At 41.8% G+C, this 69,352-nt stretch overlaps 8 protein-coding genes across 10 annotated transcripts in view; 4 read left to right on the forward strand and 4 right to left on the reverse strand.

The window, feature by feature from the left end:
* actb1 (actin, beta 1) overlaps positions 1 to 3,821 on the forward strand; it is a 4,055-nt gene extending 234 nt beyond the window's left edge. Inside the window, exons 2-7 of the mRNA XM_030062425.1 lie at positions 1,030 to 1,154; positions 1,274 to 1,513; positions 2,061 to 2,307; positions 2,399 to 2,590; positions 2,680 to 2,861; positions 3,121 to 3,821. Coding sequence (XP_029918285.1) covers positions 1,032 to 1,154; positions 1,274 to 1,513; positions 2,061 to 2,307; positions 2,399 to 2,590; positions 2,680 to 2,861; positions 3,121 to 3,264 — 1,128 coding nt within the window. The 5' untranslated portion in view covers positions 1,030 to 1,031 and the 3' untranslated portion in view covers positions 3,265 to 3,821. The remainder of the gene's footprint in view (positions 1 to 1,029; positions 1,155 to 1,273; positions 1,514 to 2,060; positions 2,308 to 2,398; positions 2,591 to 2,679; positions 2,862 to 3,120) is intronic.
* Positions 3,822 to 5,192: 1,371 nt separating this feature from the next.
* fbxl18 (F-box and leucine-rich repeat protein 18) lies at positions 5,193 to 10,819 on the forward strand. Its single transcript, XM_030062993.1, is given in 8 exon segments — positions 5,193 to 5,350; positions 5,866 to 6,063; positions 6,287 to 6,470; positions 6,473 to 6,635; positions 7,546 to 7,681; positions 7,790 to 8,877; positions 9,284 to 9,502; positions 10,130 to 10,819. Coding segments are annotated over 8 exon segments (2,199 nt in total). The 5' UTR covers positions 5,193 to 5,296; the 3' UTR covers positions 10,287 to 10,819.
* Positions 10,820 to 13,310: 2,491 nt separating this feature from the next.
* Positions 13,311 to 19,241, reverse strand: LOC115365879 (stonustoxin subunit beta-like). 2 transcript variants are annotated; one of them, XM_030061092.1, is made up of 4 exons: positions 18,965 to 19,241; positions 17,058 to 17,127; positions 16,761 to 16,808; positions 13,311 to 15,466 (listed from the first exon to the last, which is right to left on the reverse strand). In XM_030061092.1, the coding sequence occupies exons 1-4, from the start codon at positions 19,001 to 19,003 to the stop codon at positions 14,949 to 14,951; spliced, it is 675 nt and encodes a 224-aa protein (XP_029916952.1). In that variant the 5' UTR covers positions 19,004 to 19,241; the 3' UTR covers positions 13,311 to 14,948. The 2 variants fall into 2 exon arrangements, with proteins under 2 accessions (XP_029916952.1, XP_029916944.1); XM_030061084.1 differs by having other exon boundaries at positions 16,761 to 16,811.
* A 79-nt stretch (positions 19,242 to 19,320) lies between these two features.
* On the forward strand, positions 19,321 to 25,141 carry ptcd1 (pentatricopeptide repeat domain 1). The gene is made up of 8 exons (XM_030061073.1): positions 19,321 to 19,951; positions 20,046 to 20,186; positions 20,750 to 20,968; positions 21,885 to 21,986; positions 22,191 to 22,895; positions 23,010 to 23,126; positions 23,861 to 24,043; positions 24,637 to 25,141. The coding sequence occupies exons 1-8, from the start codon at positions 19,499 to 19,501 to the stop codon at positions 24,874 to 24,876; spliced, it is 2,160 nt and encodes a 719-aa protein (XP_029916933.1). The 5' UTR covers positions 19,321 to 19,498; the 3' UTR covers positions 24,877 to 25,141.
* Positions 25,142 to 28,402: 3,261 nt separating this feature from the next.
* Positions 28,403 to 44,852, forward strand: LOC115367640 (uncharacterized). The gene is made up of 22 exons (XM_030063490.1): positions 28,403 to 28,479; positions 29,007 to 29,135; positions 29,295 to 29,403; positions 30,496 to 30,589; positions 31,421 to 31,571; positions 32,095 to 32,212; positions 32,903 to 33,028; positions 33,174 to 33,236; positions 33,364 to 33,486; positions 34,360 to 34,515; positions 34,620 to 34,673; positions 35,841 to 36,067; positions 37,489 to 37,568; positions 37,653 to 37,742; positions 37,845 to 37,922; positions 38,998 to 39,102; positions 39,983 to 40,082; positions 40,759 to 40,837; positions 42,503 to 42,510; positions 42,619 to 42,679; positions 44,047 to 44,109; positions 44,271 to 44,852. The coding sequence occupies exons 2-21, from the start codon at positions 29,018 to 29,020 to the stop codon at positions 44,069 to 44,071; spliced, it is 1,965 nt and encodes a 654-aa protein (XP_029919350.1). The 5' UTR covers positions 28,403 to 28,479; positions 29,007 to 29,017; the 3' UTR covers positions 44,072 to 44,109; positions 44,271 to 44,852.
* Positions 44,853 to 44,881: 29 nt separating this feature from the next.
* smcr8b (Smith-Magenis syndrome chromosome region, candidate 8b) lies at positions 44,882 to 53,034 on the reverse strand. Its single transcript, XM_030063477.1, has 6 exons — positions 52,823 to 53,034; positions 51,786 to 52,198; positions 49,744 to 50,504; positions 48,752 to 49,216; positions 48,047 to 48,566; positions 44,882 to 46,341 (listed from the first exon to the last, which is right to left on the reverse strand). The coding sequence occupies exons 1-6, from the start codon at positions 53,009 to 53,011 to the stop codon at positions 45,897 to 45,899; spliced, it is 2,793 nt and encodes a 930-aa protein (XP_029919337.1). The 5' UTR covers positions 53,012 to 53,034; the 3' UTR covers positions 44,882 to 45,896.
* A 3,861-nt stretch (positions 53,035 to 56,895) lies between these two features.
* Positions 56,896 to 66,749, reverse strand: mief2 (mitochondrial elongation factor 2). Of its 2 annotated transcripts, XM_030059731.1 has the most exons (8): positions 66,603 to 66,749; positions 65,159 to 65,318; positions 64,887 to 65,052; positions 64,665 to 64,774; positions 61,033 to 61,209; positions 60,699 to 60,862; positions 59,342 to 59,494; positions 58,004 to 58,514 (listed from the first exon to the last, which is right to left on the reverse strand). In XM_030059731.1, the coding sequence occupies exons 2-8, from the start codon at positions 65,294 to 65,296 to the stop codon at positions 58,004 to 58,006; spliced, it is 1,419 nt and encodes a 472-aa protein (XP_029915591.1). In that variant the 5' UTR covers positions 65,297 to 65,318; positions 66,603 to 66,749. The 2 variants fall into 2 exon arrangements, with proteins under 2 accessions (XP_029915598.1, XP_029915591.1); XM_030059738.1 differs by lacking the exon at positions 66,603 to 66,749 and having other exon boundaries at positions 56,896 to 58,514; positions 65,159 to 65,296.
* Positions 66,750 to 68,119: 1,370 nt separating this feature from the next.
* Positions 68,120 to 69,352, reverse strand: part of alkbh5 (alkB homolog 5, RNA demethylase) — a 3,282-nt gene continuing 2,049 nt past the window's right edge. The window contains exon 4 of the mRNA XM_030061636.1: positions 68,120 to 69,352. This exon is cut by the window's right edge and continues 108 nt beyond it. Coding sequence (XP_029917496.1) covers positions 69,301 to 69,352 — 52 coding nt within the window. The 3' untranslated portion in view covers positions 68,120 to 69,300.

Consider the following 69,352-nt stretch of genomic DNA (forward strand, 5'->3'; position numbering starts at 1 on the left):
AGTTAGCACATTGACTCCTGTTTATCAGTTGACCAGATGGGTTTTAAGCTTCAGCTGGTGATTTAACTTTTGCTCGGTCATGTAGGTTAACCTTAAATCACTTTCTAACTAGGTATTATGCAGCTGTCACAATGTGCGCTTATCTTAATAGTAGGTGTTGCGTGTCTGTGTGTCTGTGCTCGGTTACTTGCAGCGTATAATTATGAACGATTGCCATGTTTTGACAGTATTTTGCTCAGTAACTTCACTGGCTTGTCACCGCTCATCAATCTTAAAGATCAGAGCAAAGCGTGACCCTTTTTTTTTTCGCTCCTGACTGTGTAAACATTGGCGGTGACACCTTCACCTTGTAACGGTGTCTGAGCAGAGTGAATGGCAGCTGACGCTACTGGGGCTTCTCAGGTGTCCCATACGTTGCATAGATTGCAGATTGCACGGCACGGTGACAGGAGTTGCTTAAGTTTCACACTGTAACCGGTCGGCAGTGTTGAGATTGAATGTTGCACGTAAAGCTGTGACATTGTTGCATGTCACGCTTCATTTCTCCGAAGGCCAGTAAGAAGTTGACTTTTCCTCTACATAACCTTGTATGGTCATCGTGAGTTAATGGCACACTCGATCACTGACATGCCAGGGGGGGGGTGGGAAGTTTACACTAATTCCTCAACGCCGGCTTTAGTCATCGGCGCTGTGCGGATGTTTAATTCAGTCATGACTGTCCTGGTTAGGGAGTGGCCCACTGCGTGTGTGATAGTCGTTTGTAGTTAAACGACACATGGGGCGGCTTCCCGGCCGGGCTGCCATCATCTCTAAGCTGGTCTGACTATTGCCTTATATGGCCATGGCGAGACCAGGGAGAAACTGCCTTTGTTTCACAGCTCTGACTTTGGACTGGAACATGCGCCGCTGCGACATCCAGCGTTCACTCTGAGCAATGACAAGCGGTTTAACCAAGTTGATGATGCAGTGCAATGTATGCTTCACAGAATATCAAGTTTTATTTTATTTTTATTTTTTTCCCCAATGCAGAAATGGAAGACGAAATTGCCGCCCTCGTTGTTGACAACGGATCCGGTATGTGCAAAGCTGGCTTTGCAGGAGACGATGCCCCCCGGGCTGTCTTCCCCTCTATTGTTGGACGTCCCAGACATCAGGTACAGTGCTTGTCTTGCCATCACACACTGATATCTCAAATAATAGAATTAGTGCCTAGTTTTGTACACAAGTTTGCTTTAGTGCTTTATTTATCTAATAATAACTGTTTCCCCCTCAGGGTGTCATGGTTGGCATGGGTCAGAAAGACAGCTATGTTGGTGATGAGGCACAGAGCAAGAGAGGTATCCTGACCCTGAAATATCCCATTGAGCACGGTATTGTCACCAACTGGGATGACATGGAGAAGATTTGGCATCACACCTTCTACAATGAGCTGAGAGTCGCCCCTGAGGAGCATCCAGTCCTACTCACAGAAGCCCCCCTCAACCCCAAGGCCAACAGGGAAAAGATGACCCAGGTAACTAGAAGGGACACAATGACAGTTTTCTCTGAGTCGGGACAACTATTCTGCTCACCTGCAGTGCCCAGGAACAGGAAGCTGTAGCTGGTCCAGTGTCTCTGCTGCTCAATCTGTCCCGTTTCCTCCTGCTCCTTCACTCTCCAGGTTTCCTCTGTCCTGAGCTGATCTTTCATCTCTGTGGACTCTTCAGGTTTCTGCCTTTTCTGCGCTTTGATGCATCAGGAATGACTACTGTAGTTGGAGCATGGTCACTGCTGTTTTCAGACTTTGCTTGTATTAGACAGACTACTTCAGTAGCTATTAACTAACTACATCAATGCTGCATGATGCAACAGTTTCATGTGGGAGCTGTTGCACACCAAACTACTGTATGTAGACAGGGTGTTGTAGCTGCTTGGGTTCTTGCATCCTGTGTACTCAAAACTGAACAGGCCAATCTGCTGTGATTTATTGAACTGTACTAACCCACACTAGCCTAGTTAAGGTTACTTAATGTATTGACTTGCTTCACTGGAGTGACTCATCTCCCACATTTGTCCTACAGATCATGTTCGAGACCTTCAACACCCCCGCCATGTATGTGGCCATCCAGGCTGTGCTGTCCCTGTACGCCTCTGGTCGTACCACTGGTATTGTCATGGACTCTGGTGATGGTGTGACCCACACAGTGCCCATCTACGAGGGCTACGCCCTGCCCCACGCCATTCTCAGGTTGGACCTGGCTGGCCGGGACCTCACAGACTACCTCATGAAGATCCTGACCGAGAGGGGCTACAGCTTCACCACCACAGGTTAGCATTCGCATTTACACGAAACATCCATATTTCAGGTTGGAACCTGCGATTATACTAAACAGAACCCATTCTATCTCTTGTCAAACAGCCGAGCGTGAGATTGTGCGTGACATCAAGGAGAAGCTGTGTTATGTTGCACTGGACTTTGAGCAAGAAATGGGCACCGCTGCCTCCTCTTCATCCCTGGAGAAGAGCTACGAGCTGCCTGACGGACAGGTCATCACCATTGGCAATGAGAGGTTCCGTTGCCCCGAGTCTCTCTTCCAGCCCTCTTTCCTTGGTGAGTCCTATCACAGAAAAAATACATGTATTTGCAAATAATTGAAATGTAAACACTATTAAACTTGACACATGACCTTCTGCTCACAGGCATGGAATCTTGTGGCATCCACGAGACGACCTTCAACAGCATCATGAAGTGTGACGTCGACATCCGTAAGGACCTGTATGCCAACACAGTGCTGTCTGGTGGCACCACCATGTACCCCGGCATCGCTGACCGTATGCAGAAGGAAATCACTGCCCTGGCTCCCAGCACCATGAAAATCAAGGTAAAACTCTTCCTCATGTTTCTTCCCTGCAGAAATGTTCTAGAAGTCTCTCAGTCCCTCTACTGCCACTTGGTGGACAAACTGAATTAATGCAGGACAAACTCCCTGTCCCTCACATTGGCTTGTGGCTGTGTTCCATCTAACTTGTATTGACTTAGCCACTACTGTACTTGGCTACAGACTTAAATGCATTATTTATCAGAACAAGTGAAGTATTGATTTTTTTGTGACAAGGCCTTATTTCTCCTTCTCCTTTCAGATCATTGCCCCCCCAGAGAGGAAATACTCTGTATGGATTGGAGGCTCCATCCTGGCTTCTCTGTCCACCTTCCAGCAGATGTGGATCAGCAAGCAGGAGTACGATGAGTCCGGCCCCAGCATTGTCCACAGGAAGTGCTTCTAAAGAGACTGTCTATTCCCACCCATCCCCTGAACACACCGCTACAAACCTAAACGACTCTGGCTCTGCATACATGCCTAGCACACCAACACACTGGTGTGTGCTGAGCTCCCAACACCCCTTCCCATTTTCCCTCATCACTATGGCTATGGTACCATGCCCCCTGATGGGGGAGAAACTCTGCAGGAAGTGATCTCACCAGAGCATCCCAGGCGGTGTGTATGTGTGTGAGGAACATGATGTCCATTGTCGTGTTTGTGTAGGTCATTCCAGATGTCTGTTTGTTCACCACCTTATTTGCCTCTATGAAGGTTTATTCCCTGGTTGGCCCACTGCCCAACAGACCTGTAGTATTGCTTAATATGTAAATTATGTAATCTGAAATTTTTTTTTGTACTTTCAGCCTTAAATGATACTTGGTCCAGTTTGTTTTTGTCATTATGCAAAAGACAAAGCTTTTACCTTGTATAGAGGTATAAAAGGTTTGTGCATGGGGCGCTAAGCCTCTTGTGTACACTGACGAATAAGAATCCAATAAAGCGCACATGTCTGAGACTCCAGTTTCTTTATTCAGATCTCTTCATTTAGGCGGGGAGGGGCGGCAGGTATGATTTTCATTTTTTCAACACACCTGACTCACAGAAATCCAGTATCCTAAATGATGCATATGAGCAGTTTCACCATTTAATTCTTTTAGCAGGGCATGTTTTGCTGTACACAGATTCTCAGCTCAACAGTTGGTGACACAACTTAAGAATAACATTATATTAACAAGATCTCTACATTAGACATTCATTTTCAACTTCATATGTGCCTGCTACCTGGAGCTGGCAGTTCATTTTAGGTTACATCATTTTAAAAGTTGCAGATTGATACTTGATACACAGCTCCAACATAAACTGGATTTCATACCTAGGCCATTCATTTAACAGTAGTGCCATTTATCTAGACAAGCTAACAAAAACCTACCCAATTAGGCTATGTTTTCATATTAAATTATTCTATTGGTAGCCATGTCAGCTGAACTCAGATCAAGAGGAGTCAATCTTCTTAATGCAGAAAGTAACCACAAATAAGGGTTTTGAAAAAAGGAGCTGCAACATTTGGATTTGTAGTGACACAAACAAGTCAGACTGGGTTGCCATTCTCAAACGGAGAACAGAGGGAACATTTTATTTGCAATGCACGTCTCATTAAATAGTCCGACAAGCCAAAATTGAGATAAAAGATTGAATATAGGCCAGGATATACGTACAGAACTCCACCTTCACTTTGAAAATGGCATAAAAAGGTTAATAAGTCACTGTTTGTAGGGTATTGATTTATTCAGTACATTTTAATAAGTATTCACGGTGCAAAGCTGAATATTGAACTCTCTATAGGCTACTTGTTAATAGATATGGTAATATATTAAGAGGTTCCCTGACCCAAGCTGTGTGTTAGTCTGTGTCTCACTGAGGTTTGGTATATTAGGATGGCATTTATTGATCCCCTTGAAAAAATCAGGCCGTTTCCAAGGAAAAAGTAATAGCACTCAGAAGGGAAAGGTATAAAATGATTAGAATATAAGCAAAATGAAAAAGCAATATAAAATTTCAGTAGGAGCAATATGAAAAAAAAAAAAAAAAAAAAAAAAAAAACAGCAGTGTAAAACTTAGTAATGTGCTTACTTGCATAAGACGTTCATTCTTCCTCGACAACTAAAGAGACATACAACTGATATACTATATACAAGTATATTACTATGCAGAAAGTACCTACTGTATTATAAATTAGTGCACACAACAATAATGTGTAGTATAACTATGCTGAACAACATAGGCTACTATCATCGTCTTGTTTGGGGCGGGTAACATGAAATTTATTTATTATTTTATATATTTTTAAAAATAAATAAACAGGAAGTTGGTCCGTCTCCAAAAGACTTCCGATGTTGCGCATTAGGCAGTATCAGTGGAGCCAGGCATAAGTTGTGTGTGAAGCTGGTACATCGGACCTGGAGACATTTCAAATAGACATTTAATTATTGTCGATCATGAGTGCGTCTGTCACGGGAATCCGGGAGGACCTGGACCGACAGATTGTGCAGGTTAGGCGGATTAATAATCCTCGTCCGCATATCTCGGTGTAGTAACGGTAAGGCTAACTCCAGCCAGCTAACGGCGGCGTTAGCGATAGCTGGTCAGGTTTGAGTTAGCTACATTTCCGTAAGCTCATTCACACAGGTTACAGTAATATTTATATACAGCACACACAGTGAATGTCATGTCAGAGGGCTATAGGGTGCTGTATGTGTTTTTGCTGCTTTACCACTAGGTAAGGTTTGTCAATAAACAAATAATTAGCAAGGAGTCATTTTAATGTTTGCTAGTCAGTTGACAGTGATTTCCCTGTTAGCCCTTTTTCATAACATTTGGTAACTTACAGATATTGATGCTCTGGCTGTATTTTTTTGTACTACATCGTTGCGAAGTTGTGTCAGTATACTACACGTTTTTCCTCTGTCTGCTTGACTGAAAACACCAAACATCCAGGAGCACCTAACTCAGTGCTCCAGAGATGCAGAAAAGTATACCGGCTTGTTTTTCCCCTTCTCTTTTTCAGGATGTGTGTGATGAGGATGCGATGGCCTCTGTCTCGGTGGGGATGTCAGGCTTGTCTGACGAGATCTTGTTGTGCATCCTGCGCCATGTTCCAGTGTGTGACCTGCTGCTGAATGTGGCCCGGGTCTGCCCCAAGCTATACACGCTGTGCCATGACAAGACCCTGCTCACACGTGTCCGTCTCTCTGAGGAGTATGTGGTAATACTGTTAAACCTTTCACCCTCATGCCTAACTGGTTAGGCATGTCGTTTACTCATTTATTAGTTATTCAGTGAAAATCTCTAGCAGAACTTCGTGTCTTGGTTGAGTGTGTGTCTGAGAAACTGTTGGTGTGCTTTTAACACATTTGGTTAGACCGACTGTAATTCAACAAATTTAATCATGATCTGTTTTTTCCTTGTTTTTGGTGCTTTCTCCCCAGGCCAATGATCTCTCTGTGCGACAGATAGTGAAGCAGATATCCAATCATGTGCAGTCGCTCAACCTGAGTGGCTGTTACTGGCTGTCTGGCTCTACCATGGAGCATCTCGTCCGCTGTCGGGCAGTGACACACCTGGATCTCACTGGCTGTCGCCTCACTTCGCTCCGTCTCTCTCGCCTCCTCTCCTCCTCTCCCTCCTCAGATCGCTTGCTTTTGACGTGGCGCCGGGCTTCAACTCCGCTCAGCTCAGTTCAGAGGCGGTTGACGCGCTGAGCCGCCTCTCGGAGCTGAGACAGACGCTTCTGACACCCAGCTACGGTGTGGTTCCCTGCTGTGCACAGCTACGCAGGTTGGCAACATTTATACCACATTAACAACAAGCAGTTATGTTTTCAGGTGGTCTGTCCGTCTGTACGTATATACGTCCATCCCATTCTTGTGAACGTGATATCTCAGGAATGGTTTGAGGGAGTTTCTTCAAATTTGGCACAAATGTTCACTTGGACTCAGGGATGAACTGATTAAATTTTGACCGTCAGAGATCAAAGGTCAAGGTCACTGTGACCTCACAAAACCCATTTCTGGCCATAACTGAACAACTCCTACACTAATTAAAACAAAGTATAACACAAATGTCAAATAGGATAAAATGATGAAGTCATGGCATTTTATGTCCAAAAGGTCAAAGTTCAGTTTCACTTTGACAACCAGGACAGGAGGCCACCTGTTGGTCCTTGCCCACCACAAGCTGATTGATTTTGCTGATACTGAGATTTAGGTAATTATTGTTGCAACATGTGACAAAGCTCTCTATCAGCCCTCTGTACTCCTCTGTAAAATGTTTCTCACTGGAAATTATTCACTGGAATCATACATATCAGTATAATGATAATGTCCGTTTTGCCAAAAAAAATAGCACATGAGCCTGGACTGACATGAATGTAAACTGCAGGCTTGTGGAGGTACAAGACAGTGATTGTATTTTTTTTTTCTTGTACCCAATGCCGGTGTGTAACAATTCACATTAGCAGAAGTGCTGTGTGCATATTTCACCAACAGGTCAACTGGTGCCTCAATTTTTCAACCTGACTCTAATGAGGCATTGTCTCTGGTTCTTGGTCCCTGTTGTCTCTCATTATAACTAAACTGTAACTTTAGCATATCTCCACTGATCACATTTCCCATGCCAAAAATGCATGTATCTGTTACTGCTTCCTTATTGAAAATGTGTGTGTGTGTGTGTGTGTTTCTGTCCCTAGGTTGGCGCTGCAGTTTGACATCCCAGATGTGACCAGAGAGGGCGTTGGCGTTTGCTGCCAGTTGATGGTGGGCCAGAGCAGTGTGCCACATTATCAACAGTTGGAAGAGTTCAGTGCTAGGCTGGCCCCAGGAGAGGTGAATCTGTCTACTAGTGTGTGCATACAAGTCTAATCACGTATATCTGCAATAATATGTGCAGTCTGCGTGCCTGTAATGTGTGTATCTGTGTGTTGATGTTCTCAGGTAAACCAGACCTTGCTGCTTCTCTACCTAGCTGTATTCAGCGTACATGTTCCAGAGCGCCTTCGGGTATTCCTGGTGTCCATCCCTGGTCCAAACCCTGCTCACTGGCCTGCTGCCACCTCACTGGCCCAGAGTTTGCACCAGCACGGCAACCTGGAGGCTTTGCAGCTTCCTCGTTCTTGGTTGGATTCCCTCTCACTCGAGCGAGCCCTACAGGGCAGCAGCCCCAAGCACCTCAGCTTCAGCCGTTGCCCGGCGTTATGGTCACAGGTCTTCAGGTCACTGCTGGAGGGCGGAGTGAAAGATGCTACAAAGCTGCTCAGCCTCAACCTCAGCGGGATAAGCCATGCCCCTTTCCCAGAGTGCACAGGGATACGCGGAGGGGAAGATCAGTTGGTTGCCGGGACCATGAGCCGCCTGGCAGCTGGCTGTCCTAATCTCAGACACCTGAACCTAATGCACACACACTATCACCATGAAAACACACCCGGGCTAGGTGGGGAAGCACATCTGGGCGCCAGCCTGGGCAAACTCAGATACCTGCGCTCTCTCACTCTGCCTGCCTGTGCCCTGTCAGACGGTGTAAATACACATCAAATCTCTGCAAACACGACTTCACCCTCTGCCCTGCTACTGGGGTTGAAGAAGGCTCCACGTGTGGGGCTCCAGAATTACAAGCCAGATTCTGAGGCTTCTTCACCTCGGGACAGCACCATGGGGCTGGCTCAGCTGTTAGCCGGCTGCCCCTTTTTGGACATCCTAGAGGTCATCGGCCCTGGTTTCATCTCTGCACTACCTCGCCTTGAGCCCTGTACACGTGCCTGCGTGGAGCCTCGTGGAATGTGTGCGTGGGCTCGAGGGGTCGGCGATGCGCACTTAGCGGCGTTAGAGGCATTGCCAGGATTGCGTCATCTGACTTTGGCTGGGCTCCCAGGGGTCCTAAAGGGGACAGGGCTGCTACAGCTGGCCAAGCGATGTCGAGACCTGCAGGTGTTATCCCTTGCCAACCTGGGTTCCTTAAAAACCATGAGCTACACCCCTGCTTTGCTGGACACACTGAAACACTGCACACAGCTGCAGGAACTCAGGTTAGAATATGTGTACTCTTAAGGTGCTTTATGCAAAATTATTCAAATTAGTTTTTTGACAGCAGAACCTAAAGGGTCCTCACTCAAATCAACCCTCTGCGATTTTGCATGGTTAATTTAATAATCACACAGAATTAGGGAAACACTGTCATTCAACAGTTACTCTTGGGAGCAGTTTCTTATTTTCAGTTTCTCTCTGTTTTACCATGAATCTGAGTCGTGTTGTTGATTTCATCTGATCTGACCAAGAATTCTGAAACTTATGCGGTTGTCTCTGGGTCCCGATCATTTCACGTCAGAGTTGGTACTAGTTACTATGAATATATTTTGTAGAACTGGCCTCAACTTTCTTCAGATTGACTTCTTCAGATCTTGTTTAACATTGCTTATGTTTGTGTGTATGCAGGTTGGAGCAGCCCTACCTGAACGCCAACGCACCGTTCTTTGAGGCTCTGTCATGTTGTGCTCGTCTGCAACGCCTGTGCCTCATCTCGCGCAGTGGAACCTTTGACCCGTTTGCCACGGAAACCTTCATGGAGCGTTGCCGCAGTGTCGTCATGTGCCACATGTTCATGGGTGGGACCTTGGTGGCTTGTCGCACACTGCAGAAAGCATTGCTGGACAGGTCAGTGTGTGCCTCTGTCAGTGTTTGGGTTTGGTGCCGGGTACATGCATCCAACATTTGATGTCAACAAAGCTCCGATAATATCAAATACTGTGATATTTGTGGCAATATGTGATATTTTCTGCATTTGTGAATCCAAAGTCACAAGTAGTTTATGTCTCAGTTTATTTTGTGTACAAATGGTCATGCCAGAGCTGTAAAAAAGGTAACAAATTTAAGCCAGTTCCAAAATATCAATATTTTGATATCAATGTTTAGAGGGTAAATTATAGCAATTTGGACAAAAGCAAGATTAGTGGAGTAGTATGCTATTTCTTTTCCCAGTGAATGCCAGTTAGAAAGGGTTCTCAAGTAAATTGAATCAGGTCAGCTGGACTTAGTTATATGTCTAGAAGACATTTCGCCCCTGATGAAGCCACTTGGATAGTTGGATTGAGATGCCTATGACCTGGATAAATGAAAATATGCACAGACGTTAGAAAGGAGTATGTGTGCATAACTATCAAATATCGCAATGTTTTAATGGAGCAGTATCAGGAAATTTTGGATAACGTCTCAGCTTAACGTCAACTTAACTTCCTCTTTTGTCTTGTGCCCCCCACCCCTCTCCCTCTCTCTCTTTCTCAGATTTTCAGCTGAGCGGTCAGCGCTAAGTGTGGTCATTTATCCATTACAACATGAAGACCTGCCTTTGGTCATCAGAGACATACCACTAACACTGCTGGATCAGATAACCTTGTTCCAGAGCCACGTGGCCCAAGCCCCACACCTGCCACCGCACTGACACTGTGTCACAGGGTTTCAGTGTGACTGCGGTGCTCAACAGGCGGCATGTCAGCCTGGTTTACTGCTAGAAAACAGAATTCACAAGTGATCTGGTCAAGACTGATGGACAGGCTGCTGGCTTGTGCAATCTGTTATATCACCCACTGTTTCAGGCTGGTTCTACAGCAGTACATTAAAAGGCATGTTGATATGTTGTTGTTTTTTGTGATACCGTGATGCTGGTCTGAAAAAACATGTATATATATTCCTGCGCCTCTCCACAGGGAGGTCAGAGGTCAGGTATTGCTACACATAATGGAGCGCCCGTGGAGCTGATGGGGATTCAGTGTCTAGATTAAGGTCATTTCAGCAGGGTGGGCTTGAACCTGAATTTTCCAGCTCGGACAGCCTTCTTACTCACTACACCACCCTGCTGCCATAAAAAAATAGTGCCAAAAAAATGGAATATATAATATTGTATTTGTTCTGAAACTTTGTACAGATGATCTGCATCAGATGATGTGTAATAAACTCAATATGAATCATTTTTAACACCCAGCTGTCTATAACATCTGTGTGTTCACGTCAAAATATCAAACTTTGTGAAGCAGATTAACTGCTGATGCGTGCCAACAGTGTAGTGTTGGTGGTTTTAATCCAGGGTGTAGTTGTGTAACTATGCAACTACTTGCTGTATTAAAGACAAAAATACCCTTATCTGTTTGCCTTTTGTCAGCAGTCTCCATGCTGCGATTCGAAAGACAAATTTTATAGAATCCAGGCTCAAAACCAGTTTATGTGCAATATCATTTGGCTAGCATTAACTTTACACAGTAACTTGGAGGGAAAGACTCATATGGTAGGGTTTGAATAGTTTGCACCGGTTTAGATTTTAGAGATGTCCAGTTTGAAACATTTTGAATGTTAGCGTGACTTTCAACATTTTGAAACGTTTCAATACTTCTACTTCAGTGTTGCCACCTAAGGATGATGGTCCTTGTATTGTTGGTGCTAAGAGTTACCACATGAATACTTCCTCATAATCTGTCTACCTCCAAATAAATCATTTCTGTTTAATAACAGCTATCAAAAGGCTATACGTTTGTTCTATTGTGGGTTTGTGAAACGGAACGGCAAATTTAATCACTTCCTTAAATTCATTATTTTCTGTTTAGCCCTTTTAATAAAAGGCGCAACATGTATGCAGCTGCAGGATTCACATTTTTACTCGGCAACTATGAGCCGTGTGAGGGTGTGGTAGAAACCTGTAATGGTTTATATGAAAACCACCCCCAGAGGGCATACAAAAAGGCGAAATACAAACACAAAATCACTTATACATTTTAAATATTAGTTTTGTTGCTTTCAACAGGATGAGATTTAAGTTATTACAATCAGTTACTACATAATCCACTTAATCCACATAATCCACTCCCAAATGTAAAATAGTGATGATACTTTCTATATTTAATATGCAGCATTCAAGGACAAAGATATAATTTATACAGTCAGCGTACATTGTTTACATTTGGATCAGTTGTGTCAGGTGGTTTTGCCACTATGTTTGCCACACAGAAGCAGCCAACAGTCACATGACTGAACTTTAGAAAAACAAGTTCAAGTCATTATGAAAAAGGTGGTGGCATTAAGTGTTGAATCAGTTTGATCTTCTGTTTTGAACTTGATGTCCCATAGATTTCTGCTGATGGTCCCTCGCATGTCTGTTTGCAGGGCCGGCCCTCGGCTTTTGTTGTCTCGAGTCAAGAATTTTGTGTGTGGCCCCATAACACTTCAAGGATAACCCACCACTTGCTTCCATCACTGATAACAGTCTATTATATGGACCTAAATGCTGGCATGGACTTTATAACACATTCTGAGTCTGTGTGTGTATGTGTGTGTGAGTGAATGAGTTGTCTGTTCTGTATGTGGCTCCTGTTGCTCTCCGTTTCAGGTTGTGACTGCACCCTGGGTAACATCAGCATTCTTTGTGGTCTCCGACTCATACTTCCTCCTCCGGTGGGGGTTTCAGTTCATGGTGGCAGAGTCCACGCTGACGTCACTGTGCCAGGTGTTGTTTCTCTGATGAACTTGATAATAACAGCAACCAGGCCAAGTCAGTGCTGATGCCCTGCACCAGAATCCAATATGAACATTTTATCTTTGCATTCCCACTCTCCACAAACAAGGAACTCAAAATGTTTCTGTAGTCTATTTGTTAAAGCCTGGAGGTGAATGGTGTTAAATGGTAAGGATAAGTCTACATATCCCTCTGGCCACAGGCTCTCGCTTTCTCTGGATAAATCCAGTATCCTATATCAGGTGCTCAGTGGTGAGAGGATAAATTTTTACACATTTTACTTGACTGGGAAAATTTTGTGACGAGAACAGATGGGTTGACACAGTACGGATACTTTGGAGTCCTGTGGCAGCACTTTGATGTCAATTAAAATGTCAGTTTTACAGTTCAAGCGTGTCAGACAAAAATATGACAAGTCTTTTTTTTTTTTTTTTTTTTTTTTTTTTTGACAGATCTGTAATCGGATTCTTTCTTACAGTGGGGCTGCACCACTCTTTTTGTAATCTGGTTATTCTATTTCCATCGTATATAATCTATGAATCTCATACTATGGAGAATCATAGGCCAGGCTAATATAACCCAACTATCCTGTAGTACTATTATTTTACCATTTTAATTTAGCAAGTGTGTGAATGCATTTAATGTATTTATGTACTTAATCAATACACACAGGCAAAGATGTAAAACATAATCAATATGTAATATGATGTTTGCTTTGTTTATCTTAGTTAAACTCTGTTAGTGGAAAGAGCATTATGACGTCCTGCTCATGCAGAAGTACTGTTACTTTGCAGATAATTAAGTATGACAAAGTGCTGATTGAAATATCTGCTCAAGTCAATTAAGTCAACTGCACACATGTCAAAATGCACTCAGAGTGAAAGTTACAAGTTACTTTTCAGAAAAGAGAACATAGATTTTTCCATCCAATTCTAAAAGAACAACAGTACAGAATTCACATTGTATTTTTAATAGAAAAATTTCAGAAGTTACAAAATAGTGCAAAACAAAGTAAAGTCAGATTACTCTTCTCCTTCTTGCTGACTGACCCTTCAGTTTAAGACTGAAGGGTCAGTCAGTTTGATTATATATTTTAGTCCACTTTAATTTTCTTATGGAGAGCTGACATGATTTGTGATTTGTGCTTGGTGATTGATGTGATTTAAAATTACATAAGAACAAATCTACAGCAAAAATGTACTTCATCACTGTGTAAAGGTAAAATTACTTACTTCAAAAATACTTGAAAAAGTACAAATGCACAAAGAAGCTACTCTATTACAGTGAGTACATGTAATTAGTTACTTCTACGCTTGATTAAAATCCAGCAAAAACTGAATCAGTTTTGATTACAGAGTTATGTTAAACTGCACTTTCACCATAAGGACACATTCAGCAAAATTACTTCAGATGCAGTATTTGTATTGTGATAAGTTACAGTGTGCAAACAAATATTATCTGGCAGAATTAAATAAGGCAACAGTGACCATGACATCTGTAATAACTAGTGCAAGCTGCTCTGAGTGACTCTGTGTGTGTATGTGTGTGCTGTGCACTCTGAGATGTTGCTGCTTGAAGCTTGGGGACTTTTTGGCCTGTTGGTGGCGCTGCGGTGGGTCAATCAGTTTCCTTTTGTGGATATAGGGTATCAGTGTGAAAACACATGATTCCCCAAAGGTTCATCAAATTTTACCCAGAGACCCTGAGCATGAAGCTGAGTCTCACGCAGGCCTGTTGGTGGGCCATTGAGGTTTATTATCAAAATGCTGGACCCCATAATCCACAATCCCCTCCCCAGTGTTCAGTTGTGGGGGGGGTGGCTGGCATAATTTTGAGCAGTGACCCACTGATTTACTACACTAATACACTACACTAAAAAAATAAGGGCCGCAAGCTCAACTATTATCAGTTTAGCAAGTGATTTACTAACAGCTGATGTATAAGTAAGCAGTGCCAAATTCACCAGTTTGGCCAATTTTGCACAACTGGCCAATATGAATACCAGAATCACTATTTAAACAGGATGACTGAAAGATGCACATCTTTCCTGTTAAAAATAATAAATGTAATTTTTTGCTTCTGCTTTTTTAAGTTGATAATGTGAACTGACTTTGGAAAAACAAAGTAGGCTGCAAATGGATTTAAAAATCATTTTCATGTTTGCACCTAAATTTAAATGTCCTTTCCTCTGGATGCTAAATAGTGCTCACGATTCAGGGATAAATAAACTGTTTTCCGTTAGTAAAAAAGGTACAAGGAGCTATTATACTCATTAGAATAAATCACTCCTTCATTTTTGTGTTTTGTAGTTGACACCCCTTAAAATACATAAATAAATGTTACTTTGTACCCTGTTATCCACCATTAGTGCCACTGCAGCCCTTTAGTAAATCAGGGGGTGGGTGTGTATAGTTTGCAGTTGTAGTGGAGGCACTGACTGCTGATAATCACCACTTTATACTCTGTGTAGCCCATGATGTCTTTCAACAACTCAGATTCCAGCTGAAAGTAATAATGCTCATCTCCACTGCCCTGAGGTGTCACCCACTGACACAACAGCTCAAGATGAGACAGAGACAGAGGCCACTTGGAGGAGGGTGTCTACTCCAGTTCACACAGCTCAGCGCTGTTTGCAACCCACAGCCCAGGATAGAGAGGCTGCGTGAACGTGGTCTGGACTGTGTGGAGAAGCGTCATGGTGTCAGTGACACTGTAGAAGGACAGAGTGCCTGCCTTATGATCAAGGTACACGCCCACTCTACAGGACCCGGGGTCTGGTACCTCAGTCTCAATATCATTGTGTCTGAAACATTTTGAGTTTTCATTAATGTCCAAACTCCAGGACTTGTCATTGCATCCGAACGCACACTCATCGTAATAGCCCGTTCTGCTGAGATCTTTATACGCGACTGCTATTTCGATGGAGCCTTTCCACTCCACCTCCCAGTAACAGCGTCCAGTGAGGCCCTCTGTACACAGCACCTGATAAAGGTGAGAGAACCTGTCCGGGTGCTCGGGATAGGGCTGCACTATTTCCATGTGCTCCACCTTTCTGTTCCCCTCCGACAGGCACATTTCTCTGTACACTGTGTTTGGGTCCATGGTGAGCTGAACATAATCTGGGAGAGGAGAACAGGAGGAGACCAAATTAAAGGAAGATGTGGACAAATGTAGAAACTGATGAATCTCTCCATCACTTGATGCAGCTAAAGCCAGTGACTCAGTTTGTTCAGACAATCTGTGCACACTTACTAGAGCTAAAGGAGGGTGTGATCCAGCATCACACTGCTACGCTTACACAGTAACGTTAAGAATTGATATTTACTTGGTTTATGTAATACTGTTTAGTCTGTGGTGCAAGTCTGAGGCAGTACGTTAGGGTCTGATGGTTAATAGGGTTTTGAAGTGTGTGAGTGGAAATCTGGGGCCAGTTCATCCTCATCACAAGAAAGCTACAAGGAAGTGAATGAAACACATGCAAGATATGCACGCAAATAAGTCCTCAAACAAGTAACTTCATTTGAAAACGTCTGGTGAAAAACTCAAAAATTACATGGAAAATTTTGACATATATCGGTCAAAAAAACGTGTTGCTCCATAGCTTCTCTCGGCCCAACTGAGCTTAATTACAGTGACGTCAGGGAGCATGATGATGCACTCTGATTAGAGGTGACAAGTTCTCAGTTCAGGACAAAAAAGAATATACTGTATTACTATTTCAAAACATGACTCTTAAGTACAAAATCACAGTATTTAACTTAATCACATTTCTCTCGTAAAAGCTCTTACAAGTACAATGCCAATAAATAAAAACAAGGTTTTGAGTTAAAGTGATTCTCGTCTTGCTTCTAGTTCTGAGGTGTCATTTGGCAGGTGTAGTTTGGCACTTGTATAATTAAAATTTGGTAATTTTATTTAAACATATATATTTTTTTTCAGCTTAAATGATAGTGATACATTGTAATGCATTAGATCACAAAATTTAAGGTGTCACATAGCGTGTACGATGACCCAAGTATTATAATAACACTGTGACATGAGGTCTCAGGTGATTCCCACCCCTGGCACTTACACAGGCCTAAATCAACACAACACAGATATAATTACAGTAATACCAACAAAGACTCACAATGTGAATGTGAATCACAAACCTGGTGCCTGGTTGTGTGATGCACAGCAGCCCACTCAAGTGAGCTAATCCAAAAACGTACAAACAGCATTTCCACTAGAGGGTGCGTGCTTAAAACAAATCCTACAGATTTAATTGAAATCCACAACAAGTCACACGGCACAGGACACTGCATCATGGATATGATTTTAATTTTTTTTCTCCTGTCTCTTTTTGTGCCTCAAGATCTGTAGAGAGTATCAGTAGACAGACACCGTGTGTTGTTTCGAGATTAGAAGACTTACATTTTAAGAAGTCAGCTCTGGTCTTGGGGTCTGCTGGCAGCGAGACATCTGCTGGTTTCATGACATACACCAACATATTCACACAGACAACACAAAAAGGTGTATAAACATGCATACAGAGGGCCTCATTTTATAAATAATGCTGAGTATGTCTATTAATGGTAGATAAGACTGTGGCATAAGATATCTGAACAATATAAAGCATGTTAATAAGCATATTATGTGGTGGTAAGCATCGAGGTACACTGTTGTACTCTGTTGGTACATGTTTTAGTTGTGGGTGTGAGCGCTCTGTACCAGGCTGGGACGGGGAAGTGGACACAGGACAGGAGGGTGGCACCAGCTGGTCTTGTTCAAAGTCTGGCACCTATAAAATTATTGTTGTTATATTGTGCACGTTATGTAATGTGTAATGTGTTGCTCAGTGACTCAGTGGCATAATATATGAACTCTAATCCCCCTAATCTTTCATAACACACACACACACACACACACACACACACACACACACACACACACACACACACACACACAGGCTCCAAAAGCTATCACCTCTAAACGATAGGGAAGGTGCCTGCGACAATGTGGAGGAGGATTTTCTGGGGATCAGTGTCAATTTTCTGTTTTGAAACTGATAATGCGATGCCAATATCAACAAGCTCGCTCGGGTACAAAAGCTCAGATGTACATTATATGAGGCCACCAAGACACTGTCTGTTTCACTATCTCTGGAGCAGCACCAGCGCACACACAGATTAGTCTTGTCTCTCTGCTTTTCAGCTCGGCTGCATCAGTCCCTTTGGCTCAATCCCAACTGATGCAGGCCAGGAAAATAACACATTAGATGACAAAAGTATTGGAAAAAGTTATGTGACATTTTGCTATTTACTTTTACTCCAGAACCTCGCTCTGCTGCTCAGAAGCTGAACAGGAACGCCAGGTGGTGGCTATTGACTCTGACGTGCTAATGAACTCAAACATAGAGGAAAGATGGGTTTTGACATGTTCGACCACTCCTGGCTCCCACCAAGGAGTCGGGTGGAAATACTGAATTGGAGGCACTACACTAAAAATAAAGTGGTTAATTTTTTTTTTATTTTTTATTTTGAATGTAAGATGTACAGTCTATGTACTGTACATAATCAAATACCGAGCCTCCATATCCAATATTCTCTAATGTAACTGAAGGAAATTTGTTTCAGTGCTGCAGTGTACTCAGCTAAGGACAATAATTTCTCCAATATCTTTCAAAATGACATTTGATTAAAGTATATTTTGTCATATTTATAGCAGTCAGCCTCACTCATTACATTAGGCCCTATAATTTTACAAAGCTAGTCTATATTTGCACTAGCCTATGCAGAATTCATTTTGCATAAAGTAATATCGCATTTCGGAATATTAGTTATATAGCCGATATTTAGAGAGCAGGGCGGCTGATGGCTAATACATAATGCAGATATGATGTTTTTTGTTTTGCATGTGAAAATAAACCACATTTCTAAATGTTATTGTCTGCATTGTCTCTGTTTGCTTACGTAGCTCTGAAATCTGCATGTCTGCAATGCACTAATTTTAAAACAAATAAATGTCCTCAGGTGATAAAATAAAACAAACTTTGTTTAGAAAATAAAAAGTAGGAATGAAAAACAAAGTCTTACTGCACTTAACAGCTCGCATGACCATCTCAGCTTTTTTCATAAACATCCAAATGGGTTAATGCTTTCTGTTGCAGTTTTCACAAACACAAAGAATAAAGCACCTCTGTATAGCCTCAGGATACACAAAAATACAGTTACATGGCACAGACTGTAAGGGGGGTGGGGGGGTGGGGGGGTGGGGGGGGACAATCATAAATAAAGTAGCTAAATAAATAAATAATAGGTGGCTATTTGCAACAGTTAACTTCAAGAGAAATCACCCCTTCACAGAATTTATATTTAGTTAACGACCAACATCAAGATTTGTCTCCAGCTGTCCTTCACTGTGAGGAAAAGCCTGTGTCCTCATGAACAGCTTCATGTGAGGAGGTGCAGGAAGTGACTGATACACAGTTTAACACACGACTGACAGAAGACAAATGCATTTACTGTCATCTACAAGTGTCAAATTTAAAGCAGCACGATATTAGGTTTGCGAAATGAAACGGTACATGACGCGTGCGCACACACACACACACACACACACACACACACACTTTTTACCAGAGAGTTTGTGGGCAGAGCTCCTAGTCGCTGTTCCATCGCTGTGAAGTTTTTTTATCCTGTCCTGTCTTACTTTACTGCTGCTCTCCCAACACAGTTTGACTCTTTCACTTTAATTAGCGCTCTCTCTCTCTCTCTCTCTCTCTCTCTCTCTCTCCCTCTCTCTCTCTCTCATGAGGAAGCGCAATGATGACCTCTGGCCAGTAGGGGGAGTGATCAGCCATCATCAACTTGACAGGCGTGTGAATCCATCACGGATGTAGTCGAACAGCTGTAGCAACTTCTGATGTTTTTAATTAACCATTCGTCTGACGCAAAGTTTTTACTGTTTACCTGAACTTATCAAATTGTGGCTCCCTGGAGCCCGTTGGTGCTTGAGAGGCTTTCTTTCAGTGGTTTTAACATCCTGACATCTACTAGTCTGGTCTTGTCATCGTGAGAGCTGGTACTACACATGAGGAGTTAGTTTGCTGGTTAGCTAGCTAGCTTGACAGTGTGACTTTTGTTTATTTTCGTCCTGTAAAGTCAGACGACATGTTCACGTCTGCCGCTTGTTCGTGCGTGAGAAATGGGAGGAAGGTCTCGGCCCATGTTGGCAGACTGTCCCGTCTTTGCCCGAAGAGGTCCTCGGCCTCCACAGGGCCGTGCAGACCCCTCACCCAGCGGCCGTGGTTGGTGCCAGTCGCCCAGACGCAGGTGCTCCCCAGGGCCGTGTCCTTCTCCGCCGCGTCCCGTGCAGATGTGGCCTCTCCCGGCGCTCCGACAGACCCAGCGGAGAGCGCCCCGCCCGAGGACGGCGTCCGCTTCGGCTCGCTGTCCGCTGACTTCTCCTCCAGGAGGTCTTTCCGGAAAAGTAGCCCGGACACCCAGGATCTGCGATTCCAAGACGATGTGGAGGAAGACCTGGGTGAACCTGTGAAGTCCGGGAGTAGAAACACCCCTTACTGGTATTTCTTACAGTGCAAGAAGCTGATCAAGGAGAATAAGGTTAGTCTGACACACAAGGTCAGATGGACACAGTGTTGTGTCTCCTCTGCCTTGCTCTCTCCTGCTTATCTGTCTCCCTCTGTCCCTGTCGCAGCTCCAGGAGGCCTTGGATCTGTTCAGCAGAGACATGCTGAGAGGAGAGAGGCTGCAGCCGGAGGAGTACAACTACTCGGTGCTGATTGGAGGCTGTGGCCGTGCTGGACACCTCAAGAGGGCCTTCAGACTCTACAATGATGTATGAATCCACTCACCTGGGTCCTGACAGTTCAGGACACTTCATTAGTTGTATAAATACGTAAACAAACTGGTTAGTTAGGTCTAGTAGACGCATTTACTTGATTTTTTAAAATGTATTTATAATTTATTATTATTATTGTTTAATATAATGATAGATGTCCACTGCAGGTAGGCTATTGTTGCAGCAGGTAATATGTAATAAAAATAATAAATCATAAATCTCACAGGGAAACGTTCAAATTAACTATTCACTTAGCTCTTAATAAAAATAAAAAAATAAAAAATAGCCAATTGTTTTGCCCCAGCATCATCCTGTTTTACCCATTACATATAAAAAAAGATAAATGAAATAGATTTGTATGCATTTTATTGATGTTAGTTTACATTTAACAGGATAGTAGACAAAATAGTTATTTCGTCAACATGACTTTGGTTTGAGATGATATTTTTTAATGTTGAGGTGTCCTCTTACTTTTTAGTTTTCAGATATAAGTGTTTTGCGTAAACACACAAACGCACCTCAGATTGAGGTTGTGTAACTGTTATTTGCATGTCTTCCAGATGAAGAAGCGCGGTCTAGTTGCCTCAGATGCCACATACACTGCCCTGTTCAATGCCTGCGCAGAGTCACCATGGAAACAAACGGGTCTTCAGCAGGCGCTGCACTTGGAGCAAGAACTTCGCCGCAAAAACTATCCACTGAGCAGCATCACGTACCACGCCCTTCTGAAGACACACGCAGTCACCAATCATCTTCAAGCCTGTATTCACACACTCAGGGTATGACTTGTGTGTCTGCAGTTGTGTGTGTGTGTGAGTGTGTGTGTGTGTGTGTGTGTGTGTGTGTGTGTGTGTGTGTGTGTGTGTGTGTGTGTGTGTGTGTAGACTCTTGGTATGGAGACCTGAGGGCTGTACGACGAAGTGAGATATGGGTTAGCGAGTGTTGAGTCTGAAGCCAGAGGTTGCCAGGGTAACGTCTGCTGCAAACAACCTGCTCCACGCAAGGTTTTGTCCAGAGCTTCGGCTTAAAATCGGCTTTTTTTCCTGTGTGCTTTGGGCAATACATCTGTTAACCCTTTGAATTTTATACTGAATATCATCCACAAAGTACAAGTACAAGAATAATAAGCCATAGCAACTAGGCTACATCCCTCTTTGAATTATATTTCTATGCTTGTTCCTTATTTGCTGCCAAGTTCGTCTGACACTGCTGGCATCGCCTCTTGTAAAACACTGGTCAGAAATCAAAGTCTATCAGACACAGGCCTAATATTATATCAGTTAAGTTTATTTCACTTTATATTGACAAAACTACAGTGATTTACATGTATGCTTTGTTATAAGACAGTGTGAGTCCTAAACGCAATTCTTGAGTGTAATGTTTAATTGATACAAATAAACTTACGAATTTACAAGATCTGCAATTTTCTGCCAATATTCTTCTCTGGCCTTACTTGCGGCCACAGTAATATATTTTTTCCTCCTCATAGCTCTGCATAACAACAGTTTGTTCCTCCTGAGTGAAGTAGGTGACATAAGATCTGAGGAAAGCCAGGCTGCGCAAAACCAATTGATAACCACCATCGTGATAACAGTCATTTAGGTTTTGTCGACTGGCTCTGTTGAACTTGCAGCCCTATGATGCAATGAACTGCTTTTTAGATTTGTATGTCCATGTGTTTGTGTTTGTTTGCAGGAAATGCGGCAGAATGGCCATGCTCTCACTCAGGAGACATTTCACTACCTACTGATGGCATGTCTGAAGGACAAAGAAGCAGGATTCAGACTAGCTCTGCAGGTGTGTCCACAATCAAATAACTAGATTTGTTAGGATTTTTTGTTATATTAGGGAGTAAAATTCACTCAGTGTAGCTTTTGACATGCCCATGACATACTTTTTTTTATTGTATGATGCGCTGCAGAATGAGCTTTGAAACATTAATGCCATGTCTGACACTTCCAGTGCATTTCTGGCTTTTGTCTATTTGTGTGTTTGTTCTAGATTTGGCGCCAGATGCTCAGATCAGGGATTCGACCAGACTCTACGAATTACAACCTGCTCCTACGAACTGCTAGGGATTGTGGGGTTGGTGATCTTGCCCTTGCCACAGACCTTTTGCTGGGACCTGATTTGACATGTCAGAATGGGAGAGATGGCATGGCAAATGTCAGACCAGAGTCACGAAGGAAGGATCCAGTGGACATTGACCTCCTGGAGAGAGAGCTGTTAATTCAGCCTGGTCAGCACAGTCACAGACTCAGTCACAACAACACAGGCAATGAAATTGTCCCTCGAGCAGAAGAGGAGCCCTGTAGCAAACAAAACTCAACCCAACTGGTAGTGGTCAGGGAAAGAGAAAATGTCTCACTGCCTTGTGAGCTACAGGGTGATTCTGGGCCCCCTAACCTATTGGACTTTTTTGAGGGGAAAAGGGGCGGTGTGGTCTCCCTCGGCACTGTGAATGAAACGTCTGATAGGCTGGCCGTGATAGGAGGAGCCAAAGGCGTCCTGGAGAAGATGGCAGATAATGGACTCAGTCCAGACCTGAAAACCCTAACCCTACTGGCCGATGTAATGGAACCGAGCAGAGAATCGTTGCAGATGCTTCTGCAGGTTGCCAAGCAGTACAAAGTGAAACTCGATGTAGCTTTCTTCAACTCTGTGATTCGCCGATCAGCGAGAGCTGGCGACCTGGATGGAGCAAAGGTAAAAATACTCCTTCACCCATAACCAAACCAGAACAGCAGCCTTGTTTACTGTTGGGTTTCTTGTTTGCATAAGTGTGTGTGCCTAGTTTTAAATGCTCCTTTCTCTTTCCAGGCTGTCTTGGCTGTGATGCGTCAGCGAAATGTAAATGTGAACATACAGACGTATGGCAGCCTTGCACTGGGCTGTGAGCGACAGAGAGATGGTCTGCAGCTCCTGAAAGATATGGAGGTGATGACAGCAATGTCAGCTTCATTATTTATAAAGGGGAATATTTCCTTAATAAAGAATTCACATGATTTTCATGTGGACGAAGGAAGGAAGGAAGAAATCTTTTTCCATTATTACCTCTGCCAACAGAGTTGGACAGGGCTCATTTTTTCACCCCATTCCATCTGTCTGTTTGTGTGTTAGCAGGATACCTAAAAAACATTATGAATGGATTTGCATGAAATGTGGTGGAAAGGTTGATCATGGAACTGATTAACTTATTAATTTTTCACACTGATTGGCCAAAGTGGGGTGTGGCGGTGGGCATGATTAACTTCTGGTAAATATCCAACATGTGGAACTGACAGTTGCATAGTGTTGGTGGAGATATGTGGTCTACCAAGTGCTTTTTCTAGTTGTAATTTATTTGCTATTGATCTAAATGCAGGTGGGACATCAGGAATGTGAACAAACTTTTCTGTCATGTATCTGGCCAGGGGAGATAGTGGTGCATGTACACAGTATTTATGCAGATGAGACTTTCCTGGGGTAGGAAACTACATGACTCAAAGCTGAAACTAAGGAATATTTCCCCTTTTTAAAATCATCAGAAACAAAATCAGGTACAAGTGCTTGGACAAATAGCCCTCCTCATATCCAGGCCAAGAAATGTGGCAGTTTAAGAATGAATTGAACACAGTGCATACATTTATTTCTTTTTCTTTTTTTTTTTTTTTTTTTTTTTTTACTTGTAGGAGGCGAGATTTAGGCCAAATGTCCAGGTGTTCTCTGCTCTGATCGGCCATGCAGCTCGAAGACTGGATTACATCTACCTTAGAACACTCCTCAAAAGCATGACGGCCATGGGTGTGTGGCCAAATGAGATCATCATCAGACAGTTGGAGTTTGCTGCACAATATCCACCCAACTATGACCAGGTGAGCATGCAAGTGTACATAGGAATGTTTGTCGTGTCTGCTGTTGTGTTCCAAATAAGCAGTCCATACCTTATTTACTTTTAAGGATACAATGGATCAAACTTGGTGGATGTATTACACTCCCATAGACCAATAAATATGAGTATATGTGTATGAATCTTAAATGACTTAAAGTGTAGTTCCAGTAAGTAGTTGCTGATTTTGATCATTGACATGGGACTGGAAAACTTAGCCTTCCCAAAGTGAAGGCAAAGTCCCTTAACCTGAGATCTACTGAGGCTGATGAGAGCTGAGATCCTCAGCCCTTTTCTTCATTGTCAAAAACTCTTTCTTGTTATGGCAGTCAGTAGTTGGGAGTGTGGTTTCACCCTGAACTGCCAGATGCTTTTATCTGTTCTGTGCTTGGTTCTGCACAGTCTAGGATTTTAATAAGTTTAAATGTCAGTGGAAAAGTCTACAACATAGATTTTCTTCAGCAGGTTTGGATTTTCTTCAGCTGATAGATAGATACACTCACCACTTTCCCTTTCTTTTTATGTTATTTTCTCTTCTCCCCCTCTCACTCCTCTGCCTGTTATCCCTCTCAATCGCAGTACAAGACCAGAGACAACTATCTTGTTCACATCGACGGTTTCCGCGGATACTACCAGCAGTGGCTAAGAGCCATGCCTGCCCTGGGTGCTGAGGACAAGCAGGCAGAGCCACAAGCTGAGACCGACCAGGAGGGACCAGCTGATGGACTGACAGAGTCTGAGAGGAATAAGAAAGCTGCAGCAAGGAGATATCGTACCCATAAAGGCAGCAAGCAGAGCAGCTCCGTTTCTGTAGTGTGACATAAATGTGTTTTATCAGTTGTAATAGCACCTGCTAAAACAGTCTCTTCATTCTCATTTCCCTTGCTTTATAGCATGCCTGTCTGCTTACATTAAGCTGTGTAAGACTGGATGGATTTCTGTCTGTGTCAGGTCAAAGCACTGCCTCATTGACCTTGTGGCCTCACATCACTTAACTTATTGTACTGTGAGTGTGTTTATGACCCAAAGGATTCATGTTATTTTCATTAACATGGTAAATAAAGCAAATAATATGCAACGTTGAGACTGAGTGCTGGACTCTAAGAAACTTAAGGCTTGGTTTTCTATTGCATTGTACGACAATTTAAAGTGACAATGTTAGAGTAATTGGCTTAGTGAACCACATCTTGTGTAAACTGTCAACCTTAGATTACTTTAAAAGTGTAGAATCCAAAATGCATGTTGTTGAGGTGAACATTTGAAACAAAACAAATATAAGATATGCATTGAACCAAGTGGTACTAACTTTCTTTGGACACCAATCTCACATTACAAACTTCAGTTCGTCAGTAGTATAGAAGTATTCACCTGAGTGGGTAAGCAGTATTTGGTCAAATGAGGTAGTCTGAGGAAAAAATAGCTGAAAACCAACAGCTTGATGTGGTGCCCTAAGCCCCTGAAGAAATTGATGCAAATTATATGCAGAGGAAGCAGAGAACCGGACAGGTGGTAGAGAGTAGAGGGGCTGAGAGTCGGGAAAGATTTAGTTCAGTGGACCTATGTAAAAAAAGCAATGCAAATGAGGAGAATGAGAAGATGAAGGAATACAGTGAAGGCATCGCGCCGGGGATGAGTCAGAGAGGCAAGAGAACAGTGAGTGTAGTGAAAGTAATGAAGACAAAGGATCCAAGTTGGGGAAAGGGACCAGATAAAATTTAATGAAGTTCTCTATCTATCTAAAAGGGAAAGTAAAGAAAGTTAGATACAGAATATCCAGTGGGCTGTAAGTTTGACAATTAAAATGACTGATAGGAGGAATGCACCAGTTGTGTTTAACTGTACATCCAATTGTAAGGCCCTGTGCTTTGAATAATGGAGATGAGTGTCCTCGTTCCACCCCTAAGCTTCTTGGAAGGATCTGATCATCATGGTTCATAACTTTGTCAGTGGTTGAATTTTCTGAGTAGCTGCATTTGTCTGTGAGGCGTCGGGATTGCAGAAATATGTTGATGGCTTGAAGGGGAGAATTATTTAAGTGCTCTGTTCAGTTTGATTGCTGCCAAAATTCCTTATACCTCTCCCATAATCATTCTCCAGTCACAGAGATAGTGTCAAAGCATCATATTCTGACACTCACTATGGGCTGAATGCACATTTAGTGATTGAGAAATTCTTCGAGGGTTTTACTTAATGCAAAGAATAATTTAATGTGCTTTAAAGAAAGATTAGTTATTCTTATACATGGGTTATTAGTTATTTGGATTATTTTCATCAGTGCACAGTCTACTAAAACTTGAATGACTCGAAAAATTGTGGCAATTATTAAAATATATTACTGCCACATCACATAAAAACTGCCAAAGTGGGTCTGAAGTGATGCCCCCATGAGATAACTATGAGTGGTTTTACTGTGCATCGCTGTGCTTGTCTGACAAAGGGAGTGACACCACATTGTCGAGTATCAGGTGCTAATGTAAGAGCCTCTCTCTGAAAACAATTGTGCAACCTGAAGAAAGCCAACATGTACAGAGAGTGCAAACTCTAAGGCATGGACAGAACTGAGGATGGCAGTAATGCAAATATGTGCTTTGTACAATGATAATAAAGGCATACAATTCAATTCAATTCAATTCAATTACAATGTGAGGAGATACCCCAATTATGCTGAGGGGGGTTTATATTAGAAGGCCTTATGGTGCCCTTTCAGCCTGATTCACACTGCCTAGTCCTCATATGTGCCTCATTAGTCCAAGAATAACACAAGGCTTGAAGCAAAGACTTCGCAGGGTTAACCACAGAAATTTCCAAAAACACAGTGCCAACTACAGCCAGAGGCAACAATCTGGTGCACATGGATGTAGTAGGGAAAGAAAGTGCACACTCGAGCTGGCTCCCATACTGTTTGATGTTTCCAGTACATGACATTTCAGGTGCAAGCCCTTCTACAGACATGTATCAATGCAGAGACACCTTTCAAATACTGTGTCTGTCAGGAGGGGATCCACTGACAAGTCATGTCACTGCAAAATGCAAAAGAAGAAAACAGAGAATCGAACAGTACAGAAGGTTGACCACACTGCAAAGAAGTATTTACAAACTATACCGTATGTTAGCAGCATTTTTTGGAGTCACAAGATGATTAAGACATAAGCAAAAGAAAAAAATAATTCTATGCAAAAATTGTGAAATTCTGTGCAGTTTTAAAATGTGATGCCTACTCTGATAATTGAGCAAATGAGATAACCTGAACAGGTGGTCATTCTTTAGGTGTACTATTCATCACCACCAGGCATTGGTTTGTTTTAAGGGGTCATGAGCCAAGAAGATTGAGAAACCACTATACATTATATTCACATCAATCAACATCCATGAAATCCTGAAATACCCAGTGAGTTTCAATCATATACAATAAAATCTAAACACTTAAATGTCTCATGCTTGGAACATAAACACAAACCTGCACACACCTTGGGACTTAGAGGAAAAGGCAAGTAAGCTAAACCAGAAAAAAAAACAAAAATTCTTCATCTTATCTATGAGCGTTAAGAACAACAGGTTGAAATATCTGTCTCCAAAAGACTGTCTGACCGGTTGTCAGTGCATGCAGCAGAGATAGTGGGTTGAAGAGACCTGGCAGATGGTGGCATGCACTGACTCAATGGCCATCTTGGAAAGCATACAGTCAACAAAATCTGTCAGAGAGGATTTATCCACTGAACTTTAACATGGTTTGCTAAGATTTCATAGAGGTGGTTTAGGTTAACAGCTACAGAGCAGTTGGGTACCACTACATGAGGGCTTGAAAGGAAATTAGGGTGCCAAAACACTAGCAAAAAGGGCATTGCAAACTGTGACAGTACAAGTTCCACTTAGTAAAGGGGAAGGAAATGCAGCGAATAAGAAGAAAGGAATGGACATGTGGCAGAAAATGTGAGAGGAAGACAATAAAGGAAGGGGCTGATCACAAAGTACAAAAGTCTGTCATAACAAAGAACTCTAAAGAGAGCAACAAAAGTGAGGAAATGATCATAACAAGACTCAGGTTGGATCATACAGGATTAAATTGGCACTTTGTACTGGGGAAAAGAAGAACGGTAGAGTCGAAGAAAACATTAAACATATCATATTATAAATATTCAATGTGCATATATTATTATCATATATTATTGATGAATAAAGCAGAAAGACAAAGGTTGCATAATGAAGCACTAGTGACACAAGCTTGGTGTGTCGAATTAGAGAAATAGGGTAAAATCACATGCTGTTAGACACCCTTGCACAGTAGGTGGCGCTATGAAACTGAAAGATGTTTACGATCCTCCAGTTGGCCGACAGACGTAGAAGAAGAAGAAGGAAAAAAAAAAAAAAAATCGTCGTAATTTCCGTTGGGATTTGAGGACGCGGCGCGAATCAAACACCTCGGTGAGTCAGACTGCAAAATAAAAGCTTTAAATTAGGCAAAACTTGCATTTGATATCAGCTTTGTGTAAACATGCTTTACAGTAAAGAACAAAATGTTAGCATTTTTGTTGTTGACACTCTCGCCGGTAGTTTTTATTCACTTATTTACGCGTTCCGGTGTGTTAGCTAAGTCCTAGTTAACTTTACTTGCCGCTAAATCGGGGTGATTTTTTTGTTTGTTTGTTTTTGTTTTAAAACAAAAACAAAAACATGCGGTTTAGTTTGTCAGGCCAGTTCGTGTTGTTCATCTGAGTTAACGAATAATTTATCTGGTCTTGTAGTTGTTAAAAAGAAAGGAAAAAGCTATTCTGAAACCGGGTCCAATTGTTACTTTAAAGAGGAGTCCTTTCCAAAATACCTCCCTACAGAGCCAAGGCTTAAATCCCGGGAGCAACTAACACCCAGGATTGAGATTAGCATAGATTCTCACAGGGACACCAGTCTACCTCTGTGTTTTTAATGATCCTGTTTATTTTTGTGCCGCCCAGCGCACATCTAGATGACCATGGATAATCCAGAAATCATCATCCTCAGTGATGATGAGGAAGAGTTATGCAGTCAAAAGTGCAATGAGTCCTCTGTCCTAATAGTGGAAATGGAAGAAGAGAAGATTATCGGTAACAGCTGTGTTTATATCTGCCTGTTAAGTTGTGTTTACATTTGTGTGGAGTTCAGTTCTAAGTGGCTAGATTAAAACCCACCTTGTGTGTGTGTGTGTGTGTGTGTGTGTGTGTGTGTGTGTGTGTGTGTGTGTGTGTGTGTGTGTGTGTGTTTAGAGAATGTAACTTCTCACAGTCAGTTGGATGAAGACCTGGTCGTCACCTTCTCCCGGCGTGCTGAGGTACTGCCTCATGCACGCTATGATTGCCCCATACATCCTTTCACGTGAGTACGGTAACATACAGATGGGTGAACAGTTTCTCTGGAGGCATGGAGCACTGTTCTTCAAAAGATATTCCCTCATTTGGTGTTTTGATGATGGTGGTGGAGCACACTGTCTAAAACATTGGCCCAAAGTCTCATATAGGTTTTCAGTTTGTTTGAGATACAGTGACTGCTAAGGCCATTCAGTGAGCCCCTGTGCTCTGTGGGTGAGGGCGATGCCACCCTGGAAGAGGCCACTCCCATTAGAAGAACATTGTATTGATTTACAATGAGCCTTCTCTCTAAGAGGAAGGTGCCCTCCACAGCATAACAGAGCCAGCGGACCCCCTCACTGTAGGGGTCCAGCATTCAGGCGTGTGGCGTTCTCTTGGTGGACTCATCATGACCCATGACTCATCAGACCGCATTACTTATGTCCACATTCTGTAGACCAGGGCCTCTGGTTTCTGCACCGCTGAACTCTCACATGTGCATTTGTCTTTGTAATGAGGGCTTTATGAGTTCGGAGACTGTGACAAGGACCACTGAAGCTGCTCTTGGTGCTCGTGGTGGCCCAAAGTCATATCAAGACTCTTGAAGTTTGGTTTTCCAGTAATTCAGTGGTTCTCAAACTTTTTTCAATAATGTAACCCCTTTGAATTTTTTTCAGCCAAGTGCCCCCTGACCAGTGAAAAAAAATTTTTTTTTTTTTTTTTGGTCTGGCTTCCTGGTCAGGGTGAACAAACATCCTTGCTCAACGACCACAGCAGCAGATTTAACACACAGGCAAACACACACATTTGACACCTTCAGGCAACCTGGAGGGAATACTAAATATAAAATATGGTCAGATGTGGTTTATCAAGCTTACATTTGCATTTTAGGAATTTTAGGTTGCATTTAGGAATTATGCATGACCCATATTTTTTTTTAAATTAACATTTAAAAAAAAAAAAAAATCACATGTTCCCCCTGCAGTACTCCAGCATACCCCTAGGGGTATGGGTACCACCATTTGAGGGCCACTGCTTTAATTTGTCACCCATCTGTGCTTTGTTCTCCATTCCTCCCAGACCAAAAAAATAATGTCAGTCTCTCCTCTGCCCTCCTTAGGGCCACAGATTGTGAGACCAGCGCTCCAGCGGGCAACAATGAACTCATTTGTAATCAGTGTTTCTGCTACATCTGTGACAAACTGGCATCAGCGGTATGTGCTTGTGTGTGCGAAGGCAACCTAATGTGGTAGTTGTGCCCTGAAATCGATATCAAGCTTGGATTACTCAAACTTGCTGTCAGTGATGCTAAGAACTGCAAATACTACAGTTACAGTGGCAGTCATGAATTGCTTTACAGCCTTGCCAGTAGATTAGATCAACTCTAAAATGTAGTGAAATGTCACAGTGAGAAGACTTTTCAAAATGTTGATAGAAATATCCCACTCCAAAATAGGTTAGTACTGATAATGTTTAAAAAAAGTACTTATGTAAAGTCAGATACAAAGTACTCAAAAATGTAGTGCAAATACTTGGGCAAACATGGCAACTACTCAGGCAACTAGTATGTAGTAGGTGAAGTGAGCATCAGTTCCTTTATAGCAACTCAAGGACAACAGATCATAATGAGTTTTTTCCTCTTAAATGATTTTACTTTACAAGGAAATCATTTGTCAGATTTGCCAGAAGGTCAGATAAAAAGAAACACAAAAATGCAAGTAAAACGGCCCTCTTTTGTCATCATTGTAGGATTCTTTATCTGATAGGCCAGTTTTGTAGATCCCACATGTATCGGGTGGAATTGCATTTATTAGTTGTTTTCTTTTATTCTTCAAGTGAGAATGGGGATGAGTGACCACAAATGAATAGAAACAGGTTTAACATTTTAACTTGTTACCAAATGGACCAGTGACATTACAAACAGTTAGCTTCATGGTACTACATGCGACATAAAAACCTTCGAGAAATGCCACCAGATTTTCAAGTGGCATCTCTGTCCAGCTGACTGTGTGTGTGTGTGTGTTTGTTTGTGTGTGTGATCTCAGTGTGCGGTGTGGCATGCGAAAGGTTTGTGCCACTGCAACAGCCACAAGAGGAGTGACTTCTGGAGCAGCATCAGAAACAGTGTGGCGCTGGGATATCTGGAGACTTTCAACCTCACACTGTCTGAGATTGACACTCACCTTCGACATGCAGGTGCGCACACACAGACACACACAGCGTATTGACTTCACATCCACACTCACATATTCATGAACTTACATGCACATGTAAACTGCAAACACATGCATACTTGCTCTCCACAAGAGCAAAAAACAGACTGGTACTCAAGACAGACTAAAGCCTCTTTCACACAAACTAAATTACTGGGATAACCTTTTAGGCACCACTAGTGATTTTCACTATTCACACATGCAGCTATATTCAGGAACATTCATGGCTCTCCAGCCTCCACTGACTCTGTATTGGGTGAGCACAGCCTTACCTGTGTTTTCTTCTGTGTTACTTGGTCTTCAGGTGAGAAATTGGTGGTACAGATTTCCCTGAATATTGATCCCTGCTTCCGTTCACTCATAACCCCATGCAGAAAGTGTTCCTGAACATTTGAGTAAAAGACTGCATGTGTGGAAGAGGTTTACATTCCTTTAATGACTGTCTCATGAAACTGTATTTCACTTGTGACAATAACTGTTTTTCAATGTCTCTCTCACTTGTCCAGAAAAGCTGCTTCAGAGATTCAGAGCAGAGCTTGCAGAGGAGTTCACTTCCTTCACTACAGGAAAGACAGCAGTGGAGTGCGGGCTGAGCCAGTCATACCAGCAAGGCCCAGTTCATGAGTGAGTGAAGCAGAAAATAAAAAATCCTGCCTGAGATACTGTTACATTTATGTTAGATTATGGTTATCCTGCTTTCACCATGGTCATTTGTCAGAATATAAAGGAAACGGGAGGAAACGATAACAAAATTCCATTGGTGTGTTTTCCTTCCGGTCATTAATTCATCAAGTTGATAACTCAGCAGCACTCGCCGCAGTTGATAATGGGAAAGCTTTGATAGCTGTGCTTTTTAATGTTGCTATGGTTATAAGTTGGGTAGCGGATGAATTTAGAATGGTGATTAAAGTTGAGCCTTTACTACGTGAATAAGACACGGTTTTAATGCACACCTGCTGGCTGGTCAGAGAAGAATATTTATCCAGACCATGGTATAAATCTCATTAATCTGTGCTGCTCCACGCATGCCAGGACTTATTTAATGATCTACTTTTGAATTTTTTTTGTCCCCACTTTGTCTCAATCTGCCTTTGTCCTACATTTTCAAGAATGACTTTCATCACTTGCTCTTGCACTCAGCTGTTGGTTACATGTGGTTGTGGACAGGGCGATAGGAAGAGCACTATAAGATTTTTTTTTTTTTTTTGAGAAGCATTGACAGTTTACTGAAGCATAACATGTACTGTGGCTGCATTGCATGATAGTCTACTGAGGCTGGGTTAGTTCCGTTTTTAGAAATTTGCTTATTTGCAGTTATACCCGGGTGTATGAGTGTGTGTCATCGTTCCTGAGCAAAGCAGATGCACAGGAAGACAGAGCTGCTGCCATCATGAAACTGGGAGCTGCCTGTGACTTTATGTCACACTTTCATCCTTCAAGGTACCTGCACATGTTATTCCTTCTGCCTTACATTGCAAGGAATTTTTGGATATCAAATTTAAAAAGTTTAATTATACCCCAACCACCTTTGGGTTCTTGCAAATCAATATTCTGCATTTCCTGACTTTTTTTTTTTTCCCTACAGTATTAGGATGTCTGAGTCTCCCATCGCCAATGCTACTGAGGCTAAAGCAATACTGCTGCAAAGGTACACAGGCAGTAATACGCCCAATTCACACACATGCACATGCAGACACACAGAATGGCATTTTATGCTCTGATTGTAACATTTATTCACGTTTTTGCTCTTGCATATGCGTCTGTGGGTTTTCCAGGGTTGTAGCATCAGTGCAGAAACAGATGGTGATGGCTGATTTTACGCCTGGGTTTATGTGCAAACTGCAGCATTTTTACCAGAGAATCCCTCTGCCCCCTACACTGAAGAACATGAGGAACAGGTGTGTGTGCGAAAATTAAGCTGGATGTCAATTTTCAAACCGATCAGACTTTCCGTTTTTTCACAATTTCTCTTTAAAATCGCACTTTTCGGCCTCATTGAAAAACACCCATGCATTTTCAAACCCTCACAGCTCTTTCATTCTTTGTACAACAAACTCCAATCAAAGCTTAACCGGGTCAGCAGAAGTGCAACTTTATGTGTGTCAACTTAAATTTTTCATGTCTCTTTTAGTTTGGTAGAAAACACAGTTTAAGTTTGGTGCTTTTTTGGCCCGATTGAGTTTATAATGAATGTGTATTGTGTGCAGTTAGAGTGAGTGACATCATCTCTAGAGTTTTGCAGCCCTGGACAATCGTCTACAAATCTTCTCTTTAACTTGCTCATACGGCCACAATTTTCACTCCACATGCATAAAAATTGGTGAAGAAGTAGGAAAATTGGTTTTGCTTCTGAAAATCTAACCACAGAGGCAAACCGCCTTAAAATTTGACTGCAGTACTGGCACACTCCACTGAGGAGCTATACTGTAATTAGCACAATTCATCCAGAAAGGCACTGCTTAAGAAGCAGAAAAACTCTGTGTTTGCCAGTTATATCCAGGCTGATGTGGAGTCGCAGTAGATTAATTAAAGAAATATAGATACTCCAGGCAGCATTGTGTGTGTACCAATCAAAGACTGGTACCGTCAGTTCATGAATTACATCTGCAATGGCACTGATACCAGTATTAGTATTGGTGCATACATTGTGTGTGTGTGTGTGTGTGTGTGTGTGTGTGTGTGTGTGTGTGTGCTCTCTCTTGTATCCCTGTGAGAACTAGTTTTATATTCTAGCCTTTTGTATATTCTTACTGTGTGTTTTTATGCCCCAGCCTGTGTGTGCGTCCTTGGGATGACGTGCTGCTGGTGTCTGTGCTGAGGGGGCAGAATGTGACGGGGGTTCGCAAGGACAAAGGCAAAAAGGACGTCCTGATTGAGCAGATTTCTGTGGTCCTTTTGAGGACAGAGTTTCTGCAGCGCCAGCGCAGGTACACAACATGGACAGTCTTTTTGGCAGACGCCCACAACCGCACACACCACAGACTTGTTGCTACTATGACCAAACATGCCTATGTACTCTGTCTGTCTGCAGGTACAGAGAGTTGGGTCGCTACCTCAAAGTGGTCCAGAGTTACGATTCCAAAGTGTGAGTCTCAGTGACAAGAACTTTCATAATGTACCTGTTGTGCTTTTTCTCCCTTCAGGACAGTCTCTGGTTATATGGAAATTAATTTTAATATTTAAAATATTGTCCAAGAGATTTCTTAACAAATGTATGCACATAAAGGTGCTGAAAGATGGGATTATTGAATCAAATGACATTTGGTCAGTGCAGTTTTATACAAATTAAGTGCAAAAATGCCCTAAAGCCAGTGCCACAATATTAGCAATCTGCTGTTCATTATTTGGAGTTGGGGGTGCTGAGCTTTTTCCAGAACAGAATGCTCACCATCTAGTCACTGAAAAATGTAATTCTTACAGAATTCTTTGATATCAAATCATACCAAAGCATGAATTTTTTCTATGGTGTTCCTTAAGTTCTTGGTGTCCTAATGTGGTATTTTGAAGGGATTTTTGATCATATTCTTGAGTGGTCAAAATGGTAAAATTTGGTACCAATTCTGTGTAACAAATGGTACAAATGGTGAGCTGGTTTGCCTTTTGTTGTGTTAAAATTATTAGTAAAAAAGTAAAAAAAAAAAAAAAAAAATGAGACAATGTTTATCTTTATTGTCTGGTAAATCAGATCATTAAGGTGAGGAAAAACTGATCAAACAAAATATCAGTGCACATGAGTATATTTATTCAGGTATGAGAAGATCCATTTTAGATGAGAATTTGTGCTCCTTTCCTATAAGGATCAGCTAACATCAAGTGTAGCATTTTTAATCCGCTAAATATTCATCTAGAGAGGTTTCAGGGCACCTTGTGAGGGTTGGAGGCCAAAGCTCCTGTCAAGGCTTTCTGGAAACTCATTTATTCCACATTCCTGATAATGCAAATTGATTCCACGATGATAAATTGCCCATTTCCTTAATTGTAATGTAACTGTAACTGCTAAATATATTTAAAAAATATACGTAAAAATTTGTATTAAAAGACTCAGCATTAACATTTGATGTATAAATAACATGGACAAGCATCACCTCTGTACTGGTCATGCTCATGTGAAGTATAGACCCGGTCCACTATAAAGTTAATGGAACATGACATTATTTAGCCATTTGTTATATTAAACTGTTTTTTTATGGATTATTGAACATAATTTGTGATGTCATGTTGTTGACTTGCTGCATTTGTTTGATGTGTCCAGTTTCAAGGAGGTGCGAGATCTCATCCCACTCTTCCTGTGCAAGGCAGGAGACTTTTCTGGCGCTCTGAACAGATTGTCTCTTGGGTCGAAGGGCCCTGTGTCCCGCTTCTCCCCGCACCTGTTCCTCCTCTATCTCAGTATCTTTGACACAGCAACCGCACCCATGGTAACAATTGATCAAGACGCACAGCTCATCTCTCTTGATGCAACGTGGGAGCCAATCAAAGGTTAGCTGAATGGCAGCCATTGACTGTAGTTAAATGAAAGAAGCATATTTCCCTTAATGCTTCTACATTTCATCCCTCTAAACACATAGAGATGTGGATCTTCTTAACCACTACCTGTTATTTTTTCCTCTTCACAATGCAAAATGTTTTATAGAGTAGGTTTTCTGGAAAGCACCCATAGACAGGTTTTTTTTTTTTTTTTTTTTTAATTTTATTCACTTTTTTCCAGAGCAGCCCTTTTGACATGTATAGCAGGGTAACCACAGGTGTTACCAATGACATTAATTAAGATCCATTAAGGTCTCACAGAGCCAGGGTCTTAGTATGGCGCATGTTGGCTCACTGGAAAAGCTCTTTTAGACCTAAATGGAACAGAGCCATAATTTTATTTTTTTTAATCTGTCATCTGATTTAAAAAAAAAAAAAAAAAAAAAAAAAAAAAAACATTACCCACAGAACCCTTGCATGCTGAGTATGATGCATTTAATTATCATTTTCTTTACCAAAGGTCACAATACGAGACAAAAAGATAATATTAGTTCAATCAAATACTGACAGTGTGTCAAGAGTGGCAAGGAGGTTGATAGGCAATAAAAAAACATGGACTTGGTGTGCAAAGCTTTAAGCTGGCGTTTTCCATTGACGAAAACTGGCCTTTTCAAAAACAGTCTCCAAGGTGTGTGAATCTGAAAATGCTGATTCACTGCATGAAATGTGATCTAGTGAATGCTTTCGTGTTATGGGTTGTTGAGTGGAAGTTGCCTAGATGTTTATATGTAAAATAGGGGATTTATTGTGTTGTGGTGTTGTTTTTCGTCAGTGTAGACAGCAGGCTTTTGAAAAACATTAAAATGCTAGTGTGGTGTAGTATAGATAGAGACCCAAAATGGGATTTTTGGATTTCTCTGCCTTAGTGTGGGCATGACCTCAAGTCTTAGGTCAAAGCCACCCAGAGGTCAAAGTGAACATTTTGGGCAATATCTCCAGAATGAAGCATCGTAGATGTAGCCAGGTGCGTTATGTTAATGGGATTGTGCAACATCTCTTACTTCTGTTTTCGCTAATGATTTAGTTGCTTTTAATTTATTGTAGTTGATTTTAAAAGGCTTCTGCATAGTATTTTCAGTATAACTCAATGCACCATTAATTAAAATTGTAAAATTTTAAACACAAGCAGCAATATTTAGCTGCATTTACTGTTTGCAAATGTGGTATGACCAGAAGATATTAGAAAGTGTAAATTTCACTCATAACAACGAAATGGTTAGAGCTATTATTATACTGATGAAATTTACTTCTGCCTGTAGTTAATGGACAGATTTGTCCTCCTCATGTTTCCTGAGTGAGACACACTGTGTGTTTGTGTGTGAGTGTGTGTGTACACATATGAGGAGGTAAACTTCCTGTCCTCCACTTCCTAGATGCTGTGCCATTGAAGCGTTTTGAGCTTGTGAGGTTTGCTCTCGGGGTTCAGAGGTGCTGCTCTGCTGTGTACCATGATGTAAGTCTCCAACACACATTACCACTGACTCTACACACTCATTCACATTCTGATGACTGATCACACTCATCTCTTCTGATCCAGTCGCAGTGTTGGGCCCATTTACTCACCATGGTCAACACACCCCATGGCTCACTCACCACCATGCCTGAACCAAATGCTACATTCCTACAGGTATGTATTTCTTAGAAACATTCCCTCTCTGCAGGTAGTTTTTGGTAGTTTTTCATCTGTACTTTGTCAAAGGAACTGATTTCTGCCATCTGTGGTCTTTAGGAAGCAAGAAATGTTGTGAGGTTGATACTGCACGACCAGGACGGCTCCAGCATACAGATTCCCAAATTCTTTCACAGCGTACGTATCAGAAGATTTACACATAAATACTAGGGTTGTGCATCTCTGATATGTGGCTGATACAATACATATCTTGATACACACTGTCAACAATCCGGCACATTAAAGATACATAAGCAGCAATGATGCAATATGATATGATTCACCCCCCAGTCGTGATGTGGTGAGATTTAACAATTTGATTCAACACAGTACCATTCAGTGTGATATGACGATGCAAAGGAATGATGCTATGCAGTTCAATGAGTTTAATTACTTATTAACCAAAAAGTTATATCCTTGTAAGAAAATTATAACACTGTAAGTCTGGATATCTTTACAGATAAAGAAAGCTATAGTGTCTATTGTTGTCTTTAAAAGAGTGGAGCTGTTTTCCAGGGGGCCATTAAAAAATTCTAATACTACTCTCACCACTCTTGGGGCTATTAGCCCGAGATCAATCTGAACACAAGGCGGGGGAGACTGGGGCTCTGGCAGACGCCTCCACATTCACACCATGTCGTCGTCTCAAGTGTGTAATAAGGTTACTTGTGTGCCTGTGTACTTTACAGCAGCATGGCACATTTTGCAAATTGCACTTGATTTATCAAGTTGCTTGTCTCTCTTGTTAAATCCGTAGTGTTTCCAAACTCGATTTGTGGTTCGCTGGTATATTTGTCATGCCTCAGCCATCCTCAGTTTATGTAAGTTTGTTGTGACACGGCCATAACCCGTGCTGCTCAGCAGCAGTCGGCAAATGCTCTGTAACATAAGGTAACGTAGGAGAAATAGTCCATAATATCAAAGTATCAGATGGGTCATGTTTTTAAATAAAGGCATAGAACATCTAATAATTAAATGGACTGGATTTTATCAGTGCAAAGATGCAAAAACTGATGCATCTTGATTTCATCCCAAAATCGTACATATTCATGGCTGCTCAACCAATGCACTTGCATCGTGCTCACGCGAGTCTGTGTATCAATACGAATTGGTTAATCTTCTCATCCCTAATAAGATTTATGTAGATTTGCACAAACACAAATGTGGTGACTGGGCAAGGTAGCAGTTGAATAGTGTGTGTGTTTGTTCACAGGTGTATCCAGATCAGGCTTTGTTGCTACTGGTGACAGAGGCTCTGGTTTTGCGTCTCCACAGCGCTCCCCTAAGCCCTGTGTTGCCTTTGCTCAACACCCTAAAGGTAGCCTCCTTTCTGCCTCAGATATGGCATCCTGTTTATTTAAATGGGCCTGGCCCAATTTGCTGGCACTGTCACTGAATGTAAATAATCCTCTGTCTTTGATGTCTTATCCGTATGCCACCTCTGCTCCTCACTTCCAAATTAAACAAATTGGATAAGATCTGAGCAAACTCTGGTTGTTAATCTTTATGTTGAAAGAGAAGAGCACATGCAGTATGGAGCCAGAGCAGCTGAAGAAAACCTGTGAGCCAAAGTTTACAGAATATATTAGCTTTTCAGAGGATAAACACTAATACGTTGCCAGACTGAGGTAAACCTCAACCAATTCATAAGAGCTGCAGTATTTTAAACATACTAGTAAAAAAGTAAATCTTTCCTCTAAACAACAATAGCAAATGACAGTTGACCTTTGAATACTTTGGTCAGCCTAGGTATTGTCAGTTGTAGTGTTTTTTTTGTTTTTTTTAATATAACCATTACTGTTTGGTTTAATATTGAATTCATAGTGATTTTTTTTTTCTAAATATTTGACTCACACAGTTACTGTGTTGGAGTTACAAGGATACTTATTGATAAAATGACTGATAAGTTAGAACTTTCTGAACCACTCATCTCAAATATTTCTGTTCTCCAAACAGGATTTGATCATAGTTTTCATTATAGTTTAGTCTTCAGATACACATTTCTGTGTGCTTCAGAATCACAGCTGCTTCATCTTCATCCTCGGAGATAATGTTTTCTTAATCAGCGTTGATAGGTTCTAAGTGCACTGATTTTCTCCACATCAAGTGATCACCTGAATACTTGTAAAATAATGGCTGGAGAAACTGCAGCAAACATTTGCCATGTGAATTTTTTTTCCAATAAACTTTGTCTTCAGAAACACGAGTGGGCCCTTGAGTGGCTGTGGAAAGGTCTTTCTCTAGGTAGCTTCTATTCCCTCCTGGAGCAAGTCACACGGGAGCTGGAGGGCACACAAGGTATGTTGGTAGTTTGTTTTCATTTATGTGCTGTTGGACGTTAATGGCTTAAAATGTAAAACTTGCATACATACATAGAAACAAGTTTACTCAGTTAAATGTGTTTTTTCAGCATAGATATGAGATAAAGCTTTTTAAATACTACACTAACGATTATAAATTCTCTGTAGATGAAGTTGTTGGTCTCCATAGTGACTTACTTCCTTGCATATTTATTGGTTGTGTTGGCAATATATTCTATTTGTCTTGAATTAAGCACCGGTATTTGAGTACTGTAGTAATGCTTGTATACTGTCAAGATTTATTTCAAATAATTAGCTGAAAATGCAGTATTTACTGCATTTGCAGTGTTTGCTTTAGAACGGGAGTAGTTTGCAAGCTTGAAACTGAACAGTGATGTTGGTTTGAGAATGATGCAAATTATTTTTAATATAATCAGTTATTGAGAAAGGACAGGGCATCCTTAAGGGCTTTGAATAATCCTCTCTGTTTAATATAATCTCAGATTTACTAATGCTTCCTCATAATATAGGGTGAATCTTAAGTGAAGAAGAAAAAACAGCTGTGAGCATAAACAGCTGCCTGGAGATACAACATTAGCAGACACTTTGCATAACACTGCACCCACTAGAGGGAAGCATTGCTGGACCTTCACTCTCTCTGTTTTCTCTGTCAGGTCAGGATACCTTACTCTTCCCTCGCTTCATCTCCCTCTCTCTACCCAACCCCTCCTCCTCACCAGAGATGTTGGACCAGTGAGTCATGCTTAATTTGTAACTTAGAGCAATATGAAATAAGATAGGCAAAGAAAGCAGCACAACCTTTTGGGCTAGAAAAAGTCAGCCAAGAACAGATTATGGCCCTGAGCCATCTGATGTAGCCAGCGGATTAGCCCAACACTGTAGCTTTTTGGCATTTAATAGGCAAGCCTCAGTTATGGAAGCTGACATGTGAGTCATGGATACAGATATGCCTTTCACAACAAATATTTCCAAATTGTTTTCCTTGAAGCAATGGCATTAAGTGCCTAATGTTACTAGACTGCAGCCTTAGTTTTCCCCTCGAGTGAAAGTCTACAAAGTAAGAAAATATTACTTGATTTTTTTTAAATAATGTACCCATCAGCCTATTGGCATCCCTGTTAATGCTGTTGGAGCATGCTCTATGCCACTTAACCATTGATATACCGGGCTTCATATGGTGTGATGGCCACAGTGACTTGGCTTGTTAAAATCTCCTAAAGCATTTAGAAGAAACTGCCAATTTAGCAGTGTTTTCTGTACTCAGGGAAACAATTTGGTCCCTGTAAGCTCTTTTGATAGTGGTACAAACAAATGGAAAATACTTTTCAACCGAATTCCCTTTTCAAGTTGAAGCACTTGTAGTAGGCTAGTGGTCACAATAACTCATAGAGGATCATAATAATTCAGTCAGTGTCTGACTTTAACAACAAAGGAATTCTCACTTATTGGAGCATACAAATATTAATTCCTGGATTAAATATTTAATGTGATGTCAGTCCTAGATACCCTTACCAAATGCGGTGCAAACAAGATCTGATCTGATCTATCTCAGATACGTGCATTTTCTTTTTTTTTTTTTTTTTTTTTTTTTTTTTTAATTAATTTGCAGCCATGTCCCACTAACACACTATAGATTTTGGCTACATGCCTTCTTCTGTGGTACATGGTTGCAAATTATTTATGAATATTAATCACTTAATTTCTGAGCGCTGGCTCCTTCCGTACTTTGGATCGAGCACCATGTTTTGTCTATGTCTTTATCGAGATTTGAGTTGAACACATTCTTCTTAACTGTTTCATATGAGTATTTCTCAAAGATGCATTTGTATCAGTTGTACACGTGCTCTTGAAAATCATGTACCAACTGAGCAAAAAATACCATTAATTTTTGACAAATAAGAGTCTGGGGTAGGATTAGTCTTTTGGATTTTCTTTAATTACATTCGCCAACGGATTTGGGCACGGCTTATGTTTTCGCCCCTTTCCATTTGTTTGCTTGTTTGTGTGTTAACAGGATATCTCCAAAAGTTGTGAACAGATGTGCATCAAACTTTGTGTAAAAACTGGTTATGAGCCAACGAAGAACTGATTAATTTTTCCCAGTGATTGGCCAAAGTTGGGTGTGGCAGTGGGCGTGGCTTCTAATACAAGCTTCATAACTTTCAAACAGATTTATGCAACATCATGAAACTTTGGGGAAAAGTTGGCCATGGCACCAGGGGGGCGGGGTGTTATCCAACATGTGTAACTTGTATGAATTGCAAAGTGTTAGTAGAGGTATGCACCCTGCTGTTTTTTTTTCTAGTTTTTCAATGCATTTGAAAAGGCAGTAGGAGGTTGTGGAACTGATTTCTGTTGCTTTGTTTTCCATGTTCTTCCTGATGTGGCGATGAACAGCACCTACTGTAAGTAACTCTGCCCCATGTGGTGTTTTGGGATGTTATTGTCTGCATGATATATTGTCATTCTCTACACTGTGTGTGCCATCCCATCTGTGCCATTTCCTCTTGCAGGCAGTCCAGTAGTGGTTAAGCATAATCCTCCCAAAGCAAAGACGCCGCCTCAGTTGCACCTGTAAGTCCCTCAGCAGGGTGTTTGCATCATTTATTCAACAAGTTCTCCAATTTAACCTTCCTCCAGACAGAACACGCACGCCTAGAACTTGGCAGGAAAAACAAATATATAGTAAATATGTCAAACTGTTATTGAGATTTCACTGCTGAAGGAAAAGTTACCTCTCACTCTTAATGTTACGTAACATCAATCTGTGGCAGTCATTTCATTCCAGGAGTTATTTTCAGATGTGTTTACTTTTTCAGTGTACCCTCTTTTACTCCATCTGCCTCAGCTGCATCTACTTCAGTTACTGACACATTCACTTTCAGCTGTGGGTTATAAGTGTAGGTGTAGAGAGTAACAGCTATAACATAGTGAGAGCAGATTATTGAGAAGAAATGAGTTGATGTTTACTTTGGATGTTTTAGATCACTGAAAAATGTTAAGTGTCTTAACTCCATTGTAACTGGCATTGTAAATTCCTTGACATAACATTACATCTACATTATCTGCTGGCATAGCAAAAATCCACCACCATACAACATAATAGACTCAGAAATACTGTGTATATCACAGAACACATCAGTGTCAAAATGTTTTATGCTTTCTTATTTATTAATGTTTTTTTTTTGTTTTTTTTTTTTTTTTTTTTAAGATTATTTTTTGGCATTTCTGCTTTATTCGATGGCAACAGTAGAGAGACAGGAAAGGCAGGGGAAGTGGGATGGGTGACATGCAGAGCAAAGAGCTTGGCTCCAAATCAAACCCAGCCCGCTGTGGTAAGGACTTAATGTGCTACGAGCTCTACCATGTGAGCCATTTGGGCGCCCTCCTGTTTTATGCATTTAAAGCCTTAAAAAAAAAAAAGAAAAGAAAAGAAAAAAATTAAATGACAGAGCTTCTACAGATGCTTAAAATCCTACTAAAACACTTGAATTTTAATTTAGTATTTACAAGGTTTTAAAAGTGCTTGGGTTTTGAATAAAGAGCTTGAATAAGCTTGAAATTGTAATCGCTTTACTTTGATATTGCTAAATCACTGGGTGGGTGACAGATTTTGAAACTTGAACCTTTGTTGTGTTTTTCTTTTAATTTGTCTCCCTTTTGTAAAACGCTCTCACTAAACACAGTTTTGGTTGTTTATAGCACAATAACATCAGATTTCATTTGCCACAGTTGTAAGATGCTAGAAAAGCTTGAAAATTCACCTTGAAAATGCGTTAATGCGTTAATTTGATTTAAGAAAAGTTGTAGGAACCCTGAAATGAGGCTGTCCTGGTGTATCTCAGTCAGCCCCAGTGAGACGTCCGTCGGCCGGTAGATATCAATGGGTTGCATGCAGGTGTTTGTGTTAATAGCAATACTCTCCCCCCCCCTCTCCTTAGACCTGACAGTCTGTTGGATTGTTAGCACTGTGGATCTGCATTTGCACCTGAACTGGCCAAATGGTAAGTATTGGCATTTGCAGGTATGTGACTTTGGGTGGTTGAAATAAACTTCACAAGGGCCTGGTAAGGTGTTGCACATAGTAGGTGCTGAGATAATTTGCCTACACGTTTGTGCTTTGTGGTTGTTGTTAAACCTGATTCCCTACTAATCCTCCTTGCAGGCCACTGGACGTCCTGAAAAACTCTGGTCACATCGTAACAGAGCCCATTCTTGAGGCTGTTAAGACATGATCTGTGGGACGTCCTGTTTATAACTACAATGGCTGCTACACAATCCCTCTCTCTTCTGTAATGTACATCACTGCTGGACAAGTCCCAGGGTTTAGGAGGAGTGGAGAGCTGTGTCTCAGCAAGAGTGTGTTGGAGGAGCTTTAACGCAGACAGGATGTATGTCTGCCTACATGGACAAGGATGTGGGATGCTGGAGCTTAAACCAGACAGTTAACTGCCTTTTTTGCTTTCTTGAGGATGTGGGATGCTGGAGCTTAAACCAGACAGTTAACTGCCTTTTTTGCTTTCTTGACTTGAAATAATAGTTTCTTTAATTCACTAATGAGGGATAAACTGAATGTTAAGATGGAAGGTTTTAACTGTGAGCAGTCTGTTTTGATATTTTGTCATTTATATTGAAATATGATGATATATCACTGCTCTGGAAAGATTTGGTTGAATTTAGGTTTGCTGTTAGGCTTCATAAAAGGTAAATGTATTCTGTGAGGAAATAAATGGAGAAATAAACTGTATTTAACTTCTTTTCATAAAAATGCTTTATTCTCCTGCATTCATTTTTTAGATTAATCTACTGAGAATAGTTGGATACAGTCCTTTTATTTTCAGAGGAATTACACACAATAAAATCCCCTCATATTTGTATCAGTAAATGAAATTATTCAAAGTGTCCAGTGTACTACTAAGCTAGCTGCTATCGATTCTTCTTAGACAAGTCAAACCTTTGAAATCCACATTGTCATGGGTTTCTTAAGAGATACCACAGACTGCATGCTTATGAACAAACCGTGACACTAAACTTTCTGAACAGTAACTTCACATACATTTCTTTGCCCATTTAGAGGTGCACTATGCAAAACTGCTGAACAGGATGTGGGGACACTTAGGTTCAGCTGACAAAAAACATGGAATAAGCACGAAATTTGGTGGTTGAATCACTTAATTCAACCTGTGACAATTTTGCATAGTGTATCCTAAAATTACACTATTGCTTCTTGTGAAACAATAATCCATTTAAAATATGTGCTCAGTTTTCTAGCTGAAACAATCTAATGCCTCAGCCGTACACGTGCTGCCATTAAATATCAAGGATAAATTAATTAACAGCCTGAAAACAACTCATTTGTTTCTGATAGATATACTAATCGGCTGCCTGGAAGTAAGTCAGCTTCCACAGTTTTGAGGCACTGGTGGCTTATTTTACTAGTATCCTGAAATATTCAAAATAATCGAGATTAAGGATCCTCCAATAGCATTAAAGGCTGAGAATCATGCATATCCACAAACAAACACTGCAGATAAATATTTACATTAAAGTAATTCCCTTTTTTGTATCTCAATATGTGTTCACGTGTTCTTGGTAAGACATTTCTGTAGACATACAGTACATTTAATCTGAAAGGAACCAAGAGTAGCATTCAGATACACATCACACACAGTTCCTTCATCAGTAAAAAGTGTCGAGTCCCAGGAAATTAGCAGGTGGATTGGTATAAGAATGCACTATCTGCATCGATGGGTCTGTGTTAGAGCATTTGAAGTTGCTGTACTGCGGACTCTTATGTTGCGGATGAATTTCTATGATTGTGCACTGAGCTATAAGAGAAACTTAAAACTGGTGGGCCACATCCTGCATGGCGCTGTTTGATGAGGTCAGACAGGTAATATATTATTCTGAAATCATTCTCACTGCTACAGAATCCCAGCTCAAACAGGAAATGCTTTCTTTGTGCAATATCATCGCTGCTGGATAGGTTTGGCTGGTGGAAAGCAGGATTAAATGTGTAGAGTAGAGCCTGATTGGTTAGCGCAGTGAGGCCGCTCTCCAGGTGCAGCAGGTAGGTGCTGCCCCTACAGATGGAGTGAGGATCGGCCACTTTGCTAACGAGGGAGCCTGAGTAGGATGGACAGCGCAGCGTCCTCTGGTCCAGGTCCAGCACAGCCAAATAGCGACTATATCGAGCCAGAGAGTGAAGCACACTGGACAAACTACTGGAGGGTGACCTAGTCAGACAGAGAAATATAAGTGAGACAAAGTGCTCTTTCATTCATTTCTTTTAGTAATTTTCTCAAAACATAATGACATTGGTTAGATATCAATGAGTTTTCAGTCATCTAGGTCATGGCATTACTAAAAGTAGTCAAAGGAAAACTTGCTGTGCAATCTTGACAATGTTTCACTACACATTCACCACTTTGTTTTTGTTTTTTTAGCATGAAATTTCGTTTTATTTGATGGTAACCTCTTCATAAAAGTGATATACATTCAACATATTATTACCAATATTTTATGCACTGTCCCAAATTAATCGATGTCTTTATGATACGTCTGTTGAGTTTTTGCATTTCTGAGAAGAAGCTGCCCATGTCACCTTTCCTGATCCAAACCATTAGTGGAGAAATTGCAAAACTGACAATGGACCAGTGCAGTTGAGCAGCATCATCCTATTCTGTCCTCAGTATTTTTAACGAAAATTGGAGGAAAATGTATGACCTTTTCCACAAGCATTAAGTCAAAGGAAACTGGATCTTCTGCGTAATCGTGAAAATGTTTCACAACTCTTGAGAAGCTTCCTCAGTTCTAATATGGTAGTGAGTTCCTTGGAATTTAAGCTATGACTGTTATTGCACATAGCAGGCATGTGACCATTGTTAAGAGTCACATGAAAGGAGGTGTGAAATGCTGTGAAACCAACAAGGTAACGATGTTAGGATGGCATTCAAAGTGGTGGATAAGTGGAGCCAAACTTGAAAGTTGGCATCCTTCACCCCTTCAAAACCAACTTGTTCCAGGATAGTGTGACTCACACAGCGAGAACTGATCAGTGTGAACGGGTTTTCTCTAAACTTCAAAATCCACGTTTCCACCCTCTTTAATGTACACTGCCCAGTCCAAAAAGACCAATTTATCCTCTTTCCCATCTTCCTGAGTGAACTTGACATTACTGCCCACTGAGCTGATGTGTTCCTTGAAGACTTGCAGCTCTTGGACTTTGATCTTGACCCAAGAATTATCCACAAACCTAAACCATTGGCTAGGAGCTGTTCCTTGGAAACTGTCCAAAGCTCTCCTTTCCACTTCCTCCATGTAAAGGTTTTTTTTTTTTTTTTATTACAATGAGATACTCCCATGTGACCCTAACAGCTCTCAGTGACAGTCATGTCAAGGTGTGTACCACCCACAGAGGTTTAAATGCCAGAAACTCCCAACGATATTAGAACTAAGGAAGCTTCTCAAATGAGTTGTGAAATGTCTTCAAGACACTGCACAGTCCAATTACCTTTAACTTACTTTTTGCAAAGGTCAGATATTTCTCTGCAGTTTATATGAAAAATAGTTGCGACAAGGAAAGAACATGGTAAAGCTGGAAAAGAACACCGATCTATGGTCATATTTGCAATTCACTAATGGTTTGGAACATGAAAGGGGACAAGGAAGATGATGGTGCTTTGTGCTCATGGGAAACTTCATCTCAGAAATGCAAAAACTCAACACTGAGGACGCAAGAACACATGCATTATTTCAGGCCTGTTCGTAATATATTAGTAATAACATAAATGTAACATATTTCACTTTTATGAAGAGTTTACAGAATGTAGGAAATAAAGCATACATGGAGTGAGAGACAGAAATAACCTTAGTGGATAAACGCATTGCTTGGTGAATACTCGGCAAGTAGCTGGTAGTTTATTGTTGGTTAATGGATACCTGTGTACGCCTATCAGTCGCCAGGTGAGCAGGTCGTTCAGTTGAAGAGGCGTGGTCAAACATGGCAACACAGCATTTCCATTGGGACCGGGTGCAGGCAGGAAGAGGGTCAGGGCGTCCACCAGTTTCCTAACCGAATTCTTGTCTCCTCCAATGACGACCAGTGGTCGGCCACTCAGTAGACAAAACACCGCATGCTGGGAAAATGAGTTCTGTTGCAGAAACCTGAGGGCTCTGAGCCCGGCCCTCCTTCTCCTCCTCTTGTCTAAGCGGGGGTTGCCATGGAGACTAGAGGTCAGAGAAGGGGGTTCTGAGGAGCAGGGAGAGGTGCCAGTGCAGTCAGACGCTTCATCTATGCTCAGCGATCTGAGGGGGGTGCAAGATGGAGACCATTGGCTCACTTCGGCCAGGGACATTGCAGGAGCAAGATTCACGCTTAGATCCGGCAACACCAGTGGCTTCGTAACACGGTACCGAACATCAGACCACCTGGCTGCAGATTCCACCGTCTCCTCTTGAGCTGTAATGAGTTTTATTACACATTAATATGACAGTGAAAACTCTTACCTTGCATGGAATAAGTTACTTAGATGTTGGATTTTGATGTATTATTTGATTTTGCATCCCGCTTTCTAGGCATTAAGTTTGTTAACTAAGCTTTCAAAGTGGCACCACTGAATCAGAGATTCACAATATAGTTAATACCTTGCAATGGGGTGGCTGTATTCTCTTGAGTTCCCCTCAAAGACTCCAGCTCGATAACAGGTGCCTCTTCTTTCTTGGCCTCATTAAAAATAGTTTCTTGCTTTAAAGCCTCTGCTACATCAACTGGATCTTCCTCTTGCTGGAAAGGCACTTCACTGTCCAGCTCATTTCCCATAGTAGCTGCCTTCAGTGACTCCTCTTCTTGGATTGGCATATCCCCTTCTTGTCTGTGCTTTGTCAGCAGATCTTCCTCCTCCCCCTCATCCTGGAAGTCGTTCACGAGCTGAGGCTCTGCTTCTTCCTCAGTGATGGCAGTGAGGTCATCAGGAAAGATCGACTCAGTGGTACTCAGGACTTCAATGCTGTCCTCGCTGTTTGCCCGCCTCGCAGAAGCTCGTACACGCCTTACTGCCGCCTCTGCTGCTATGCGCCTTATAGAGGTGTCAGTCATCCCAGCTGGAGGGTCTGTTGAAGTGGAAAGTATGCTGTCAGCTAATTGATTTATAAGAGAAGCACATTAGAGGGCATTTACTTGGCTACACATATAAATAATAAAACAGACAAAATGAAAATGTTTCAAGATGCAGACTAATGTTACTTGTCATTTTGGATTCGGTATTCATTTCCTTTATGTATATAAGGATCCATTTGACTTTATGTAGCAGCATGTGACTTTATGTAGCAGCTTTTCCGAGGGTGAGAAAAATAAGGCACAGAAGACAAATTATGGCCATGACACTGACTTTACCAGCCTAACGTCCTCAGGCAGGCTGCTTCATGCTGTAGGACAGAGGTGTTGAACCATGTGCCATGGAGGGCCAAGAGGCTTCACCTTCAAGCAGAGAGGATGGACTGATCAGTGAAATCACCTGATGTAGTTTTTGGTTGGAATGAAAGGGCACATGGTTCGACACCCCTGCTGTAGGGGCTGTGATGGCAAAATGCCCGATCATCATGTTTGTGCAAGTAAATGATACAATAAAGAGTCATACCTCTGCTGTCAGATCCTGTGACAACATGCTGTGTTCGATAAGACTTCTCAGTCCCAAGCACTTCGATGCTGTCACCACTGCTCATGCTCCCTGTCATCTCCATGGCAACCTCAGGGTCAGGGGTCACTGTCCCAACTTCTCCTGCCTCAAGTTTGATAGGGATCTCCTCCACGCAGGAGTAAAAAGACTCGAGACTTGGCTGCTCAGCAGGAAGTGCCTCAACACCACTTGTACCTCCTCTTTCCCCCTGTAGCTCCGCCTCTGCTGTCTCTCTCTCATCTTCCTCCTCCACATCATCCTCTGGACTCCAGAGCTCAAACAGGAAGTTGGTCAGTGTGAGCCTCCTGGAAAGAAAATGCGTGACCCGAGCAGTGTGCAGGACACTCCTGTCACTACACAGACGCCTTTCTGTGTCTCTCAGCTGTTCCATTGTTAGGGACAGGAAGTAAGCATCGCTGAGCTCTTCAAGCGGCTTGAGGTCCCGTGTAGACCTGCAGGAGGAGGAACTAGAGGGGGAGGGACTAAGCTCAGGGGTCAGCAAACCGGCTGAATCAGAAAGGCTGTCAGCTGGGTCGTAGGGCAAGAAGTCAGGCTGTTTGAGCTTCCTGTTTGGGTAAGAGGTGACCTGACGGAGGAGATCCCTGTGCTCCAAGATGGAGCGCTCTACAGCTGCAAGCTCACTGTCTTTTTCTCCCACCTCTGTGAGCCCAACGGCGGTCCTCTGAAGCTCTGCCTCCCGCTGCAGGACCAGGTGTGTGTACCTACAAAACAGAGCATGATGGTGTTGAAGGATGCTGCATGTATCGTGCTGGTTATGCTACACTAAAGTGCTAAACTCTGTATATGTCATAGCTGTGGGGTAGGGTTGTAATGATTTTGTACCAAACCAAAAAAAAATTCAAACCAAACCAAAAGATTCTATAGTCCTTGGTTCATGGAAGTGCACAATTATGGTGAACTATGATTTTTTATAAAGCAAAATTTTGTTTATAATATAATAACATCCAACACTGCTTTGGATTAATAATAATGCTGGACTTAATAACTGACTTTTCCATGGGTTGCAAACAAAGCCTTTCACTCTCTTCTTAAAGTAGCAGCACTCCAGGTATCAAGTAAGATGATTAATCAAGACCTGGACTCCCATTTTTGTTGTGGATTCAGCTAATGCATTTTGGCACAACTAGCCTTCATCAGAGCACCATAACAATACTGGTCGCTGTCTTCTTTTTTCTAATGTATATATTCAGCGTTGTGCAGGGGACGTCCTAAAAGAAACAGAGTTTAGAGGTAGTTGCATAGAATTGGTTACAAAGAAATGGGTACATAATTGAACCTATAGTTAAACCTCTCATATAAATTTTAACCTGAAATTGAACTCTATAATATTTCCATGAAATTCATTTTCTTTCAATAACCTATTGTCTTTTGTGTACAAATTGAATATAACAAGGTAAAAAAGTAACAGGAAAAAAAGACCCGACAACTTTTACATGTTAACATTCATCTCTATGCACATCAAATTACAGGACACATCCCAAAATTTGCAGAAAGCATTTGAATTAAGAGTCACTCTTTAGTGCCACCGGCTGCATTGTATTTAACCAAATGCTTTACTATGCAACTATGCAACCAATTATGGTTCCTTAGGGACCTCATTTGCCTATTTCACACTAAAAATGATAAATCAAGTCCAATTCTTCATTAATTGTTTTACTTAATATCTAGAGTGCTGCAACTTTGAATTACTGTATTTGATCTTAGTAACACACCCAACCAGTTAAGCTGAAAAGACAAAGTGCACCTGCCCTGAGTTTCATTCACCTGCTATGTTGCACGCCCTTTACAGACCATTGGCAAAAACGCCATTCAAGCTTTTGTGTTGAATTCTAGGTACACGTTTAAACTGAAAAGAAAGACTTTGAACAGATGAATTGTTGCACCCCTAGTGCCTGTGTGTGGGTGTGCCTGTGTATGAACATGTACAAGTGTGTTTGCTGTATGTTGTGCATTAATCAGAGTACACCCTGGTCCCATCTTACTCAAGCTCTTGCAGTTTTCTCTGCAGCTCTGTAGCAAACGCTCGTCTGTTACCCGTCTTCAGGCTGTCGGCTGCCTGAGAGAAGCATGTGGAGAGTTCAGAGAAATGCTCTGTCAGCTTAGCCTGGTCTGACGTCACGTAGGCCATGCAGAACGGACGCACCAAGCCCCGAGCCTCCAGGTCGTACAGGGTCATGTGGTGAACATATGCAAACGCGTCATCCGCTGAGTCTCCCAGGATAACTTTGGAGTCCTCACTGAAGTTGAGGCGGGGGCCAGGGGACGCAGAAGTGGCCGGTCCGGGGCAGGACGCCTGGTAGTCCACTGACATGATGCGGACAGAGAAGTGATTGAGGTCAAAAGAGCCAATAACACCAGAGCCATCTGGTATAGTCAGCACAGGCTTGGGTCCCACCTGAAAAATAAAATACACAGAGCCTTACAAATACATGCATGTATAGAGTACAGTGATGGGGGAACAAAACAATTCTTTATATTTCCACGCTCACCCTGAATCGATACTTACTGATACACTTATTTTAGACATAGTTATTTTATTCAAGCTGGAAAATGCACACTTGGACTGCAGCTGATGATGGTATCACACCTTAAGAGGAAGCTTAGCAAGGGAGCATGAATATAAAAACAATTCTCCCATTGTAATCAATCTGTCAATATGTCAATGCATGCCTGGGCCTCGCCTGTTCCAGTATTACTCATCTATATTGCTTTTGCAAATGTCATATAAATGAAACCCACGGTTTTTCACATTTTGACTTGATGTTTGCCAAGTATACAGCATCAGTATGATTAAGCTATTTTCCATGGTCCAGGGTTAAAGAAAAAAAAAAAAAAAAAAAAAGTTAATCAGAAATCACACAATATCTGTATGAATCGAATGGCAATACTTACAGATTCGCAATACATATCGAATCAGCGGCCAGGTATCGCATAGTATTATCTGGGCTCCTTGCTGATTCACGACCCTGACAGAAACACGCACACACACACACGCACACACATGCAGAGGGAAACACACCTGCTCTGAGAATTCGGCCACCAGTATGAAGTCTCGGTGAAACTTCGCCGTGGTGTGCCAGGGGTTTGAGGGGGGGAAAGGCGGGATGGAGAGCTCCTCCGGCAGAGGCTGTGTCTCCTGGTCGTCGACCCCCTCCCCAAACCCCCCTGCACCAGTGAAGGCCAACAGGTCCGGTGACCCGATCATCATGAAGTTAGTGACGGGCCATCCCGTGGAGGATCTGTCCGTCCAGAGTGTGGAGTGATCGGATCAAAAAGCCTTGATCTACTCGGCGGTGGCCTCCACTTCCCCTGCAATAAAAATCATACACTGCTTGGGCGACACGGCGGGTGTTTACTGGGAAGCCCGGTGTCCTTACATGCCCGTAGTGCCGGTGGTGCACGGCCCTCAGTGAGTCAGCTTTTACACTCACTATACACTCAATGACGAGAAACGGAGAAACCAGTCCCACTTCAAGCGTCCCGATCCATCCGAGCCACCGCAAAGTCCGCTGCCCAGCAATAAACTCCACACACTAACATCAAATTCGTAGTTTTATCAGCAACAACAACAACAACAAAAGCGGGTCCCATATCAGTCCCGTAAACAAAGTAGGTTATGAGGAGTTTCCGACATTAGAGAGAACTGAGAGACGAAAGTTGCCGTCGGCCAGTCATGCAGATCACACGGTTAACCTTTGTCCCGGGATTTGGGTTCCTCTTTTTTCGTTTTCAAACTGCAGAAGAAACTTTTCCCCCTTGTGTCAATCTGTGCCACAGTTATGTGTCCCGGCTGTGACCGACAGGGGAGACCTCTACACCCATATTTAGCCATGTGACAGCTGCTGGTCGGGGCAGAGCACGCGCCAGGGCAGGTTGCGGACGAGGCGCGCAGCAGAGGAGCAGCCCGGGAGCCATGGGTCAAGTCAGACACAGTATGGAGACGGACTTCCGGTCGGGATTTTCATAATTAAACGCCCTTTGAACCAACTTTTTTTTTCATTTGTGCAAGGGCTACACTCGGGCTGCGTGTTAGTTATTTCCCCATCCCTGTGTTTCAAGGAGGTATCACAATTGGACGCTAGGTGGCGTAAAAGTACAGGCTTCCCACGCGTCCTTGAAATCCTGGAAATGTTTGGACTAGTTTTCCAGCCATGGAAAATTCAAAAACTCATGAACTCCTAGAAATTTCTTAAGTTCATCCGAGATTACATTGTTAATGTTTTCCTGAGCTCCAAATGCACATTTTTAGCCACTGACGCGGCTAAAGGGAAGGGAAAACAGGCCAAGAACACAAATTACTCTTTTATCAACAAATTTGTGCTCTACTAAACTGTTGTTAGCATGTTCATTTTTTATTGCATGCAAACATGTTGTACCATGCAGAACCACATGTTGACAACATTTTATGAAACGTTCTCATGCAGTTTTTAGCTGTTTGGCCACGTTGTCCAGTTTGAATCATTCTGATGTGACTTGTGAGCAAAAGTTAACATGTGTATAAGCCACTGAATATGTTCTTCATACAAATCATAGCAAATTATTTCCTCAAAAAGTGGGAGCCCTATCTAGTCTATAGGCCACTGGTGGACAAAAGGGTCGGCACACCTGTTTGAGCGATACAGGGGGGAAAAATTTACGTTATGGTGGTATCTGTAGTAAATGAAAATGTTAATTGTTTCATTTTCTCGCAAGAAGCCCCTTACAAGTGGCCTACACTTGACACATCTTTGTAAATGAACTGGTATGCAGCTGCAGCTGTGTTTGCCTCTTCTGTCTCTCAGTAATTAGACAACACTTCTGTATGTTCCCTCATTCAGTAAACCACTGAAGCTGATTTTTAACCAAACACATCTGCATGACATGCACATTGTTACCTACAGTAGCCTAAATGGCAGTGGAGATTCCTCATGCATATCTGCACTTATGAACACGTATTTGTGATTCTATATCTGATCTAGACTCGGTATACCTATGATGCATACTTATGCATCCAGGAGCCTATGAAAATGATGCAACCCATTTGCTAACTGATTGGCATATTGTTGCTATATTGAAGTTTTGTGGTATTTTCTTCAGTGAGAGGGATTCTGCAGTTCAATCCATTCCGCGATTTCACAGCAAGGCCAATTTTACCCTTTATTCTGAAGTAAAAACCTTTTAACTTCCTGCATTACTCGGGTTATGTGTTTGCAATTCACGCAGTTGCAGGAGCTGCCGGGAGCCCGAGGTTGAGCTGATGAATCAGCCGGCGACCTCAGGCAGGAGAAGATCCGCTGTTGAGCAGTGTGTAACCGGACAGATCCACCTGGGGGTCAGAGACAGAGAGCAGATCTGACACAGCTTCAGCACTGACACTCTGCCAGAAAACCCCAAAGAGAAAAAAAAAAAAAAAAAAAAAAAAAAAAAACTACCATCCTACTACCAAGTAAACACAATGCACAGAGGATAGGAGATGAACGTTTTTAATGACAGTCTGCAGATCGTTTTTAATTTTAACATTAAGTAGCACATAGACCCACACCCTCCCTGTAGAGTTATAACGCTATACTGCAAACGTCTTATGGGAATATTACAGGCCTTGTGATAGCGTATAAAACACCCTCATGAATCACACCAAACTCATTACTGACCACCACAGACACTGCAACCCCCTGCAGGAGCCGTATACTGATTTTTCATTAAACCGCACTAATCGAGCTCTTCTTCCACATCGTAATTTCGATCGGCCGTTTCTGTGTCATTACCAGGTTATCAGAGACTTTGGAGGATGCAAAGCTGCAGCATACATACAGTTTATCCTGTGAGACGAGCCGGATGCACAGGCCTGTGTGTTGCATCATCTCACGAGGTCACGGATCGCGGCCTAAATGCACCGACAGAAACAGGATTATGAGCCGGTCATGATCATTTGATTCGGACACGTGACGCGCTCGTGGTGTGGTAATGCCCGCCGCTGACCTTGTTTTCTCTAATCTTCATTATGAGACTGATCTAGTGACAATGCACATGGGCCTTTTTATTGTTATTGAGGGCCTGATGTTTATGTTCGTGTAGAGCGCCATTGTTGTAGAGATTATAAATACACAGAGCTGGCCTAATGGAGCAATCTGAGATCTCCATAATCATCCAAAAGCATACCTGTTCAATCCTCCTGTTGGTTGTTAAGACAAATAAGATTATACATGTAACCAGGTGTTAGAAATGCCTGTGACTAGACAGTAAACTGTTCAGTGGTTTTTAAAGTGGGGTCTTCCAGGAGGTCCTGAGGACTATTTGAAACTAACTCATCATCAGATGGAAGTATACAAAAACATGCATGAGTGATTATTTTAACACTATGATTTAATCTCACCACTTTGAATCTCTTTGTCAGTCTTCAAGTATCACATCTATTAATGATTTGATCCTTACAGTTGGTTTTCATATTAAGGTTCCTACAGGGCAAAATAACTTGAAATTAAATGAATATCAGCTTGGGAGTCCGGAACGTGAAAAATTTGAGAAGCCCCGGGCTAATTGAATGTGACTGCCATCCCATCTGCAGCACCACTGCAAGTGTTGAGGGCTTCTCACTTCAGTAAGTTGGGCTAAATCATTTGGAAATTGAGCACTACACAACTCATCATGACCACTTCCAGCACGTACAAATGAGGAGATATGATTTGTGTTATTAGGCTGCTGAAGTGTCCTAAACCCTTCCTCGCTCACTCATCGCAAATTGTTCTGGATTAGTTTTAGCAGTTTCCTAAAAGGTGGTAACAAACCGTGACTTCAGCATATAAAACTCATTGATGCTTATACAGTTCCTCAGACTTGCACTGAATTTTAGGAAAGGTGGTGCAGTTGTCTGTATTAAGGGCAGACTCAGATTTATTCAATGGAGTTTTTCTTGTTGAAATTATAGAAAATCATGACTGGAGAAACTGAAACTGACAGGCAAAGTATCCAACCATCAAACATTCTTGGACTTAAATGAAAAAAAAGCCTTAGATTTCTGTAAAAATCAACCTTTTTCTGTAATAATCTACCTTTCCTTGTGATGCATGATTTTCCTCAGTTACAGATGAAGTAGGAGACAAATGAACAAGAATCTCAACAACTGCAACAAACTTTATTTTCATTGTCACTCCAATTGCAGAAAATCTTTCACTCATCATGAAAACACAACTAAACCAAGTTCCAACGACATTCATACTGTATTAAAAAGCAACTGCATAAAATCCTTAGGCAACTGTAACCTCAATATAAAGGGTTAGTTTGCCCAGATAAGATTGGCAACAGATTGAAAACTAAATGGGAAAAACAAAAGATATTGCACACTTAAAATTCCAGTATGGTGGTGAAATATACATGACACATACTGAGTTTAATCTGTCTGACAGAAGAGGCAGAATGAATGGTGTTAAGAGCAGAAATACCTGGCTGTTTTCAAGAGGTTATTGTAGTTCTGCACAGTCAGAGTATTTAAAGGAGAGTTAGGAAAGTGATGCAGAGCACACACTATCGTCTACTCAATTAAAGAAGAATATATGCTTTCACAGCACCTATTACAGCTTCAAACCCTTTCTCTCTCCCTGCTGTTAATGGATATATATGGCTATGTTTACCTTTAATGACTCCCACACTAAACATTTACATGTGAAGGATCACAGTCGCACACAAACCGTTCATGTAGGATATGGTAATTTCACAAGTGCTCTGGCATAATCCTTAGACTTGGCTGTGTGTGGGGAGTCACGATCAGGCACGTCCTAAAGCATAATTTCAAACATTTTAATAAACACTTTCTCATTTCCTTTCCTTGGCACGTCTCCTTTTCTTTAAGTAGTTTATTTAGCAGAATTGTCACTTTTGTGCAGCATCGTAAGCTTTCATTATGTGTTTCAGTCTCCTTGTATCTTCTCCTCTACCTGCACTGTTCAACTGTGAGAGTATAGACTAGTCCATGGTGCCTGCCATGTTGTCGTTCACCAAATGTATCCTGTTCCCTCGGCTCAGTGTAGGAGGAAGTACACAAGGAGGAGGCCTGTGTGAATAATGACCACTCACTTAAGAGAGTGAAGTGTCTTCTAACATCTGCACTCTGCACCAAAAAATTTTTATCATAAAGATATCATGTTCAAAGGTTGTTTTTGTCTGATTTCAGATGTGTACCTGTCTGACTCTGTCATTTGAACTCTGTGTGTGTGTGTGCAGGAAGCTATATGAGCAGGATTTCGGGCTCTGACACAGCACAGTAGAGCATGAAGCCCATCTGGTCCACCTGGTCCTCTGACAAGCCGCTCAACAAATTGACAGCTGGCTTGAAGTAACTGGGCAACACCCCTTGCTCAAGGTAGCCAATAAGCTCGATGATGCACTGCTGGAATCGCACATCTAGGCTGCTCTCTGACCAGTCGCTCTCGCTGTCGCTGAGGTGCAGGATGAGGTTGGCCAGCGGGGCAGCGTTGAGCAGTCGCAGGGCAGGGTTATGTCTGCACACCGCCTTGAGGGTTTTGAGCAGGTGTCTACGGCAGCCGTTGTCGGAGGCGTCGAGCTGAGCCAGGCGCTGGGTCTCCCAGGGATAGAGAGAGAGGCGCCAGGCGTTGACCCAGGGAGAGGTGAGCTCCGGCTGGGCTGTCAGAACCACATCCCCCTCCCTCAGCAGAGGCACCATGGAGACGAACAGGGCGTGGTCACTAATGGCTGCTCCTCCCTCTACATCCCTGGGCCTGGAGAATCACAGCAGAGAAAATATTAGCTGGAGGGAACTGGCGTGTGAATATCAACACACTTAATAAAAAAGGTTTTCAAGCATGTCCAGGGAGAAGACAAGAAAGACTAACAGTATCTGAATAGTGTCATTAATCTGTTAGACAATTTCTGTTGTATGCAAGAAAGCGACGAGGTTATTAGTCATCTAATCAGTCGACCTTGTTCACAGACCTACAACTTATATCAGAGTTTAATTCAACATTTTTACATAAGTTAAGACAAACTGAAAAAACTTAATTTCATCTCTCAAAATAAAAAGTTAAGTGTACACGAAAAAAACAAACAAAAAAAGAAACACTTCACTACCCATTTCAATAGACCCAGAGGTTATGATTTTATAAGCTGGTGTAGTCAGCCGTGAGCAGCGGTTCACTGGTAAAACCAATCAACTTTGTTTCTTGGTTGTCTGCTGTTGTGTTTTTCCCGCTGCTTTTGTTTGTAGAGGAGCTTTGCCTATGATGCAATATCAAAGACCCTAAAGTGTCTCTGACTCTGTAGCAGCTGGCCACAAGCTGAAGGGCATCTTGGGAAATAAGAGTCAAATCTAACTGACAGAAAGTTACACAGTACCACTTTAATGCCTGTATCATAAACTATTACGTGATTATACTGTCCTCCTGATTTGTAACATTCAGGCTGTAGCCATTTTTACATTGCAGAAAGCGATTTTTTTTTTTTTTTTTTTTTTTTTTTACCAGATTACAACAGCAGTAGTGTAGTGGTGTAAAATTATTTAATTGACATTCAAACAGTATCAAGGACATGGACATATACAGATACACACTGAATCTCGAGTCGAAGGTCTGGTCCTCCAAGTACAGGTCTAACTGCACAGTCCAAAGTGCTGCTGATGGACGGCCAGTTCATCGTTTCCATGACCGACTTATTGAACATGCTCACTACAGCCTCTGAGGACAAGTAACCCCCCACCAGGAACCTGCAAGAGACAAACACGCAGCAGGAGAGACAGGTGTCAGAATCCGAATAAGGCTTTATGGGCCAAGTATGCAATACATACTGTACAAAGAATTTGGCTCCGGTTAAAAAGCAGCTCGCATTTAGCATTTCATACACTAACACCTTCCCACACACCGAAACATAAATCCATTCATGTACCTGCGCAGTCCAATGGTATAAAAACAGGTGCACATTATATGCCAGATAAGAATTATAAAAACAAGCATGAGATTAAAGTTCAATACACAAGGTGTATAAAAAACAAGTGCAAAGTGACTGCAAGATAAGAATTACAAAAATGAGTGCAAAATAAACTGTTCAGTAAAAATAGAAGTATCAAACTGCAGTCACCATCAGGCGTGCCATCTTGGTTACCTTGCAGTGAATCACTCAATTTTCCAACTCTGAGCAGAGTTCTTCTGCTCTACATTCGGCTGTGGTGCGTTGCCGCTGCAAAGAATTCTATTACTGATTCAATATAATTTTAGAGTTTGATAACATAACAAATTGAAAAGGGCAGCCTCTCTCTCTCCCTCTCTCTCTCCCTGACTCCACAATGAGAAAATGCAGGCAAGGGGAGCATCAATCTATTTGGGCAGACAGGTAAAATTTTGTTATTGCTGCAAGCAGTTGCTCTTGCATGTGCGCACAGGGTTTCTCCACATTTTTAATATCAGATGTGGCACAGGGAAAGGGAAATGTGTTGAAAAGACAGGGCTTGTGGAAGTTGCACAGTGAAGGTTAGAAGCCGCTAACTGAGGTAATGTAGGCTACATAAGCACAAGTGCAGCTGCCTTTTCAGAATAGTGTGGATGCAACATACAGGTGTGTAAGTCTGACCAATCGTGATGGTGGGTTCTGGAGGTGTTGTAGGTCTATTTTAATAAAAGATCTATGATGAGAGGCACCCAGTTTATAACCAAAATGACATATTTTCTTACTCTGACCACGCAACCCCTCTGAATGCATATAATAAAAAATTATAACACAACCTTTAAAATGAACTATGTTAACTGAAAGACTGTCCACTTAAGTAGATTTTCACATAGCATACACTATCATGTAAATGCACAATACAGGATGTTTTCTAACTAAACTTGTAGCACGTGAAATGACGATTTGCCACAAAAACAAAACATTCAAGTATTTTGTATGTGTGTGTGTGTGTGTGTGTGTGTGTGTACCTGTCCCAATAGCTACGTCCTCTGGGAAAGTATTCCAGGTTGACCCGTCGGACCATCCAGTGGAGGGGGTGTGTGATGAGAGTGTCCTCCCCACGGATGAGCTGCCACAGAGAGGGTTCGAGCTGGAGAGGCACCAGCAGACATGCATGGTCCGCACTTACTACCTAAACACACACACAGACACACACAGAATTAAATCTGGATAGCACTTTGCTAACACCATCTTATGCTGTATCTCACCACTAAGGTACAAAAAAAAGAAAAAGTGGTCATGATGACAAAAGTGTCTTGTGAGAAGGAGAGCAAATTAATTTGTGTATGTGTATGTGCGCACCTGTAGATCGTCCAGTAGAGAACCTCCCAGGCTCATTTCTCCCAGGGGCATGTCAGGGTGACGCGTGCGCAAGAAGCCCTGGATCTCGGTGCAGATGTCCAGCGCGAGGCTCTGGGCCCTGCTCACCTCTGCAGGAGCTAATGCTGCTCTTGTGTGATAGTACTGCTGCAGACGCTCCTGAACATGAACATAAACACACACACACACACACACACACACACACACACACACACACACACACACACACACACACACACACAGATGCAATAGGAAGAGTAATGAGACCAAGAATTTAGGCCTAAAATGTAGACCAATGTCCGCCTTTCCCTATAAACAATTTAGTACCAGATAATTGTTCTACAAACTGTGCATAATTCAGATTATTTGTTAGCCTCCTTCAATGATTTATTACAGAGAATGTGAGAGGTAAAGAAGTTACCCGCACACTGAAATATTTTAAAGTGTGAGGATAACTTCTTTACCTCTCACTTTTTGAGCCTTTTGATATAGCACCTAACCTATTATGGTGTGTTTGGACAGGCACACATTCTTCTTTACTACAGAGATTGAAGTGCGAAAATTCATGATGAAACCATTCATTAATCACTGTTCAAGAGTACACGGGCTACATCTTGGTGTTTCAGTATCCTCAGGGACACAAAAACTGCACTGCTAGTGGTAGCAACTCTGAGCAAGGTGACAGAGCAAACTAAATCGTTTTTTAAGTTTTTGCTTTGCTTTACACTTTCAGCGGGAATACACACAGGTTTCTCTGGGGTTATACAGGGCTGTTCTCTGAACCGGGGAGGTTCTTATGAAGAGCACTGCTCGAGGATGTCTTATCAGTGAAGTTGCTGCAGGGAAGAAAACTTTTAGCTGTTTGGTGAAAAAAGCAAAGCAGAGCAGATGAGTGACGCTGGGTGGATTCTGATACAGCTGTTCACGCAGCTCTTGCAAAGTAAGACAATCAGGGAAACCAGGAGTGTGTGCTTTACAGTGCTAGAGACTTATGGAGGAGGATGTGTGTAGGATTGGATGAGTGTAACAACATTGGGTTTAACAGCTCCACCCGCTCACACCAAAGCACAACGGTAGCACAGTGTTGCTGCTGAATGAGAAGAGCTGAACATAAATTTTAATTCACACACTGTCTTGCTCCCTATGGTTAAGAAATCACTCAGCTACCTGCTGGTCCGTAGATGTACAGCACACGAGCCTACAATAGGGCTCATGCTTGGTTGACTTGCATGATGTAAAACACATTGTATTTTCTGTAGGGCTCTTAGGACTCTGAACTGGGAATACTGTAATTCCCCTAAGTGGTGCATTTTTAAGAGTGTTTCTATGTTGAACTTAATCAACGTAGACAATGCACATACACTGTGTGTGTGCTTTTGAAAAATGTCTAAGGTCACGTTTATTATTTTTCTGTGTTTAAGTATGTGTATGGTTGTGTGCATGTGTGTGTGTACGTTTTCTTGATCCTTGTTTTTTGTAGGGACATGGTTTCTGTCATATCCACATGCCTATGCTGATTAATCCCAATCATCCAATTCATGAGACCTAAATTATCATACATTTACGCAATGGCGCCAGCTCAGAAACTCCGTATTATTCATAATCAATTAATAATCTAACAGAGATAAGGAGCACTGAATGAACAAGATGTTCAGTAATGCAGAAACTGAGGTATTTTGTGGCATTCCAGTCCCACAAAAGCTTAACATATGGTCACAAAAATCATCCTCACAGAGCGATATGACAAAGTCGTTTGATTAAGAAAAAAAAAGGCTTTTTCAATGCTCATCACTGCCAATGAAAGGCACATGAAGACCATGGGAACAACTGCTGGTGCACCCTGCCAACCCCATGACCACATCAGTGCCATCACTGGCGATGTGTCACTCTGTGGCTTCGTTCCAGACGGGCCAGTAATCAAGGAAAGATATCCGTACACTGAAAATCAAGCTCCCAAGTCAAGCCTTGATGCCTGATTAAACATTGTGTGAATAAATTATAAGGAGCTTAATTTTCAGTGTGCAGGTATCCTCCCTTTTTTGTGGCTGCCTTATTGTGCATCTCAACCTAATTCAGGTTCAGTGTGCACACCATTATGTCTTTTCTGTCAGTGAATTCATGCTCTAGCACTAAAACTATTTGACAAGTGATGGGCTCAAGGGAACACACCTTGCCAGACTGTGCGCTGACCAGTGAGAAATTATTGCTTTTCCATTTCTCACTTCCCTCTGAGTCTTGGATATCTGGGACTTGGCACTAGTTTAGCTCTTTAAAGGCACACTCCTCCATTTTCATTCAGAGTGCCCGTATGTTTGAGGCAAATAGTACACAACCACAGCAAGCACCCCCCCTCGGTCGTCTTTGCTCTTCCTACCTTCATTTAGAGTTGCAGTACTTTGTTTGGGCAAGAAGTTTAGATTCAGGGGGCGCTGTTTTTCCATTTAACCAAAATTGAAGAGTGTGCCTTTGAATTGTCCTTAAAATAGCAATTACAGAGCAGAAGAACATAATGTAGCTCAGTGATTACTTGATTTTTATCAAAGAGCAAAAGATCAAGGAAGCAAAATGTATGTGTATGGACATATGTCTTTACATATGAACACTGTTATTTTCTATGCATGGACTGCAGCAGACAGCAATTTATGGCCTTACCAGTTGTGGTTGGTTCACATGTCACATATTGAGAATGTGTGAAACAAAGACAGAAGAGATCAGCCTTTAACAAATAATTGGCCAATTCATTCAATGCTTAAGTAAAAAAAAAAAAAAAAAAAAAAAAATCAAACTACAATTGACAAAATATCCACATGTCATGTCGTGAGGCATGATAAGTTGTTATGTTACCTGAGTACTTTGAAGTGGAATGACAAATTTAATAAATTATATGGCTTTTATTGAATTGATTTTTCTGTTTTGTACTGGAATCTAAAATGCACCCACACATCTGCCTAGACTTGTTGGAGCTTGCATAACTGTGTCAACCTTTCCAAACTGCTGACTCAGCAGGTTTAGTAAAAAGGGCTTTTGTGGTACTCAAAGCTGTGAAATTAAAAACTAAAAAATAAATGTGCTCTTGCACTGCTGCTGTAAAACAACATACATTCATGCAGAGACACTGGGATTTGAACCACAACAACAAAGAAAAACATTTCTGTCAAAATAAAACTAGGATGTACTGGATAACTGATTCTTTTACTTAGGCGGCATACACACAGGGTCCGACAATCCAGCGTTTTGCATCGCTGTCCGGCGAAGTAGGTGTGTCACTACATGGCCCACATGTCTGCTGTCTGTTTGATCTGATCGATGGCTTACGTGACTGACCATCAGAGTGTGACGTCTGATTATGTTCCAGCAAAAGCTGAATCTGGCTCAACTTCTTTTCAGTCGGCCGCTGTGGTTTTTGGTGGATCACCCTGCAGCACACACTGCTCTGCCAGACTACGTGTGTTTCTGCTGGATTCTGTGTGAATGACCCCTTAGCCTTGCATCGAGTGTTACACAAACACACAGACAGACAAATGAGCCGACAAACACACTGACTCTGGCTCTTACACAGTTGAAGTGTGTAACCAATCCCTTTAGGAGCACAAAGGTGAAGAATTACAATTTACCTGCAAAGTGAGGACACACAGTTGGATTCTCTTAGGTTTGGACTCTGGCTTAGACTGTACCTCCAGACCACCTGTGACTCCGGACACCTGTGGCTGCTGGCACAGGTCAGCTGATTGAGGAAGAGGTTTGAACAGATGTCAGGTGAGGTAGGATCATGATTAGAGTGTATGTATAATTCTGTGTGTGACTGTGAACGTGTTCAGTCACTGGGATGTAAGTACCTTTCTGCTGTCTGGCTGCCTTCGCTACATGTTTCATCACCACACCTTCTAAGCCCTTTTTGATTAGTGTGGGTGAAGCAGAGACTAAACTGAGCTCCTCCCAGCTCTCAGCCATCTTCTGCTCCACCTTTTCTTCCTCAGCGGCACGGCCAGCACGCTCTATCAGCTAAACACAAACACCCACAGTAAGTCAGACACACAAGAAAAAGCAGATAATGCACTGCATCTCATGTGAACATCAAGTACACAAAATGGCATAAAGCTACACTCACCCGTTTGACTGCTAGTGTAGCAATGCCTAACACTGCAGCCCCACCAACTCCCAGAACCAACCGGGCATTCGACAGCAGGAAGTCAATCACCATCGCAATGCCATCCTCGCCTCGCCTCCTGCTGCTGTGGAAGTCCATTGCTTCCCTTTTTGTGGTCAGCCTTGGGAAAGAGAAATGGGCATATTTAGGGCAGCAAAGTAAATTGGATGCAACACAATTTAATTCAACAGTTAATGCAACAGTTCGCTAACTACACTTCTCTTTCCGTAGAGTTGCACTATCACGCACACCACTGCACAAGTGCTATTAACTCACTTCCCAATGAGAAGTTAAGAATCCACCTCATAATGACTCATACTCATATGGGAACATGCACATATGTTTACATGCTAACCTAACTTGAATACACCCTCCACCACGACCCAGCCACAGACACTGATTACATGCCACTTTGCCCATAAAAGATAACATTTTCAAGAGATTTCTGGGTAAGCTGAAATCAGGTCATTGCTGTGGGTTTGTACATTCATTCCACCAAGTCCCAAGTAATTTGATTTGAACTGATATGAATTTCTGGAGCAGACGTTTGACACGGAGATATAAATACACTTTCGTTCTCTGCGAAACTAAACTTGAGTTCTGGCTTCTTGATATTTATCCATTAGCACCAGAGATCCAGAAATAGCCGTAGAATATCATTGTGAGCCGTTCAACCTGGACCATGCTGCCTTTTCACTGCCAGAGGTGCGTGGTCCCAAGGACGGAGACTTCACCCTATTTATAGACGCAAAGCATGGGTCACATTCGCCTGATCAAATAAATAGCAGCCAGCCAAAGCACGCAAGGCATTACACATGTCTGCAGCACGTACAGTACAACACCGTTTCGTTTACTTAAATTACTGTACGACCAGGCGAGACGCGCTGAGAGATTGACTAAGGTTAAGTAACAGCGTTTAGCATTTGGATGGCAATCTCAAATGTAATCTGGAATCAGCTGTTCAAAGTTTAACACATCGGACGGTCATGTCATTATCGTGCACCATGCTGTTGTTGTTTCTGTTGTTGATCTTATGGGTGAGGAATGGGCTGACTCCTGATTAAAGGCCTCTGGCAAACTGTGGGACTGTTGGGTTGACGTTAGCTACTTTAACGCCGTGACATTAAGATAATAGCTCGGCGGCGTCACGGTACGACAGGCTATCTGTTCGGTGAAACTTTAAACACCACATTAACAGTTTTATAATATTCATGTCTCGGTCTCGGTGCAAACAGGATGTCAAACAATAGTGACTTCTTTTTAGCATTAGCTAGTTACTATTTAGGAAAGCTAGCTAGCTAAGTTAGCTCGATGGCCAGTTCTGTGTCGCTATCTAATGAGCTGCCCCACCACTGTATTATCACAGTCACACAACAGCTAACTTCCAGTGTTTAACTGTACTTACCACTCAACGAGGGGAGGAATATAATAATCTGACACGGAACCATTGAATTATATGCGTCAATGTCCCTCAACAACACAGACTACCAAGTGTCACCTGCGACTGACGAGCTCGCTAGCAGCGACTGGCTGGCGCACCGGGACGTCAGAGTTACAGAAGATTGATTGACATGTTGGCCATCCAATAGGAAGAGTGATTGCTTTTGACGTAGATGCAGGTTTTTTCCGTGGCTTGGGTTTCCAAAAACAAAACAAAACAAAACAAAACAAAACAAAACAAAACAAAACAAAACAAAACAAAACAAAACATATATTTAGGAAAATCTTCACATTTCTGCATAATTGACTTACCTCCTATGAGATTTCTGTATTGCCCATTCATCTTGTTATATCTTTATTTTCTATTTATTCGGGCATGTATTTCTTTTTTTAACATCCCTTCTTTACTGTTTTATAATATCATGTTTCACATCAGTTTCATTTTTCAGGTCTTTACAAACCTTAGTGTTTTAGAGCCAATTTACAGAGAAGAAAGAAAGAAAGAAAGAAGGAGCTATATAACTTACAAGAGGAGGCAGTCTTATAATTTGAGAATGTGTAAAAAAGACACACAGCCTTTAACTAATAATTAGCCGATCTGAAGTGGAGAAAAAACACAGACACTATTGGCTAAACTACAACTAACAAAATATCCATATGATCTTCAGACTGGCCAATGGTCATTTGCCAAGATGAACTTTGTTCCACCTCTCCACAGCCTATCTCTGTTTGGATTATGTCATGGCAATACATACCTTGTAGTGACTCTATAAAAATTAAATACATCTTCATATTGCCTTCAGTGTTTTAATCAGCTTGAATGTGAGCCCCATGAAGGTGCATGCAAAATTATCTTTGAATCTTGTATTTTTTAAGCAATGACTCTGTGATGAAGTTATTGATTTGTCCTGTCAGCCAAAGGCCTGGGTAACACCATCAGTAGAGAAGTGAGGGTAACCACTGGCCACTGGACTCAGTCTACTCTTAGGTCCAGGCAACTTATCTGAGAATGGAGGAATGGCTCTGTCTAATACTGTGGCCAACCACTTGGTTATCTGTGGTGGTTTATCAACTTGAATTCATTTGACTTATCAGTTAATATTAGCATTGTCCAAATAAGCCAAGAGCTCATGAACTGTGAGAAATATCTTTACACTAGACAGGCCAAGGAAATATGCACAAATTCCAGTGATCAGAAAACTTGAGTAAGATCTGGGATGGGTACCTGTTTTAACTAGATGAAATTTGTGCTCCCAGTAAACTGACTGGTGCATTCTTTGTGTGTGCATTTTTTTTCCCCACATACCTAAGCTGGCAGCAGGGTTGAAGCATGACCCCTCCACTATTTGAGCTTTATCTAATTGGTGTGTGAACAGCCATAAATTATGACCCCCATCACCATGAAGCCATCTGATGTATCTACTGCCACTATGTCTTCCGTCACTTTGCTATTCACTGTCAGCAGAACAGATTGAGGATTTGTTTCATCTACTGGTTTGTTTTTAATCTTTTGCAAGGCATTTTCTGTTCACATATCTAGACAAAACTCTCGCTTACATAGCTATAAAACTCTCCCTGTTTTTAAGATGAGGTCTCCCCTTCAAAGTATGCTATTCAAGCTATTGTTTACTACTGCGTATTTCCAGACTTCATTATCAGACATTGGCCAAGTCTGACCAATGTGTGACTTGGGGGCAAGAATGAAATTAGGCTGTTTACACAATGAAGTGATAAGATTAATCTGTAAAATTGAAGAATTGAGGCTGTTGCTCAAGTCACTTTTTGAACTGACCCACATATCCAATTTCAATTTTGAAAAATTATATTTAATATTTTCCTGTTGGGAAAGCGATAAAAAAAAAAATCCATTCTGTTTCACTAAGGAAAAGAAACTGCACTGAAATGGGACTGTAAAAAGGCCTTACTGAATTGTATAAATACCCCATACAACATTAGCTTATTTGATACAGCACATTGTCTCTTTGTACCAACAGGGTGTGCCACACAGATGAATCAAATTCAAATATATCAGGGCAGTTTACAAACCTGACAGTTGCTGCATCTCAAACTGAACAAAGGAGGCTTAAGTGAACAAGAATGATATGGGATGGCACAATACAAGTATGGATTAGAACTGTATGTGTGAAAAAGGTACATATTTCTTTCTGCACAAAAGTTCCTCCAATCAAAGTCTATACAAACTTATTGTACAATATAACAAGTTACATTACAGTTTCAGGTTTTTCTTTTTGTACAAGTCCATACATACATCTTTCTTTTAGTTCTTAAGGTCTGTACATCTTGGTTACAAAAAATACATGCCATTTTGATTTCTATGAAAACAGAAAAGGGAAATGTTTAACTTGGAAAACTGAACAGTTTAACAACAAAGGAGAGCTGTAATAATTAACATGCTGATCAACAATGTAGAGCAGACACTGATGTCGTCCACTAGAAACAAACAACCAACCAAACCAATCCAGACTCAAATCAAAAGACAGATAACATGATGATTGTGCTCCTCATGGTAGAGTAAAACGGGAGCGAGAAAGTGATGATTGATCAGAGATGTTAAATTTTTAAGTGTAATGAATTAAGAACTGGTATGTGTATATGTGTGTATGTGTGTGAGTGAGTGTGTGTGTGTATACATCATCAAGTGTTTAGTGACGTCTCATTTTGACTTTCCGTCCCGAACTTTCTCGGTGTTTGTCA

The sequence above is a fragment of the Myripristis murdjan genome, chromosome 1, assembly GCF_902150065.1.
Source record: "Myripristis murdjan chromosome 1, fMyrMur1.1, whole genome shotgun sequence".
NCBI lineage: Eukaryota > Metazoa > Chordata > Actinopteri > Holocentriformes > Holocentridae > Myripristis > Myripristis murdjan.

Bases quoted from the DNA above. Each gene is read 5' to 3' on its own strand.
- LOC115365879 (XM_030061084.1), bottom strand. From the start codon at position 19,003: ATGGAACAGCGACTAGGAGCTCTGCCCACAAACTCTCTG. The intron at 16,812-17,057 runs GTACAGAGCGCT...TCATGAAACCAG, and splicing joins CACTTCCCCGTCCCAGCCTG to CAGATGTCTCGCTGCCAGCA. The intron at 15,467-16,760 runs GTAAGTCTTCTA...CTCCTCTCCCAG, and splicing joins CAGAGCTGACTTCTTAAAAT to ATTATGTTCAGCTCACCATG.
- ptcd1 (XM_030061073.1), top strand. From the start codon at position 19,499: ATGTTCACGTCTGCCGCTTGTTCGTGCGTGAGAAATGGGAGGAAGGTC. The intron at 19,952-20,045 runs GTTAGTCTGACA...TCCCTGTCGCAG, and splicing joins AGCTGATCAAGGAGAATAAG to CTCCAGGAGGCCTTGGATCT. The intron at 23,127-23,860 runs GTGATGACAGCA...TTTTACTTGTAG, and splicing joins AGCTCCTGAAAGATATGGAG to GAGGCGAGATTTAGGCCAAA.
- LOC115367640 (XM_030063490.1), top strand. From the start codon at position 29,018: ATGACCATGGATAATCCAGAAATCATCATCCTCAGTGATGATGAGGAA. The intron at 32,213-32,902 runs GTGAGTGAAGCA...GCTTATTTGCAG, and splicing joins CAGCAAGGCCCAGTTCATGA to TTATACCCGGGTGTATGAGT. The intron at 40,083-40,758 runs GTATGTTGGTAG...TTTCTCTGTCAG, and splicing joins GGAGCTGGAGGGCACACAAG to GTCAGGATACCTTACTCTTC.
- smcr8b (XM_030063477.1), bottom strand. From the start codon at position 53,011: ATGATGATCGGGTCACCGGACCTGTTGGCCTTCACTGGTGCAGGGGGG. The intron at 48,567-48,751 runs GTATTAACTATA...AACTCATTACAG, and splicing joins TACAGCCACCCCATTGCAAG to CTCAAGAGGAGACGGTGGAA. The intron at 46,342-48,046 runs GTATCCATTAAC...CTGTCTGACTAG, and splicing joins CGACTGATAGGCGTACACAG to GTCACCCTCCAGTAGTTTGT.
- mief2 (XM_030059738.1), bottom strand. From the start codon at position 65,296: ATGGACTTCCACAGCAGCAGGAGGCGAGGCGAGGATGGCATTGCGATG. The intron at 65,053-65,158 runs GTGAGTGTAGCT...GTTTGTGTTTAG, and splicing joins CTACACTAGCAGTCAAACGG to CTGATAGAGCGTGCTGGCCG. The intron at 58,515-59,341 runs GTGTGTATCTGT...GTGATTCTCCAG, and splicing joins GACCTTCGACTCGAGATTCA to GCCCAGGGATGTAGAGGGAG.